Source organism: Diadema setosum, chromosome 11 (genome assembly GCF_964275005.1).
Source record: "Diadema setosum chromosome 11, eeDiaSeto1, whole genome shotgun sequence".
Classification (NCBI taxonomy): domain Eukaryota; kingdom Metazoa; phylum Echinodermata; class Echinoidea; order Diadematoida; family Diadematidae; genus Diadema; species Diadema setosum.
In genome coordinates, this window is record NC_092695.1 from 25,934,317 (window position 1) to 26,006,405 (window position 72,089).

Genomic DNA, 72,089 nt, shown 5'->3' on the forward strand with positions numbered 1-72,089 from the left:
AACGGCAAATCAAATTCCTAAAAATCATGCAAAATATTTTGAGTCGAGCTACTCTATTTTTGGAGCAATCAACCTAAAATTTGGCACGTGTGACCTCTTTCATAGGTAAATGTGCAAGACATCTCTTCGTTAGCATCTTAATGCTTTGCCAATTTCGGTAAAAATCACAAAATGTTGTAGATCGAACTGTAGATCGAACGTGCAATCAGTGTAATGTGTAGTTGTGCAAGACACCTTTTTCCTTGAGTGTTAAAAAGTCTGTTGCCATATCAACGTCATTTTTATACAAATCATACAAAATTTATTTTGTGGATTGACCGAATTCCCTAAGTTTTTGACAAATAGACCCCTAATTTAACCCCCTAAAATAAATAAACCCCTAAATGACAGACCTTGTTTTATTTTGTCATTGTCGAAGAATATGTTGTCATGATAACATTTTTTAAAGAAACCATACAAACATAACTGTACATTTCCCTAATTCCATATTAAAGCATTTTCTAAAGCATTTGACACAATGTCATGAGCAGCACGTATAGATGTGCAGATTTATTATCATTGTCGGACAATATATTGCCAGGGTGACAGTATTTTTATTGTAAAGAACACAAAAATATCGTAGATTAAGCTAACTTTTTCAGGTTTTACGTTACCATCGATAACATTCTTCAAAGAAAACCCATACAAAACATTATTGAAGATTTCACTTATTCTATTCTTTAAGCATTTGACTTAAAATTTGGCACATGTGATTCCTGCAGCACATGGATAATGAGATTTTTTTTTTTCACGTCGGACAATATATTGCCATGGTGACAGCATTTGATTCATATAGAGAATACCAAAATATCATGGATTAAGCTAACTCCCTCAGGTTTTGGGCATTTGGCTTGACATTTGACATTTGACATTTGTTACCGGTAGAGTATCGGCTAAATGTAGAAACATTATCAATTGTCATTGTTAAATACTTCAAATTTCAATTTTCTTTCGTATTTCTCGATGGAAAATACATGGAAGTATAACAAAATATGATATACAAGAAAAAATACAAACATAGAACAATTAGATTGATGTGTCAGGTATTATCACAGTAAAATAGTGTTATAGAGAAATATGATGGAACCTACTTAAAAGCAAGCTTGCTGAGTGTAGGTCCTCAGCAGAAGCCTAGTGTGAAGAACAGGATGAGGAGCACGGATATGTATATTATGTACGGGTACAACTAAAGACCAAACTATTAAAAAAAATTAATCTCGGGGTACAAGATTCTTCTCAAATACATTCAAAAAAGAACAAGTAAGTGACCACATGCTGCACACGAATTGTTGCTATGATAACAGCATATTTCGTATGAAAATCACATACTCACCTAGTTTTTTACATGTGATTTGAAATAATAATGGCATATGTGACCACTATGTCTATGATCTGAGTTTGAGCAAACTTCATCCTTTATCATCGTCAAACAATGTGTGGCCATGGTATCAATATTTGATATAAGAAATCACACAAAAATATTCTGGATTGTGCTATTAACCCCCCCCCCCCCAGGTTATTAGCATTTATTTTGACATTAAATTTTACACATATTATTAAGACCACTGTATAGTTTTAGCATATGCAAAACACGTCTTTTGACTGTGTTGAACAATGCGTTGTCATTGACCATGCACATTTCTTTTTCAAAAAAAAATAAAAAAATACAAGGAATTGCGGATTGAGCAAACTCCCTCAGTTTATTAGCATTTGACTTGAAATTTAGCAAATGTATGTGACTGCTTTTACTATGTAGATGTGCAAACTTCATTTTCGTCAATGTCGAACGATTGACTGCCATGATAAAAGCATTTTCTCCAGAGAAAATTATGCAAATTACCAGAGAATTTTGCTCACCCACTTAGTTTTTGAGCATTTTAATTGAGGTTTTGCGCATGTATTGTGAGCAAATTAATTAATTTGAGCAAAATTTGACTTGAAATTTAGCAAGTGTCTGACTGCTTTTACTATGTAGATGTGCAAACTTCATTTTCGTCAATGTCGCACGATAGGCTGCCATGATAACAGCATTTTTTCAAAAGAAAATTATGCAAATTACCAGAGAATTTTGCTCACTTAGTTTTTGAGCATTTGAATTGAGGTTTTGCACATGTATTGTGAGCAAATTAATTAATTTGAGCAAAACACACTTTCAATGAATGTTATAGTAACCTTATACGAGAACATACCAATGTTGCGGAATGAGCTATACAGTAACTCCGTCAGCCAAGTCAGGTTGGGTATTCATCACATTCGGTGATAGTTTAAAGTTTGCCAGCTTTCCTTCCAAAAACGTGTGATAGGGGGCAATGTATTTGTCTTCCCTTCCAAAATCCCGTGCCTATGGGGTCAAAATCTTAATTCATTTCCATTCCTAAAGGGAATATCTGAATGTGGAACAAGAATTATGTACCGTATGTCCCCAAAAAAAATACAACGGGACCCTCCGCAATGATATCTTCAAAAATAGTGAATCGATCCAAATAAAGATTCAGGGTATGGAACTATAACTCATTGCCCACACCTTACAGAAAACCCCATTTGATGTTCTTCAGATTCAAAGAGAAATGAGGAATTTTGTACAGGATGTCAGGAATCTCTTCCCTCCAAGTTCTGTCATTGTATTCACACACAAAAGCATCGAAGTGCTAAACTTGGAAGAATCAGACTCATGACATGCTTTACAACTTTTCATATTTCTGTGTGACCGTTTAACCAAATTGAATTGGGATTTCTGCAAAATAGAGCTAAGATGTTATATTTTAAGACCCTAAAGTAGCATTTGGACATAGAATTATAACCATATATTATACTGAGTGTTATCAATGCGAAAATTTGATTCGCCTGGGTGTGTGTGTGTGTGTGTGGGGGGGGGGGGTAATGGGCGATAATTTCTTACATCAAGACACTGCAATAAAAGTGATTTACATTTAAAAAAAAGTTTCTCTTGATTAGGCTAAGTATGGTTGGGTGTCCATAATATCGGACACCTGACGTTTTTCTATCAATAGAAACGTGAAAAATCTCACAATTTGCCTGAAATTTTACTCACGTGTGGAGAAAATACTCCGGATTCACAAGCGCGCACTGAAAATGCGATCTGAGGTACGCGCTCTAGATGGCGGCTTCGAACGCGTGGGGTGTCATTTTTTCCGCACTCAGTTGCCCGGCTCATATCGACCGACCACCCCGCCCTCTATTGACAATACGTATAAAGCGTACTTAAACGCGTTTTATCGACAAGCTGCTGTTTTCTTCTAGTCGTAATTTTTTCCCCAATAATATTTGAATATATTTTGAATCCTTCGATATTACTTTTGAAGGACTGTTTGATGAATTTGACTTGATTTTCATTAGGAAACTTTTCATCGTAATTGAAATAAATTAGATGAGTCGGTTTGTTTTTTCACGGTATTCATTTCTCGTTTCTGCATCAACTCGTACGGTCGTAGCGCAAGCGGGCGACAAAATGTTTATGTCATGTGTATGTGTAACGTACTGTGCACGATCGTACAAGCGGCGGTGACAATTTTGCGGTCAAAATCGTCAAATTTATTACGGAAGGATACGCCTCTACATCTAACAACGAGTCAGCAAAGGTAGGCCTAGTTATATGTAGTTACACGATAAACCTTATTCGATTTTGCTAAATTTCGGTAATTTAGAGGGAATACTTAGTTGTTTTCGCCACATTTTACTCGGTAGCGTAGCCCAGTGAAGAATCGAACACCGTTGCGCGTAGTCCCATGCGTACATTTTCTTTCTGTACGCGCAATGCCATTATAATGCGCGGCCGGTCGTTATGGACCCGGTCGGTGGGTTGGACCCCTACCATACCAGTAAGGGCACCGGTTTTCGACACTTTAGCACATTTCCTTGTTTACCATCAATACTGCACCGTTTTACCTCGGAATTTCGATATGAAGTTGAGCTACAAAGGCCAAAAATAATATGCCTTAAACGAATTCCCATTTGAATGCACTCGCGTTCAATTTTTAAGCGATTTCCGTCACGCCGTCGCTGGCATCAGATTTCGACACCCAGCATCATTTTTCGACACAATCACAGCGCGCATCACACAGAAATCACATGGCGCGTACAGTACGCGTACACTGCATTGTGGACGCAAACTAGCAATCATACCGGCGCAAGAACTTGTTGTTTCCTCTATAACGTGTCTTGATATGGGAATGTCGAAATCTGGTGCCACATTCTCAAAGCCAACTCTTTCTACAAGTTTGCTCATGTATCACGAATTCAGCCATGAAATTACTAAAGACGATTATGAAATCAAACATCAAGATTTGGCAAACAAACTGATACTAAAGCAAGATTACCGGCACGGGTGAATTTGATTTTACGGCGATGTATACAAAATGTGTCATATTGTTTTGAACCCCTAAAAATGGCTGACATTAACATTTCTGCTGACACTGTGTTGCTTTTCTCCTAAATATTCTACCGTCGGATTATGATGACAAGTGACAAACGGTGTTTATATAAGACTAGAAATGTGATTGATAACTTGGTTGACTGCTGAAGTCAGACATTTGTATTGAGTATAAAATTTTATGAGAATTATCTGCTGGGTGTCGAAATCTGGGTCCTGTTGAAAACTGGTGCACTAACGGGTGTAGGTATCGTATCCCCTAGTTTGCAGGCACAAACCCTTGTTGGTCGTAAAGGAGTTTGTGCACCAAGACTACTACAATCACCACGGACACTGCTACTAGTAATAGGTCGTCTAGTAGTCTTGGCGCGCACATACTTCTTTACGACTAACAAGGGTTTGTGCTTGCAAACTACTAGTAATCTCCCTTTTATGGATTTCATTTTTCTTTGGCCTCTTCATGGTGGGACAAACGAAAAGGACGACTACGGTATCGAAAATACGATGACTGCAAAATCGATATAACTCTAACACTAGATTTAGTAGAGCAGATAAGCCGAAGAATTGTGCAAAATTTGACTAAAGAATGAAACTTTCACCATTGTTAGTACATGCTATAAGATTAATTTTAAGATCGGGAGGTAAGTCTGAATTGACCTCTGATGACCTCTAGAGGGCACTGACCTCAAAATCTAAGAAAATTGATATTTGCGTCATTGGTTAATGATAAACACAGTAATGATGTACTAAAACTTAATTTTTGTCACATTGAAATTGTCTTTATGTTCCACAGGGCCCTGACAGGTTTCTACCTTTGACCTCTGATGACCTCAGAGGTCAATGACCTCAAAATGTCAGAAAATTGATATTTTGCATCATTGGTTAATGATAAAACACAGTAATGATGTACTAAACTTAATTTTTGTCACAGTGAAATTGTCTTTATATTCCACAGAGCCCTGACAGGTTTCTATCTTTGACCTCTGATGACCTCCAGAGGTCAATGACCCCAAAATGTCAGAAAATTGATATTTTAATGCGTCACTCATAACTGAAACACGGTAACTGTGTACTAAAAACTAATTTTTGTAAGAGGAATTGCCTCAATGTTCCACTGAGCCTTTCGAGTCAGATTTCTACCTTTGACCTCTGATGACCTCAGATGACCTATGATGAGGCCAATGACCTCAAAATGTCAGAACATTGATATTTGGTGCAATTGGTTGATGACAAACATGATTTAGATGTTATATTCATTTGTATTACAATTGAATTGTTTTCCTATTCCACAGAGCAAGAGAAATTACTCACGTGTCTCTACCTTTGACCTCTGAGGAAGGTGACAGATCAATGACCTCAAAATATCAGAATATCGATATTCTATGTATAGTCAATGGTCAACATTGTAATACCCGATGTACAATCATTTATGCTATAATAGAAGAATCTTGTCATTCCATGGAACATTGGTCATTAGCCTGTGCATTATATCCAACTTTGACCCCTCAGGACAATGAGAGGTCACTGAGGTCACATGTGTAGGCTTACCTGTATTGGTGTTTGGCTTCATTGGTGTAATCGTAAATGCTTAATCATGTACAAATCACGCATTGACGTTTTGATCAAAGTATGTATGCATATTCCACAGAGCATTGGTTTATAGTAACAGGTCTCTGATGTGAGAGGTCAATTACTTCAGAAATAAAGCTTAAGTTACTTGAGTGATGGCAGTGACGTCAAATATAACTGTTATGTTTGGGTTAGTTATGTAGACTAGCAAATATAGGCAAATATGGCCATTATCTCGACACTCGAGGAAAACAAGGCCCACGAGACTGATATACAGAGTGTTTAATTTATTCAGTGTAAGTCTCATAGATCTTTTCCCACATTTGTCGGACTCATTATGGGACTGGTTTGCCTAAGTGTCAAGATCATGGGCAATATTTGCATAGTTTCCAGCTGGTGGGTTGTTACAGTATAACTGCGATGAATGACCCATGGTCCTGGAGTATACAGTCCACAGCTGCGACATCATGGACCATCCTGAAAACTTCGACATACTGTGAGGCCCAACATGCATTCCACACGAAGCAATCCTTTGTATTGCAACTAGCTATTGTCATCCGAGACCTACCCACGGAATAGATAAACATTCATGGCAAACCATGCATGGAGAAAGCGGATTGTGCAAAATATTTTTGAGTTCCAATAGGAGGCTCAGCTGAAATCAAATCGCCACAGCAGCTTAAAAAGGTTATACTTCAACCAAAGACTCTCTCCAGACGAAGATACGAGTATCATAAATTTCAGGTGTTTTGCTACTCCATGCCGCTCAGGACTGTCCTGGAATATGCATGCATCATCTGGGATCCATTCACCCAGGTGAAACATCATGAAGTTTGGAATGATCCAGAGAAGATATGCAGTCTTTAGCTGCAATGACCATCATATGCAAAACAAGCAGTGTTACAGCCACACTTGAAAAACAAAACAAAGCAAAACAAAACAAAACTACACTGGCAATCCCTGTAAGAAAGTACAGCACAGGCAAATTCAGCGATGATGTTCTGCATCAAGAACCCCACAATATCCACTCCGCAGGAAGTTGTGGCTCTATTGCTGCATTCTTCAAAAAGGGCCAATGACCAAAAATGTCAGGCATCATTGGCAAGAACACAAAGTAGGCCTACTCCCAAAAAAAGGTGGCGGCTACTCTCGGCCACTGTCTCTTGAATCTCTTTGAAACACTTCAGGAGAGAGATACTCAATATTCAGATCTGTTATTAAAGATACATAGATTATGTTTCTTTTTTTTTTTTTGTTTTTGCATTTGTTTGTTGTTTTTTGCTTCATATAGCTCTTTGGATACCTTCTTTAACCAATTAAGAAAAGGCTCCATGGCAGAATATTACAAGATTAAACAGTATAATGAAGAAGAAGAAGAAGAAGAAGAAGGAGAATAGGAAACGAGATCTGCTGTCAATGATACAGAGCCAATACCAATCAGTTCCATGGCAGATCTTAGTCGGCACTGCAAAGGTTTGGATGTCTCTCTCTGTTGACAAAGGATATTCTAAAGCTCCGAGTAAGTCCATGGGGTGGTTTACATTGTCTGGGCATAGAGGGTTGGGTTGGGTATATGAGGATATGATGCTTTGTTATAACAATTAGGTCTGAGATATCTGTTTTTTCTGTTCGTTTTGACCATCCCGCATGGATCTCCAACGAAAAGGAATGATAATGTGTTAGACCCAGCCGCCACCGTGTTTTTTCAATAGATATTGATATTACAGTGTAGTTGAGAAAAAAGTAACCGCTCATTGTCCTAGATGGAAGTCAAAATTGAACTGTGTGCGGAATACTCTGCATACAATTATGGACACACACACACACAAAATGCATTTTTTTTTAATATAATTATTATTTCATAAGCAGCTGGCCATTACAAACCAATGAGACCAGACATCAATATTCTTACATTTTGATGCATATCTTTCAATATCCTCCAGAGTTCAAAGGATCATCGCTAATGTTCATGTGAAATGAGTACACGCCTTTTGAATTGCTCACTTTTATTGCTATAGAAATACACAAATTATGTGCATCATGTCAATCATTAAATATTGTATCAGTTTCATTTTCAGTCTTGGATTATTTTTTCTATGTACAAATAAAATCGTGGCAAAGTAAACAACTTTCACATCTAAATATAAACGAGAATACTAAAAAAGAAATAGATGTAATAACGCGCAAGGCAAATACCATGCAGGCCTCCATCATCTTAAGGTATACAGGTGAAGGAAATCACCTTATTGATAAACAATTTACTTGACTGGGATAGCGACCACTGAACAATATTGTTTCTTAAAACTCTCTCTTCTTTTCAATAAGTGGAATAAAACACATGCACATACTGGGGCATCAGTTTGGAGGAGGGGTGGGGTGGTGGCAGGGATAGTTGACCCCCACCCCATTAAATTCTGAGATGTGGACTATGTTTTGTTGTTGTTAGTTTTTGTTGTTGTTTTTTGCTTTTTAGACAGAAAACTGCCCAAGTTTTTCACTTTAAGTGTGCATCGGATTGTTAAAATTTAATTCTGAAATGCAAAATCTCCCTTCTGTGAGAGAGGATATCTCCTTTCAATAGACTCCTTCCCCCTGCTTGGTTCCTTCCACAGATATAACATACTTTTGGGAATGATAATTTCCCTTATTCTATGAACAATGTTTTTAAGAGATATTTCTATTTGAATTCCAAAGATGACAAGGCTTTCCTATTATGCACGATTGTTCATTTTGGAGGGCAAGAGGCATTTGCCCCGCCTCCCGAGAAAATATGGGAGGGGGAATGGTGGGGACATAAAACTTTGCCTCCAATTATTTCCTGAGATGGAGATTTTTTTTCTTCACTTTTTTGACAGAAAATGAATTGTCACTGAACATTTCAGCTATAGTATGCAGCAGATTAAAAGGCAGAATCTCCTTTGCATACCCCCTCCCCCACACTATCTTTTGTTATGTCCCCTTCCATATACGCTCAGTGCTTTTGTCCCATTTTTGTTCTATATCATCACAAAGTATGTACTAGATCTTCCGACATATTAAAGAAAATCCCTCTTGTTGGAGGGGGAAGTGTATCTTTCAGTTGACAATCCCTCCTCGGTTTCTACCCTTAGATTTGGTACACTCCTTTTACTGATAATTTCCCAAATATTCCATCATAAATGTGTATACTAGATTTTTTTTTTTTACATTTCTATTCTTACTGCAAAGGCTCCCTCGCATGGGAAGGATTGGGGGACAGCCCCTTTCATACCCTCCTCTCGCTGTATCAACCTCTCCTCCATGCATTGATTATGGCTACACATTTGGGTATGGACTTTTTTTTTCAAAATGGTAGTTCAACCAAGAGTGGCACGAGATCATTGAATTGCAAACAAAAGAATGCAAAAGCTCCATAATGTGGGAGGGGGATACCTCCACCCACATCCTTCTGTCGATTGGTCTCCCTCCATAGATTGCTGACTTACTACACCTTTTTGATACAAATTTAGAGGTATTCCTTCAAAAGTGCCTGTGTGTACGTGCCAGGTCGTTGAATCTCATTTCTCAAAATACAAGATCTCTCTCGAATGGGAGTGGAATACCCTACCCTCGCCAACGCTGCGCTTGCTGGGTTACCACCCATATAGACTTGGTACACCTTGGTGATCCATAATTTTCCAAATATTCCCCAAAACGTATGCATCAGATTCTTAAAAAAAAAAAACAAACAAAAAAAAACTTCGTCTTTGGGAGGAGGGTAGGTGAGATGCGCCCACACCCCATCAACTTCCGTATAAGTGATGACGCACACATTAAACAAGAGCTACACTGAATCACTGATTTCAGGTCTAAACCTGCAAAAATCCAATCCCCCACCCACATCCTCCCCCTCCCCCTCCGCTTCATTCCTTTGCACCATGAACTTATGCTTTTACATATTTTCCAAGTCCCCCCCCCCCATGTGAAAACAGATCGACACCCCTTGCTCTGTGCACATACCCGACTTAGATAATTACCTGAAAAGTTCTGCGGTATGAGTAGCCACTTTTTTGGTAACAGAAATGCATGGTTTGTAAGCCCTACTATTAACTATTAACTATCGCAATATCAATATTAACATCCTCACATTTCATTCGAGGTATTTGACCTTGTGTGATTTTCATAGGTGAACGGTAATGGCTCGTTAATAAGCAGGGCCTACGAGTGCTCTCTAGAACATCATCATGTTTACCATTCTGATACTCTGAGGTTATTGACCTCTTGAGATCATCAGAGGTCAAAGGCAGAAACTCGTCTTTGTGCCTTGGAATATGACGACAATGTCATTGTACACAGATAGGCTTGTTTTGTACATCTTTACCATGTTTGACCTTTCACCAATGATGTCATACTTCAATATTCTGATATTCTGAGGTCATTGACCTCTTAAGGTCATCAGAGGTCAAAGGTAGAAACCTGTCTGCTCTTTAGAATATGAAGACAATTTCATTGTAAGACAGATATGCTTGTTTTGTACATCTTAACAATGGTTACCATTAACCAATGACATCACAGATCAATATAATATTTTGAGGTCATTGACCTCCAAAGGTCATCAGAGGTCAAAGGCTAAAACCTGTCAATGCTCTGGGGAATCAGAAAATGGTTTCCCTGAAGTATAGATGCATGTTTAGTGAATCATAACCACATACATGTATATCATTCACAAATGTCTAAAAACATCGATATTTTGATATTTAAAGTTCATTGACCTCTGGAGGTCATCAGAGGTCAAAGGTAAAAACCTGTCAGTGCTCTGTTGAATCTGGAAATGATTTCTCTGTGGTATAAATGCATGTTTAGTGCAACATAACCACATATATCATTCGCAAATGTCTAAAAACATCGATTTTCTGACATCTAAAGTACATTGACCTCTGGAGGTCATCAGAGGTCATCGGAGGTCAAATCAGACTTACCTCCCAATCTTAAAATAAATCTTATGGTATGTACTAACACTGGTGAAAGTTTCATGCTTTAGTCAAATTTTGCACAATTCACGTCCCATGTGAAAAAGTACTTCAAGTACTGCAGGAAATACTGCAGTATTATTGCAGTACTACTGCAGTACTCGTAGTACTTTTGAAGTACTTGCAGTAATCATAGTATATTTGCAGTACTTTTGAGGTAGTACTGCAGTACTTCTATGGTAGTACGGCAGAACTATTGCAGTACTTGTAGTACTTTTGAGGTACTTGCAGTAATCATAGTATATTTGCAGTACTTTTGAGGTAGTACTGCAGTACTACTATGGTAGTACGGCAGTAATTGCAGTACCTTCGAGGTACTTGCAGTACTCACGCTATTCTCATTGTAATTTTGCAGTACTTTTGAGGTAGTACTGCAGTACTTCTATGGTAGTACGGCAGTAATTGCAGTACCTTCGAGGTACTTGCAGTACTCGCGCTATTCTCATTGTAATTTTGCAGTACTTTTGAGGTAGTACTGCAGTACTTCTATGGTAGTACGGCAGTACTTCTATGGTAGTACGGCAGTAATCGCAGTACCTTCGAGGTACTTGCAGTACTCACGCCATTCTCGTTATTTTGCAGTACTTTTGAGGTAGTATTGTAGTACAGTACTTCTATGGTAGTATATATACGGCAGTAAATCGCAGCACCTTACATCGAAATACTTGCAGTACTCATGCCATTCTCATTTAAATTTTGTAGTACTTTTTTTTGAGGCAGCACAGTACATTGTAGTAGTATTGCAGTACTTGAGAGGTAGTTTTATTGATGATTCTTCTGCAGTTTATAAGTTGGAGTACTGCAGTACTTTTGAATTTTTTTTTTTTTGAAGTGGCTTATTGTCGGTACTACTATTATAAGTAAATCTGTATTACTGTTTAAGTATAGCTATTGCAATAATAATTATGTAGAAGCTAAGTGATGCTCATGCATGTATTTATTTCTGCTATAAAAAAAAAAAATCATACAATGGACTAAAACTCAAACCTCTTGGTAGTACCTGTGGTTAACGCTACTTTAACCTCAGACCAGATCTTTACTGACGGGGGCAATTTAACTTTCATATTAGAAAAAAAAAAAGAATTCGCTATCTATTTTTAAATATTCCAATTTATGCAAGAAATCATATTTTGACTGAAACAGAGCTGCCAACCTCTGGATGCATGATTTATTAATTTTTCCAGATTTAGTAATTTTTCAAGAAATGCCCATTTCAATGTCTTAAACCTATAATCAATGACTTAATGCAGCACAAAATCACACCGTAAGGTAAATATTCTAGCTCAAATAGGTTTTTACTGTTCTTACATTGTCACAAAATAAATCACACATTGACATAACTATACTAGTGTGAGGTTCCTGCCCTTAAGAGACTTTATTCTTGCCAATGTTTGACTTCATTAACATAGCAGCAGTGAAATACTCAACATAGCACTGTAATTTGTACATGACATTATTGGCCCCCACCCAAAAAAATAGAATTACACATGCTTATAAAACTATACTGTATAGCACTTTGTATGAAAACAAACATGCTCTGTTATGTTCTATTGTATTCTAACCTCGCTTTTGATTATAACATCGTCAATAAACTGACATCAGAAAATTACTTTCAGGGTTACTGTGTTTCCTTGTAAGACATCTTGCACCATCCACTTGATGGTAATTTACGTGATACATGACATTAACCTTTGGATCAAAATCTAACCTTTCACATGCATGGCTCATACATGAGTTATTACACAAATACCATACCGTAGGTTAACCATAGACATTTCAAATACTTAGAACAATTCATCAACATGCCAAACCTTATTATACCGCATAGGAAATTAACTTGTAATGTACAGTATTTTTAACCAAGCCCCATTCATATTTACCTAAATCTCAAATAGCAGAGTGGCTGTCTAAATAGTTCCATTATTCAGGGATGTAATGGATACCCTAAGTCTTAAGATCACAATTTGGACATCCTCAAACATTTGGACATCCTCAAATCATACATTGGTGTGTTCCTTGACTTAATACCATTATTTAATATCTGAATTCTCTTGTTCACCCTTTAAAAAAATACTTTGAATTAATCATGTCATGTTAAATAAAACAATGGACAATACACTTGAAAATTCTATATAGGCGACTATAAAATCATGAGTTGTAAGTCAAGATACATAATGTTCATCTAAATACATTGCTATCATTGACTCCATACGGCCTTAAAGTCTTTGCTTCAAAAACAAAATCACCTTTCTATTCAATATACCATAATCATGTATTGGTCTCAATCAAGGATTCACACCCTATGGGTGACACTGATAAGTCAACCCATTGCTGTTGTGAATGGCTGAAACAGCAAAGTACTATACATGTATAGAAAAAAAGACAGTATAAAACAACCCAATATTCACACACTATCGGAAATTTATGTTGTAAATGGCAGAAACAGCACATTACCTAAACCAACATTCTTCATTGAAATATTGATACAATGAAACCCGGCTGTAACGAGGTCCGTGGGACCGGCGATATTACCTCGTTACAGCCGGTACCTCGTTATAACCGTACGCATCAAAAACAAAGAAAAACATAAGCACGACGTCATAATATACCCATCGATGAAAGTTTAGAACATCCTTTTCATTGTTATCACACAATATGGGTAATTATTATCGAGAGAATAAAGGTAAATTATTTGTGAATAAGGTGAAAAAAGTCGGGGTTGAAATGGATATTTTTTTTCCAAAATCTCTTCGAATATAATAGAGCACGTTACATTCTTGTTACATTCTTGAAACATAGGCTTATATTATTATTATCAAAATCATATTGCATAAAATGTGTTTAAGTTTTTCTAAACACCAACGCAAATAAAGTAACATACATGCGTTGTTTACCGGACCTTGCGAGGCATTTTTACGCTGATTTCGAGCGGGAATGGGATAATTTCATGAATCACATCGGCTGTAAATCTTATACAATTTATGATTGTAGCGCCCGAAAGGATTAAAATGCGTTATTTTCTTTCGAAAATCTCTTCGCGTTTTGTACATCCGTTCTTGAAAAATAAGCGACAGGAATGAATCTAGAAGGTTGTGATTCTTTTTACACATCAGATCTGTTCCTAATAGACCATTCTGAAAGAAAGAAAATGTTCATTGTGAAATGCGTTGTTAAAAATTGTGGTTATGAACAAACCCAGATCTATTCAAATTGTTAAATGCGTTAATTTCTTTTTCTGAACACCGACTAGGTAGCTTAACATGCGTTATTCAACTATTTTTACGCTACTGTCCACCGGCGAGATCGCGATGATTAGAGTAACATATACATTATGTGTCGTTTATCGTAACTTGTGGGATTTCTTTTTTTTTACGCTGTTGGTGCCCAGCGGGAATGTGATAATTTCATAAATTATTTCGGCTGTCATCTCATACAATGTATTATCGTTGCACCCGAAGGGATTGAAGATGCGTTGTTCATTTTCTTCTGAAAATCCCTTCGCGTTTTGTACATCCCTTCTTGAAAAATATGCGACATGATTGAATTCAGAAAGTTGTGATCCATTTTACGCAAATCTGTTCTTCGTAGACCATTCTGAAGGAAAGAAATATCTGCATTGTAAACTGCGTTGTTAAAATTGTGATAATAAACAAACCCAGATCTATTCAAATAGTTAAATGCGTTTGTTTCTTCTTCTGAACACCTATTACGTAGCTTAACCCGTTGAGGACGGACTGATTTTGCTATACAACACGCATTTCCCATAGACACCTGCCCGTGTATACTCGGGACTCGTCCTCAACGGGTTAACATGCGTTATTCAACTATTTTACGCTACTGTCATCCGGCGAGATCGCAATGATTTCAGAGTATACGTGCGACGTTTATACCTTAACTTGCGAGATTAGGTTATACGTTACGTTGTTGGTGCCCATGCAGCGGGAATGCGATGATTTCATGAATCATTTTGGCTGTATAATCTCACATATCGTTGCGCCCAGGATCAAAGATGCTTCTTTATAATTCCCGAAAATCCCTTCGCGTTGTATACATCCATTAAATTAAATAGAAATGCGACAGGATTGCGTTATTTAACATTTTTTACGCTACTGTCAACCGGAGAGATCGCAGTTGTATTAATTATTTCAGCTATAATCATATATTCGTACAATATTTTTGCAAACCAGCAAAAGAACTGGAAGTCGGGACTACAAATGTTACCTCCATTTTCTTATTTGGCACCATGACATAATCTGGTCTTGACTTCTATCCGTTCTCCGTTTCTTTTTCGCAAACACTGATTACTAGTACTCGGGGCTTACAGCCAAACAAGATATAGGTCCCGTCATACTTCTCTTTAATCAACCCCATTTCGATTTCGATTTTGACCAGTTATCACTACATGTAATTATTGTGTTAACACCATGTATTTTGTGTTCCACACATTGTAAAAAAAAAAGTTAAAGAACTGGTTTGATTTCTGTTACAATGCTCATGAGAAGTATGGAAAATAAATGAATTTAATTGAATTGAAATGGAAAGGTTAATGTTGAGTTTTACACGCATTCCAATTTTCATATTAGCCACGAGTGTCGCCTAATAAAAAGTTGGAGTGCTTTTTTTGCTTGTTGCATTGTGGGCTGACCTAAAAAATTACGCACACGAAATGATTATGTTTGATAATTAATAGTAGGAAGATCTGATGGTATCTTATTGCATTTTTTTTTTTCAAAGAAACATGGAAGGAACCGCGGTCTCTGCAAAATGGGAAAAACATGGGTGGTGTAAATTCGAAATTCCGTGTTTGAAAAGCGGCAAGTCTACAAAATGGTACCGCGATCACCTTGCCTACTATTATGCTCACCCTAACAGAATTTTGTAAGCATGACTACCTCCGTGTCTCAGAATAACGTGGCACACAGGGGATTTCGACCATGGCACATAAGGAGTTGAAATCCGATCAAATTTCTTATGTTTTATTCTATCATGATGCGCCGAAAATGTACTAACCGGATCTCCGATAGGCCGCCGCCCCCCCCCCCCCCCCCCCATTCGTGTCTACTTAGTATTTTGTGGCGCCAATCGAGTGCACGTGTGATCGCCAGCCCGCGCGCACGCACATATTGCTTCTATGACCACTGAGTGGGGTTATACATGTAGTAGCTACGCGCGCGTGCGTGCGCGCACACTCGCGATGCGAGTACAGTGCATGTATTACGCAACGAGTCGAGTACCGCCGTTGAGTTGCATTTTCAAATTCTGTAAAACGTTACGCGTACAAAGCAAAATGGCAGCGCAGAGAACGAAGAAATTTTATGCCTTGTGACTGTGATGACAGCGTTGGAAAAGGTCCTGTGGTGGACTGGATAAAGGACAATGCCCAATATTCACGTTGTTGTTCCCATGAGGAAGTGACTGTAGTATAATGGGGCAGCGGAAAATCTGCATCAACACATCAAGCAAAGCTGCTTGCAGCTAATGGTAAGTTACGTTCAACTGTATACCCTACATGTTGATTGTGTGTATGATTGAGGGTACCACCTATCGTCACCCTATTGGATTTGTAGCTTGTTTATTCCAAAAATGTATTACAAATTCGCCTAAATCTTACCTCAAATATGCCATAAATACTACAGTTTCGAATGTCGTGACCGTCTTGTTGGTTTTAAATCTCCGTTTTAAAATAGCGCAATTTTAGTGCACGCAATCCGTTTTCTTCACGCAACGTTAGTTCTAGCGATCGGCAACCCTCCCTCCATAGGTAATACACGTCAATTTCACAGCCATGCGTCGTCACTGAGCGCATGCGTAATGTGTAATTGAAACATGTCTAGGGCTACTACTAGTTTGGTTTGTTAGTTTGTGAGTTTGATTTGCGTTTCTTCGTTTTATTGTTTTCAAAGCTAACGACACTTACTGTAATCCCGCGCATACTTTTTCGTTCGTACGCAAACAGCCATGATAAATTTCACAGTGCGATAATCTTCAAAACTTGAAGCTGCACTCTACCTGGAAGAAGAAGAAGAAGAAGATAAATACGCAGGGAGCCAGGGTGCCGATGTCAAGCAGGTACCCTGCCGATAGGTGGTACCCTTACCATAAGATATAACGTTAGAATCTATTTACATGTATGTTAAGTTCAGCCGGGGGAGTTTTCAGCCGCCTCGAGACTTTACAATCAACTTTGCATCATACCTTTGCCCAGATATCCTGAATAGTAACCACCTAAAAACCTATGTCACATCCATATAGCCACAACTACTGACTGGGAACCTGGCTGTACTATTAGATCGTTCAGACCTAAGTTGACCTTTTCCTCATTTTACTTTCAAAAATGAGAATTTGGACACAGAGGCTCAGAATTTGATTTTGCACTTCCTTACGCGTGCAGCTAACTGTAAGGAGACATACGTTTAGATTTAAGACATTCCTTGTCAAATTCCTTATGATTGTGACAAAAGTTCTTGTCAACTAAAGGCTAAAGCTCAGTCTATTAACCGTTAGGATACACCTCTTCACTCCATCACAAGCATTTTGCAAGTAACTTTCTGTGAGATTTGTGGGTTTAACCACTTGGCTGCGGACCACGTAATATCCTTGGCAACATTCCATTGTGTGCTGAGCATGTAATATAATATTACGTCTTCATATAATGTGCAATTTGAAGCCTCAGCGCTGTGCTACCCCTACCCCTATGACATGATTGAATGTACGGGCAACAGGTGCCCCCCAAAATCAGTGATTTAGCTGTGATTTGTGAGGGTTTTGATTGGTCTCCAAGGTGAAAGTTTTTATAGAGTCTCAATTCAAAATGGTGACCTACAGTGGGAAGAAGGGTTTTGATGAATTTTTTGATGATAGTAAGTAAAGCTGCTCTTTGTGAAGGATTTGTGGAGGTATCGCAGATCAGGAGAGGATGATGCCTCACTATTTCATATTTCAAGCAATATAATCTTGGCCAATCTTTCGCCTTCTGGAAGGCATGTTTTGAGATACACATGCATTATTATGCATCAGCACCCAGGTGTTCAGTGTGCGTAAAAGCCTGCTGCAGTCCAGTGGTTAATTATTTCATCCATTGTGAAGCATTATCATTATTATTATTATTACTTATAGTGCGCTTTTCCCACAAGGCCCAAAGCACTTACAATCAATTCAAAATATGCACGACAGTATGCACGACAGTACGTCTTTAATCTTTTGAATGCTTTTCTTCATCTGCATTTTCAGATCAGAGGATGTTCACTCTCCATAGGCTTGAAGTATTGGAGAGGCTAGACCAACATGAGCAGGTGTACATTCAAATTGCAGAGCGCCACCACAGCAGGTTGCTTTACCAGTAAACATGGAGATTGGTGAGCTGAGGAGACTACGATGCCGCCATTACCCCCTCGAGAGTAAGGCAGCTTTCCAGGAGCTCGACAGCCTTCTAGCTTCTGGAGATTTCTTATGCTGGTGGAAAGATATTGGTGAGCAAAATACTAGTATTCTAAAGTGTTGCCTATATGTGTCATTTTTCTTTCCCTTGACCTCTGTCCTCTGTAATCTGTTGTTAGTTTTTAACCAAATCAATTCAATAACAGTGAACATAGTGTTTATATGAAATTAAATGTCACATAAAATGAGAAATGAGATTTGAATGTTTTTTTACATGTATAAAAAAGTAAGGAATTAATCATTTGTCTTGTCAGCTGCTTGTTTATGTTTAGTAAATTCTCTTATTTTATTTAAGGATTTGATCTTTTCAACTCTTTTTCAGACATGCATCCTCAGAATCAGTGGATCCTAATGGCAGGCGGTGAGCGGCAACTCTCTGGAGAAGATTGTGGGTCATGAGATCAGAAAGACCTGCATGGCAACAACAGGTCGAGCATGAAGGGGACATCTTCGTTTGCAGATTTACAAGGTTGCCATGCTTTCGTCTCAAGTACTATTTTCAGTAAGTCAAGCCAAGCCCTCTTCAAAAACAGAATTACTTTCTTAGCCATTTTTTTTTTAATTTCCACATTCAAAGTCTTTTTTTTTTTCCTTCGTTTTTATAGGATACAGAGCTCTATCATAAAGTTTTGGTTGAGACTTGGCTTAAGGTTTTTGTCATGTTTTTGTTTTTTGTGGGATAGTGAGAAACCTCTTGTAAAATACAACTGTATGAAAGACCATGTAGTTTCATGGGGATTTCATTTTTTTTTTTTTTTTTTTTTTATGAAAATCAATTTTGAAATGGCTGGGATGTCCAAAACAGAGCAATCCTATTAGAGCGTGGAATCCAAATTTTATTACAATCTTTCAGTTGTACTTTTTGGATTTTGTAGCTATTCCGTATCCGATTTCCATCAAATAAACTTTGAATTCCTCTTACCCCTAACCAGGCCAGGCCCTTTTTAGTGTTCTGTGGCCTGGGAGGGGTTGATTCAATTACCCCCCCCCCCCCCCCCCCGAGATCTCAGCGTTTGATTGCACAATCGCTATGAAATTTGGCTTGTTCATTACCCGTGGTGTAATCTACCAAGCTATACAAAAAGAAATGGAAATTTTCGTCATACAGTATATGCATAAAATCATGCATTTTGCTCCCTATCAGATATTAAAGCTCCTAGAATCCTATTTTTTGGTGAAAACATTCTTTGTGGCGATTCTAACAATGAATTTGAAAAAAAAATAGTATCAAAATCAATTTCTTCAGTAGTTTATTGTTGTATTAATTTCTTGGTAATCTTAGGTACATGTATTTTTTTGTTTTTTCGGCCTGTTGATTTATCATTTTTTTCCCACAGAATTTATGTCAGAACCCATTTCAAGCATTATCATGATAAAATTAATTAGTTTCAGCCCATGAAAGTGAAAATGATTAGATTGTGTTTTCTCTTCTTATTCATAAAGATATAAATATCTTTATGAATAAGAAGAGAAAACTCAATTTGCATAGACTTTATACACAAAATCACGTTTTGAGCCATTTTCAGTCTGACAGGCATACATAAAACGTCATGCAGCGTCATGACAGTATCAAAAGATGTGCAAGACTTAAAAGTAAAAGTCAGGGAACGATGCAGTCAAAAAATTTCATGTGGCGGAGTAGTCGCCAAAATGTGGAGGGGGAGGGGGTTGATTCAATATCTGGATACTTGGAATAAAATTTCCATGATGTTTCATTTTTTCAATCTTGAAATACATGTATGTATACACAGGTATGTACTGACAATTTAGCATTTCTTTTTCCATCATCTTTTCTACTGCAGACATGATACATTCGTATGCACAAGCAAAGGGATGCAAGATACCAGCGAGAAAGAGACCACAAACTGGGCTTGCCACTGGATTTCCAACTCGCGTGATCATAAAGGAAACATGCAGAGGAGGAGGAGGACAAAGAGTGTGCAAGAGGCTCCAGCTGGAAATTAAGAAAAAGATTGACTGTCGCCTTTGTGATTGTAGACTATGGTGGGACATTTATCACATTCAGTGACATTTCTTCTCTCTTTTTATTTATAAATGAGGAGAATGTTGATTGTGTTATCTTGAATGAAAAGGAAAAGTGTCAGGATCAAGTCGGCTATGTACTACTACTTGGACTGTAAAATCAAACCAAGTATTGGAAATTTTTTCATGCATCATTTTTATTTATATGATCATCATTGAAAATACATATAATTCCTTATACATGTACTGTATCATGATATTGACAGAACATTACAATTTTTTTTCTTGCATGCATTGTGAATATGTTCCTTCATTTGCTGGACTTTTCATAATAAATAGTTTAAATTTTATGCTACATCAAGTCTACTCAGATTTAAGTTCTTTGTGTTCTCTACTCTTCTCAACTTAACTTTACATCAGGATTGCATGTTTTCGTAATACATGTACATCATATTGATCATTATTCCTGTCAGCGCTTGAAGTGTCATCTCTTGTGCCAACAAACCGTTTCTGTAATGTATTACATAACAACTTACGGATATTTCTTTTCCAACAGCCTAGAAATGAAGCATATCATTCACCTGCTCCCTTCCACCGAGTTCCACAGACATGAATTCCCCTGGCTGTTGCTGGTTTGGGCAAGCCTTCAGTCAAGCTTTGTGGTTGTTAAGGTTCAATTTTGTGAAGAAAGCATGCATAAAATCTGACTAAATTGCAGAAGCGGTCTGTTGTAATTCATCTTCATACATTTACTGTATGTTTTTTGTTATTTCATTACTTTGCAAACATTCACATGAGAGAAATCTGTGTTTCCACCTTGGAAAACAAATTTCCCTTTCAACCTAGCTACACTTACACTGTAGAATATCTTCTAGATTACATGCCTGCCCTGACAAAACCAGTGTGGGCCCCATGTGGTGTATATGGGGAAAATATGGAACTAAATTGGCAAAGCCCATTTGGCCCATATGGGCCCCAGATGGGGTGTAGGCGTACAGGGAAAAACATACATGGGTTTCATGTATACTCAGTACTTGAATTCTAGAAAAAAAAAAAACATTGTATTATATTTTATTGATTGTTTATGTATGCTATGAAAGCGGATATAGATTGTCACTTGTTTATCGTTGTAATTGTACATGTATATTCATTTGCAGTAATGAAGTACAGGGTAACCCTTTTATAATGAGGTTGGTGGGACCACCATTTTTTCCTCGTTATAACCGGTACCTCATTGTAAACATAGGCATACTGTATGTTTACTATTTCAATATTTGCAAATTCAGATGAGACCAATAAGATATCCTCTTTTCCCAGGTTTCCCTGTACTGGTACTACTGCAGTACTGGTACTACAGTACTACAGCAGTACCGGTACTGCAGTACCACTATTGGTACTGTAGTACTACTGCAGTACTGGTACTGCAGTACTACAGCAGTGCCGGTACTGAGTACTGCAGTACCATTACTGGTACTGTAGTACTACTGCAGTACTGGTACTGCAGTGGTACTGCAGTACTACTGTAGTACTGGTACTACTGCAGTACTGGTACTGCAGTGGTACTGCAGTACTACTGCAGTACTGGTACTGCAGTGGTATTGCAGTACTACTGTAGTACTGGTACTGCAGTGGTACTGCAGTGGTACTGCAGTACTACTGTAGTACTGGTACTGCAGTGGTACTGCAGTACTACTGCAGTACTGGTACTGCAGTACTACTGCAGTACTGGTACTGCAGTAGTACTACAGTGGTACTGCAGTACTACTGCAGTGCTGGTACTGCAGTAGTACTACAGTGGTACTGCAGTAGTACTGCAGTACCATTGAGGTACCACTGCAGTACCAGTACTGCAGTAGTACTGCAGTACTGGTACTGCAGTACTGGTACTGCAGTACTACTGCTGTGTAGTACTGGTACTGCGTAGGCCTACTGGTACTGCAGTACCAGTACTGCAGTACTACTGATGCAATGACTACTGCAGTACCAGTACTGCAGTACTACGAGTACTGCAAGGAGAAGTGAGGTAGTACTGCAGTACTGGTACTGCAGTACTGCAGTGTACTGCAGTAAAGTGTCCAATTTACTACAGTACTTCTGCAGTACTAGTACTGCAGTACTACTGCAGTACGTGTACTGCAGTAGTACTGCAATACTTGTACTGCAGTACTACTGCAGTACTTTTTCACAAGGGGTGATTTTGAGGGCTTAACTGCTCTACTAATTAACTTGTGGTAGGCTGTGTGTGATTTCAATAATACATGTATTATGTTTTGATCATACAATTTTAGAGACATTTCAATGCAAATAACAATAAACAAAATAAAATGACGAACAAAGGGTTTTGTCTGTAAATATTAATAACAGATTGAAATGGATTCTGGAAAACAGTAGGTAAAATCAAAACGAGAAACCATACCATAAGTCGATCTAACCTGACCCCCCCCCCCCTCCCCCCCCCCCCCCCCCACCTTCTAGACTGAGGGCGAGCAGGGTTCTGTGTAGTGGATTGTCGACCCCCCCTCTCCCTCCCCCCCCCCCCCCCCCACCTTCTAGACTGAGGGCCGGGCAAGGGTTCTGGGCAGTGGATTGTCGACCCCCCTCCCCCCCCCCCCCCCCCACTTTCTATTTCAAAGTGGACGTGTATGGAGATTACGACACTTTAAATTTCTGGTGTAAAATACTTGCATATATAGCTGTCAACTGCGCCAGTCGCTCTGCAAAGGATTTTATAAGGCCGTATCCATGTAAGTAGAGATCTGCACGTTGCTTGTCATTCATAAAACGAAATTCTAATTGTTAAAGACAATTCGTGCTCTGTGTAAACACTAAGACTAAGTGTGTGCCCAGATATACATTTTTGTGTTATTGTGTGTAGTCTATGGACGCCTCGGTTTCTCCCGCTACGCATAAAGTTTACTATCAAAGATAGTAGAGTCTAGAGATAATAAGATACGAAGGCGCGCGATAACAATGGACACAAAATGGCTACCCTACATGACGATACAAAAGAGAGCTAAGTACAAACTCAGTACACCTAGGAACATCATTCATTTCCAAAGTAAGTGGTATTTTATTATCTTAAAAAGATTTAAAAACTGTAGATCTAGTCGTAGCTTTTTTTCGATTAAGGAGATTATTTTGAAGAACGAGATTTTAGAGTAATAAGGATTATTTCGTAGAGGTAAAAATTTGGCAACAACATGATCTCACAATCAAAAACGCTTGATGAACAACAACAACATCTTCAACGACACACATCACCTGAGACGCGCTGTCCCTGAAGCCGCTGCTGTTGTTTATCAAGCGTCAAGGCAGCGCGTCTCAGGTGATGTGCGTATACGCTTGAAGACCGCGCGCTGTCCATTTGTTTTGTACAGGATTAGCGCGCACTTTCGTGTCTTATTAGTTAAGCGTCTTTGGTTTATATGAATATGTGACCATGTACCACAAAACCAACAAAAAGTCGCTAGACAAGGATTTTTAGTTAAGGGCAGATTCTGAAAGAGCAGACTGTAAGCTTTAAAATGATGTAAAACTCAACTCAAATGGACTCCAGCTCCCCTAACCTACCTAAATGTATTTAACTTTTTAATTTTACTAGACCTAGTCTAGAATCTAACTCTAGGGATAGTCTAGCCCCGGAGACGCGGTCCTGGCAGCTTCCCCGCAGTTTCGCTTATGTGAGAATAACGAAATAGCTCCCTATTCTGTGCGCTTGTGTAAGTGATTGTGAATTCTGTGAACATCGGTGAGCTGCTTATAAGACATCATTTTGTGCATCACAAGCAATGAAATGCATCAAACAGTCGCCGATGATAGTCATTTAGTTTCATTGACCCATGTAAGTATTCCTAACAGTTAGTAGTTTCTGCTGAAAAATTAAGGAAATATAGCGCCGCAAAGGCACCCGTTTGTTCAACATGAAGATCTGAATGGGAGCACGGCGCAGCCGCCACACACTGCGTGTGGCGGCTGTCGCAGTTAGGGATAGTCTAGCTAGATAGTTCTAACAGATTCTAGAAGTCTAGATCTAGTGCTGTGGAAAGAAAGCACACACTCTGGAAAAGTGTGAACTGAGAAAAGAGGCTCCGAAGTACACGGACTATTCTGAGTATTCAAGCGCTTAAATCTTTACAAGCTGTGGTAGCTGTGGCATGAAATGGACTAAACACGGGATGTAAACCACCGGGGCAAACAACAATGAAGGGATTATCAGATTAAGCTGAAATTGAGCTTGTTCTACCAACACATTCTGCCCGTGGTTAATGCTAACTTTCAAAGCAGTACTCAACCAGTAGCATCATCCTTTCAAACGTGGTTTGGACTAGACTTGAACAAGTGTTGAAAGTGAAGAGTGTGCAAAGGATTTCAAGATATTTAAAAGTGGCCTGTAAGACAAAATTACTCTTCCCCCAAAAGGGTTTTAGAAAAACACTTTCCATTCATGTTAGATCCCAAACTGAAAAATAATGTAGAAGGATAGCTCTTTCAGAAAAAATATGAAAAACTCAAGATTAACTTGGACCATTTCACCTTTTTTTAGTCCTCATGTAAAATCAATTTTTTTTTGTTTGTTTTGTGATGCACGGTCTCATATATAGTATAGGAGAGTGGATCATATTTTTTTCATGGCTCTGAATTCTGTACTTAGAAAATGTAAATTCAGAACTGCATAGTCGAACCTTGTAAGTACAATGTACTTGGCAGGTTTTTTACCAGTGTGATGGAATGAATGCAAATGCCAAAAATGGACACCATGCCCCCACTCCCCCACTCTCATAGCTGCCCTGCTCCTATGTCTGCGACCAGCCCAACGCTACGCGTTGGGGCTGCGCATTGTAGGATTTGGGATTTGGGATTTGGGAGGACGCAGTAAAATTTCATTTTAAGTACTAGAAAATGCATTTTATGAACAGTTGAATACTTACTGATGTATTCCAATTACAGTACTCTCCGGCAATTGAGTATTGCTTAAACAGGTACCGGTACTCCGTTTAATTGGGTAGAAATGTCATAGTCAGTTCCAATGCACATTAAAATTACCTGATAATGGGTTGCCTCTCCGCATAAACGGGTTAACAATTTTCTTCTAATCTAATTTCTACCCACATTTTATGATAATGCTGCAAGAAACCATGAACGTCAAAATTTCCATGGCTAATTGCATTCTCTGCTTAATTTGCAAAGACCGATCATTTTGTGAGTGATTAAACATGAAACACATGTACCAGTACCGACTTGCCACATGCAAACGAACATTACACATGTAGCTGGCACGCACAATTGCATAGTCAGTCAGGAGTTGAACACACTTGCTCCCCTCCTTGATCAGCATTTCACAATACGAGAAGTTTGCAACGAAAATCAGGTTATGCACCAGCTCCATAATTTTGCTTTCCCAGTCACTTCTCGAAAAGTAACCCGACGTAATTAGAGAAATAATTTCAGAAAACGCCTGCTTATTAGCGAGGAGTCCATACGCAAACGACAAAGTTTTCTGAAAACATATTGTCGATAAAAAGAGTGTAAAATTTTTGCTTGTGACTGAGCAAAAGTAAGGTATAAGTATAATGTGCATGCAAGCAACAGTGTTAAGCATGTACAGTGTAGGTGTTTGGCAGTGGCGTATCTAGGGGGGGGGGGCAAGGGGGCACGTGCCCCGGGCGCCACTCCTTGGGGCGAAAACAAACGAAAAAAAAAAAAAAAAGAAGAAGAAGAAAAAAAAAAAAAAGAAAAGAAGAAGAAGAAGAAAAAAAACTCGCCCGGAAGGGGGAGGGAGGGGGGGGGGGCAGAAAACCAAATCAAACAAGTAAAAACAAAACATGATGACTGGACAGAAATGACAATGTTTATATGTGTTCACACAAAATTCCATGTTCTGTGAGCTGAAATACAACAATTTTCGGCTCGCTCGCTGCGCTTGCTCGCCAAAATTTATATAAAAAAGAAGGTAAGAACAAAACGTGATGATGACAAAATGACAGTGTCTATTGTGTTCACAATGTCATTTTATATTTAGCAGGCAAAATGTTTCACGGAGCAGCGGCTGCAATTTCATTTGTTCTGAAGCGATCGCCAATTGGATCAAAAGAGGGCGTCAACGGTTTCGAACATACGGGGGGGGGGGCGCAAAAAACAAAACAAATCAAACAAGATAAGAACAAACGCAATGATGACGCGGAAATATACAAATTCGGCTCACTCGTCGTACTAATTTAGAGTATTTTTTCCAAGTCCTCAGTTTGTTGGTATAAATCGTTATCTATAAGGCCGTCGCATAGCTTGATAGAATTGTAAGATTTAATAAGCAAAAATGACAAGAGTTTCATGATTTGTAAGCTGAAATACAAAAATTTTCGGCTCGCTCGCTGCGCTCGCTCGCCAAAATTTGTATAAAAAAGCGAAGAAGATTAGAACAAAACGTGACGATGACGCGGACAAAATGATAATGTCTATTGTGTTCACTCATGTCATTTTTGTTTAGCAGGAAAAAATGTTACACGGAGGAGCGACTGCAATTTCATTCGTTCTGAAGCGATCGCCGATTGGATCAAAAGAGGACGCCAACGGTTGAACATACGGGGAGGGGGGCGCAAAAAAAAAATCAAAAAGATAAGAAAAAAACGTAATGATGACGCAGAAATATACAAATTTCGGCTCACTCGCTCGTTCTAATTTAGAGTATTTTTTCAAGTCCTCAGTTTGTTGGTATAAATCGTTATCTATAAGGTCGCGCTCTAATTGTGAGATTTAATAAGCAAAAAATGACAAGAATTCCATGTTTTGTAAGCTGAAATACAAAAATTTTCGGCTCGCTCGCTGCGCTCGCTCGCCAAATTTCTATATAAAAAAAAGATAAAAACAATACGTGATGATGACGAGGACATTTACAAATTTCAGCTCACTCGGCTCACTACTCTAGAGTATTTTGTAAAGTCCTCAGTTTTTTGGTATATATCGATATCTATAAGGCTGTCACTATATCTTGATTAGTATTGTAAGATTTGGTAAGCAAAAAATGACAAGAATTCCATGTTTTGTAAGCTGAAATACAAAAATTTTCGGCTCGCTCGCTGCGCTCGCTCGCCAAAATTTCTATATAAAAAAAAGATAAGAACAATACGTGATGATGACAAGGACATTTACAAATTTCAGCTCACTCGCGCTCACTAATCTAGAGTATTTTGTAAAGTCCTCAGTTTTTTTGGTATAAATCGTATCTATAGGTGTCACTATATCTTGATTAGAATTGTAAGAGTTGGTAAGCAAAAAATGACAAGAATTCCATGTTTTGTAGCTGAAATACAAAAATTTTCGGCTTGCTCGCTGCGCTCGCTCGCCAAAATCTATCACAATCATTACATTTAAATCACCTCAAAGATCCCTTTAAGTGCTTGAAAAAGCTCATGTGGACTTTGTTTAAAGTCCCTACCGGGATGGGTTGGGGTTGAACACTTTTTCAGAAATTAGGGGCGCAATTTTGTGCTTGCCCCGGGGCCGTTTTCCCTAGATACGCCACTGGTGTTTGGTGCAGTGTTCAATGCATTATGTACATACACATTGTGTGTGTCAATTGTGAATGAGACGTGTTCTGTTAATCGGGTACTCCGCTCAGTTTGGTAAGAAACGCTCTGCTAGAGCTACCCGATTATGCGGAGAGTTGGTGAACATATTGACAAGAGGAAACGCGGTATGTAAAATAGTCGTTAATAGTCCATTTCTGTCTAATTGATGACTTTAAATGATTTAGTCAGCAGGGATCTCTGAAATCGACAACTGCTCACGAAGACGGATTCCAAACCTGCGCTTGTGCTAGTTGGTACCACTGTAGCCTTTTTGACCAGGCACTCCTGCTGCGCGACATCATGTGGCGCCTGATCACTTGTTGCTGGTGTGGGAGCGTTTTACTCAAACCCTTTCGCTCGCCACTACACAGTGTGCAGCGAAATGGCCTTGTTCAAAGGGCTAAAATCATCGAGAATCTCATGCATACGTATCATATCGCCATCCTAAAGTGCCACGAAAGACAAAGAATGAACGGGAGGTATGGAGATGAACTCGTAGAAAACATCTTTTCAAGACTACATGGGATCAATACCTATGTGGAAATTAACAAGTGAATGTATTGTATGAATAAGTAAGAAATGCACATACTGTACATTATAAAAGTAAGCCTTATGCTAGTAAATTACAAAACTATAGTGGTGCGAAAAATTGTGTTGCTTTTTCAATGTGCAGAGATAGCACTCTTTTGACTCAGGGCACTCCCACAGTATAACTGTGTACATTTACAAGGAGCGTCCTGAGGTTACCCCCCCCCCCCCCCAAGTTTGCATGTTCTGAGGTTAAGAGTCTGCAAGAGTGCTTGGAAGGTGTACTTGTATTCTCAGGAAAGCGTGAGACCCCCAGGTTTCTTGTTTATGTTAAGAAGGCATTTTTTATGTATTTCAGGCATAGGAAAAAAAAATTGTCAGACATGTGAGTGTGCGAACCCCTAAGGTACTACACGTAGGTTGTATGAGTCTCACATCATTTGGTCTTTTGCACCCACCATTTGAATACATCTATATATATAAGAATAAAGTATTTCATTTGCGTTTGAATTTGCAGGTGATATAGCCAAAGTCAACATCTGACAAAATGTCGGCAGTTTGATAAAGCTTTCGGGAATGGATCCCAGAAATTTGAGAACAGCGAGGGCGTCACTGCAATGTCTGCTACCATGCTTTTTCAAGAGATGGAGAGCATGTTCCACGGATATTAACCTGTGGCATACATATTGCACAGGTGAGTGAGATGACACTCAAAGGCAGCCTTAAGTTTGGACTATGAGCTATTCTGGCTTTTTGTTTGTTTTTTAATGACAGAATATGGAAGGCATATTCTCATGCAAGGCTATTGATTGTGATCCCAAAGGAAAGCTGTAAACTCTTGAGCAAGCCTGAAGATACTGTACATGTCATTTGTGTTCTTGTGTGTAGATTTACAATTCTGCTCCTGGTTAATCATGTTTTATGCCCCATCCCTGCAGAGTGCCAGATATTACTGAGATGATTTACCGCTAAGAAAAATCAGACAGTGGATGCCCTTAACACTTTTAATAGCCTAGGATTGTTGCATACATTGTTAGTGCACTTTTATTCAATATTTATAAGACAAAAATCCAGTTCTGTCAAAGTTCACTGAAATTAGTCTTTGAGATATATGTATCACATCTTCTAGTCTGAACATCAGAATGGAATATGTGATGGGTGGAATGTGTGATGGGAGAAATGCACATCAATTAAGACAATTTAAATTGTTGAAGATGAGTCCTGAGTATGCTCAGGCAGGTGTCTATGGAAATGGGTGTATTAGCAAAATCAGCCTGTCATTAATGGGTTAAGGTGTGAGAGAAGACAAATGTTTCTGTCAATTAATAGACTCAGTAGTCACTCTACTTTTACTAAAAATGTCTTATAAATAAAGAATGAACACTATGAGGATAATATGAAAGGAAGAAAGTTAGAGGTCAAAGGACCCTCTACTTTGGCAGCAGTGGTAATTTTCCATCCATAAATTCAGCGTGTCTATAGAAAAGACCAGTGATAACGTTACTTCCCAGAAGGATAAAAAAAACCAATAATGAATACAGGTGAAACAACAGCTTGTCAAAAGCACCACTTGAGCAGACAGATGGCAAAAGTCACTAAGCTTTATGGTGTTAGCTAACAAGCTATCAAATAATGCTTGTTCAGTCTGCTGGATATGTAAGGTTGTATGAAGAATATGATGTAGGAATTAACTTTGAAATATAGGCACTGTTTCTTATCAGGAATGTTCTACCAATACGTACATGTATGTTCTTGTCTCTGTTTTAAATGGCAAACACAATCTTTTTTCAGCATAGGAACAAAAGACAAGTTTAATTGGTAAGTAGAGTCCACCTACAGTGAATGAAATTTGTTTGTGTGTGTGTGTGTGTGTACATTACCTCTGACCATATTAAACCAGGCACAGTGTGTCATATGAAGGAGAAGCTGAATTGTCATCCATGATACGCTTCTTCCACTGTCAGCATGCTTGGGCAAACTTGTTGGGAAGTTCTCCCGAGGGAAGGTGTGTTGTCCAACTTGTAAAGCAGACACATCCATACCTGGTCTCGTCAACAATGTCCAGAGGCTGGCCAAGAACTTTGCTGTCCTGGAGATACTTGAAGGACTAGAGGAGTCTCTGAGGGGGTCATCTTCTGCTACTAACCAGGTGAGGAAAGACATTTCAGTGAAATGGCACAACATGTTACATGGACACTCTGCGATTTGTATCTGCACTTCTCTTAAGTCTAAGCTTGTTTATTGACAATCTTTATTTGCCATTGAAGCTGAATGGGTTTCGAATTCTCTCAGAGCTATTCAAAACCATACCCCCCCCCCCCCCCCCCCCATCTTCGAATTTTAGGATAACGGCCAAGGAACACATTTCTGTACCTTGGGCAATAAAACTGCAGGAGAGAGCAGAGGTGTGGTCTTAACAGACACACAAAGAAAACCTTGTTCGGGTATGTTTCCATAACAGCGTACCTGTTCAATCCTTATGTGGATTAGATCACACTAGTCATGTCATTTTTTGTCTCGCCCACCGGAGGTGAAGGCGAGACTAAGGGATCCAAATGGCGTCGTCCGTCGTCCGTCCGTCGTCCGTCGTCCGTCGTCCGTTGTCCGTTGTCCGTCACAAATGTTAAAGTTTACCTGCAAGACTCTCTTATGATGCATAACTTGGCAACTGTTACAGCAATGGCAGCCACACTTGGGTGATAGAAGCACTAGGGGTATCTTCATGTTATGGTGTTGTCAGAGGTCATGTGATGATGTCAAAGGTCATTTGAGGTCATATATTAAAGAGTATGTGCAAGACTCTCTTTTCTATGTTAAAGTTTACCTGCAAGACTCTTTTGACAAATAATTTCACATAAGTTGCTTGGATTACAACCTAACTTGGGTCATAGATGCACTGGGGGTACCTTCATGTTATGGTGCCGTTGGAGGTCACAGGATAAGGTCAAAGGTCATTTGAGGTCATACGTTAGCGTTTACTTGCAAGACTCTCTTATCACATGAAACTCGACACATGTTGCTACAATGGCAATCAAACTTGGGTGATGGATGCACTTGGGGTACCTTCATGTTATAGTGCTGTACGAGGTCACATGATAAGGTCAAAGGTCATTTGAGGTCATACGTTAAAGTTTTATCACACGTAACTCAGCACATGTTGCTACAATGGCAATCAAACTATGGTAGATGTCTCTTGGGAAGTTGAAGGTAACCACAAGGTCAAAGGTTACAGACAGGGGTCAACAAACTTTTAGGCGCATTTCGTTTATGGCTCATAACTTTTTGATCCCTTTGTCTGTTTGTGACCAAACTTGGATGGAAGATGTCCCTTGGGGAGGTGAAGGTCGTCACAAGGTCAAAGGTCACAGACAGGGGTCAACAAACTTTTAGGGCCCAATGTTATGTTTTTAGGGCACGTTTTGATTGTGGCTCATAACTTTGATCCCTATGTCCGTTTGTGACCAAACTTGGACGGTAGATGTCCCTTTGGGAGTTAAAGGTCATCACAAGGTCAAAGGTCACGGAAAGGGGTCAACAAATATTAGGGCCCAATGTTAAGTATTATGGCGCGTTTCGATTATGGCTCATTACTTTTGATCCCTTTGTCCGTTTGTGACCAAACTTGGATGGTAAATATCCCTTAGGGTGTTGAAGGTCACCACAAGGTCAAAGGTCATAAGCAGGTCAATTAACTTCCGGGAGTTATAAAAGATATTAATTCCTTGTACGCGAATGGGCGAGACACAATTTGGCGATTGCCTTGTTTAGCAAAGTAATGCTGCTGTGAGTGTAAGATACCAAGTTTGAACACATCTATTCCAAATGAATTTCATTGACAATCATGAGTGTGTTCAACATGAATTAGTGGTGGAAAATTTTTCTCTATATCATCGGATGATGACACAGCAAACATTCTGGTTGTTATGGGTACTGTCAATATGAAGTCCTGTCCTTTTCTGTCTTTTTATAAGGACTCATTTCTCCTCTTTGTCCAACATTGTCAGGGTTACTCTGATTTAAAAAACTCTGTTAGACAGGGTATATGTGTAGTTTAGGACCATGCTAGAGGTAGAGGCATTTTCTGCATCATGATATTCTCATAGTTTTAAGAATACACACTTTTTGAACTCTGTTTTCTGAATCCATGTACCATTTTGAAATAACAGGGAAATTTATCTAACACTAGCCAGTAAATCACACTTTATGGTTCACTAAAATATGACAGTACCATTTTGTCAGAGCAAATTCTTCCATGTTTTTTCCAATGATGGAGATCAAGTGAAAAAAAGACAATATGGAAAATACGACAAATACGCTGGTAAGCCTTTGTAACCAGTTCTCATGAAAAAAAAAAAAAGAGAAAGAAAAACAGTTTCGATTGTACACCATGTTCTGTTGTTCTTTGTTATGTTGCAGTTTGCACCATATGCGTGTTCAAAGAAATCCATACGTTGTCATGAGGATTAAAAAAAAAAAAAAAATGGCGAATACAGGATGATATTTGCTAGTATCCTCTTATTTTTTTCCCCCACAAGCACCACTTTGCAGGTAACCTTACCTCTACACAGAAAATGTATGCCTGTTTTTATATCTATGCTTTGGTTTCGCTTGAAACCCAGTAACAAGCCATTTACCTGCCTGTAGCAATCAAATGCACTTCCAAGGCATGAAATTGAATTCGCATGCATTAGATATTGCTTCATCTGGCAATCTGCAGTCAGGCTTCTTGCTTGTCACAAACAATGTTTGTTGTGAGGATGTGCACAAGAGCTGAATACCATATGCTGGTATTGATAAAACTGTATGACTTAGTTTAAAGGAATAGTATTGTTTGGGTTAAGATTGGGATTCAGGTTTATCTTTTTGTAAGATAATAAGAAAAAATATGAAATACCAAAGAGCATACAACTCTAAGAGATATTGAAAGTTTATTTGATAAAAATCAGTTTTTAAATGGCTGAGATATCCCAAAACTAAGCAAACCAAAGTGGTCCTTAGAGACCCATCTTTTATTTAGTACCACTAATGTTTTTGGATATTTCAGCCATTTCAAAACCAATTTTTATCAAATAAACTTTTAATTCGTCTTAAGAATGCATGTTCTTTAATATTTCATATAAGTGCTTTCTAAGTATCTCGCCAAAAGTTAACACCTGAATCCCCATCTCAACCAAAACTATACCATCCCTTTAACTATCCCTTAACATCCCTTCACTGTATTCGAACAAACTGTACTACTATGGTGTATAAGCCAAATGGATCTAAGACATTCAAACACAATAGAGCAATTGAAATACTGTAGCAACATACTCCAGGAAGGTTGACAAGTCTCTTGACTCAAAACATCCTTAGGCCAGCTTAGGGCGAGTCCAGAGTATACTCCGACAAGTGTCTGTGGGAAATGCATGTTGTAGCAAAATCAGCCTAGCCTCAACAGGTTAAACTTGAGATTCAGACTGGAAGTAGTATAGATATAAAACTTTAGATTTCCAACTATATTTCTTATGTTTCATCTAGATCACTTTACTTTGGTTTCTTTTTTTTTTTTCATGAGTGAAGTTTTCTTAATTTCTCTTCACTGGACTCAAAGTCTCAAAAGTCACAATTCAACTTCAGGCAAAATATTATTCCCCAGGTGCTTCTGTGCAATGAACATGAGAATGAGCCAAAGAAGGTCTACTGTCTGACCGACAGAGAAGTCATCTGCATCTACTGCCAGGTCTATGGCCAGCACAAAGGTCATGAGTGTCAGTTGGTCAGCCAAGTGGCAGCCAGTAATAGAGAGGTCAGTAGCTAATTCAAACTGTCATTACAGATGACTGCCCAGCTCAATACCCACAAATACAAGTAGTCCATGGGCCAAGAGGCGAAAAATTGGTTATTGGTACCATCTCAGGTGGCAATACCTTTTTGGTGTCATTTTGTTTGTTGGGCATAGATATGCTTATCAAGCTATGATAGCATTTCCAAATGAGTAACTTAGTTCTAATAAATGAATTTTTAACCAATTTGGTCTCGTTTTTATATCCCTATACTTCTGAATCGAGGCTAACCGCTATAGAAACAAGAGCATGGTCTTCTGTATGTCCATGGAGCTCATGGTATGTCCACAGGTGTTCTGTTGTAAACGCGGTGCGCTTAGTATTTATTCAAGGCGGCGAAGGGAATATCCAAAGGGTGATGCTGTCCAGAGCTAAACGCGGTGTGTTTAGTCTTTATTCAAGACGGCGAAGGGAATATCCAAAGCCTATGATACAGTGTATATCCCTTTATCTAAAAAAAACAAACAAAATTGCAATTCCTCGTGGATTTTGCCGTATATTTGATTATTCATCATTTTCCGGTGAAAACGCTGAGGTGAAAACACTAATGCCACGCCAATGTAGCTTTATTTCCATCAAACAATGAACCGGTACACTACAATACGTAATGATAAATACTATTGTAAATGAGCAGAGTGATTTTTGTTTAAAACTGATGTATTTGTTGAGAGGGTAGTATAAAAACAGTATAGATAATTCCTTTTATTAGTAACTTTTGATATGATAACGGTACATTGTTTTGTTTTGTTGTTTTTTTTTTGCAGTGTTTACCAGAACTGATATTGTTGTTAATCAGACAAACACACACACACACACACACACACCCCCGAAAAATGGGTTACTGGTACCACCTGAGGTGGCAAGTTCTAGTTGTGCATTTTGAAATGGCATATATCTAAGGAATATTATTTTGCTATAAAAGTATAATAGCATTTCCAGAGTAGTAGCTTAGTCATAGATTTCAGCCATCAACCCGACCAATGCCAAATATTTTTGACGCTCTTTGACCAAAGACAGGCAGAGTGTGACCTTTGAAAATTTCCACTAGGAATTGTTTTTTTGTTTGCTTTTTAGATAAAGGGATATACACTGTATCATTAGCTTTATATATTCCCTTCGCCGTCTTGAATAAAGACTAAGCGCTGTGGACATCATAACCCTTGGATATTCCCTTCGCTGCCTTGAATAAAGACTAAGCGCACCGCGTTTACAACAGAACACCTGGTGGACTTACAGAAGACAGTGCTCTTCTTTCTATAGCGGTTAGTTTTGATTCAGAAGTAAAGGGATATAACAGTGAAACCAAACGGGTTAAAAATTCATTTATTAGGACTAAGCTACTCATTTGGAAATGCTATCATAGCTTGATAAGCACACATATGCCCGACAAACAAAATGACACCAAAAAGGTTTTGCCACCTCAGATGGTTCCAATATCTGGCCTGGCCCATGGACTAAAGGTCACAAATTAGGATTCTCAGGAGGCATGGTCAGGTTGGCAAAAGATCGAGAAGATTAAGTTTGCGATCTTTAACCCTAACTAGGCCGGGCTATTTAGGTAGATCATAGAGCCGGGGGGGGGGGGGGGGGGGGGGGGGGGGGGGGGCCTCCCAGGCCCCCTCCAGATCTCGGCCGTCGACCACGCGATTTGCGATGAAAATTGGACACACATTGCCTATGATGTAATCTAAAGTACTACGAAGTTAGATTTTTTAAAAATGTCATATATGCTAAATTATGCTAATTATGCATAATGATGCATGAAATTGGACAATTTGGTATAAATCACTAAATAAAGCTCGAAATGGGCACATTTTTTTGTGTAAATATTCTTTTTAGTGTCCTAAGGAATATAAGAGAAAAAAATTGAGCCATCCGAAAAAATTTCTTAAGTATTTTATTGTTTTTTGAATTTCTTATGTATTTCTTTGTTTTTTTCGACTTTATGTTTTTCATTGTTTTTTCAATGAAACTTGTCTGCGACATTGTTCCGAACAAGAAAATATGTTATTAATTGATTTTAATCAATAAAACCCCAAAATAATCATGCTTTTATGAAATTTGACTGTAAGCACAGTTTCCATTGAAATTGTACACGAATTCACGTTTTTGAGCAATTTTTGGTCTGACATGCATGTACATATTTATGCGAAACTTCGGAACCGCGCGCCCGGGCCTCGCAAATTTGGTGTCAAAAGATGCGGGAGACTCGACAGAAAAAAGTCATGAAACGCCGTGGCGATAGCTTTTCACGTTAGCGATACATCGCGCGGAATGTCGAGGGGGGCCGCGGAGGCCCCCCCCCGGCCTAGTTAGGGTTAAGATCTCGAAGTTTTGCCAGTGTGATCACAAACTTCCCACAAAACTTCTCGCCAAACTTCCGCAAAACTTCTTGCAAAACTACCCACTCCAACTAGGGATATTTCCCTCACCTCCGACAAACTTCTCAATCTGTTTGTGGGCGGCGTCTCCGAAGCGTGAGGCCGTAGTCTTGTACAGATGTGTACTGTTACGTCACAATTACAGGCCATCGGATGGCGTGCTCTTTCTTCTTTCTTGCGCGTGCACCAATGACCCAAACTTCTTGATCCAAGTTTGGCTGCCAGTGTGACCGCTTGACAAAAGATCGCAAAGACTTTACGATGTTAAACCTCTCAATCTTTTGCCATTTTGACCGCATCTTGTGGTGGGCTGTGATAGTCATTTGAGGTGACTGACTCAAAGTCTTAAATTTGTCTTACCTGTTAAGGGTAATCTTTTCTCTACCTACAGGCTACTGTCAAGATTTGGTGGCTTAAAAAATGAAAAAAAAAAATGATATTAGCAATTTTCTGGGACCATGATTTTTTGGACAGGTGCTGTTTTCACAGTAAAATGAAATACATAATTTCCATTGATATTTCTACACAGCAAATCTGAGTGACCCTAATCTTTAAATCATTTTTCTACCTTTTCTATGAAATGGCTCCTCACAAGAGTCTGTTATTTCAATCACTTTTTGAATGTGTTAGAGTGGTCCAATTTTAACAAGTTATATCCCATTTTCTTTGCTCAAATTTTCCACTAATAAATGTTTTTTTTTTAATGATTCAAAGCTTAGAGCTTACTTTTTAACGTTGTAGAAAAATTGAAGCCACATTGGCTGAAGTTTGCAGGTTTTGAGCTGGGTGGTCACATATTGACTGTTTAAATAGCACAAGAGATAAGCATTAAAGCAGTAGCTACTTGAATGGGATGAAATTTTATGACTGAAAAGCCCCAAAATGCACGAGTGAAAGTCAGTGAAATGTGACGTGCTTTGCAATGTTCTCTTGTGAAATTTTCAACTAGTTTCACACAAGGATATGGTAGCATTTTCTTTATGGCCTTCCCCTAACTTGATTGTCCTGTAGATACAAAAGGGAAAGTGCCTTCAGAACAGTCTAGTTTGAATATAAACAGGAAAGGGAAGTACTTCACTATGTAGACTCACATCATGTGAAATTACCAGAGTTATTGTGTCAATTGTGCATGTACGTGTACTTAAAACCCTCATGACCTGTACTGTGTGAATAAACTATTTTTGAAATGTTTTTTTTTTTTTTTAGTGTAGTGATATCTCTTTGTGTTGTATATTGTACAGATGGACTTATTTTATAACTTTTAATGCTTGAGTATTTCTTCTTTTGGAACATGGTAATGCAGCTCATGTCATCCCAGTTGAGTAATGTTAAAGATTGAGCCATGATAATGTTGATAAACAATATTTTCTGTGACAGAAAAAGCACTGATATCATTTCATTCCCCCTGCATCTCAGGTTTTAGGTCAACTGCAAGATGACCTGTCATCTCAAAAATCAAATTCCTCCTCCCAGCTTTGAAACATTTACAAGATATTTCCAGTTCTGTCCAGCAGCAAGTGAGTTCCCATTGTCACCATAATTGCTTTAAACTTTATAAGTCTTTGTGTATGTTTGTCAGCATATTATGTGACTGTAACAGAAATATCATAAATCACCTTCGCTTACCTCTGTCAATAGGTGAAACCTTTGGTTGGCAGAGGTTGTTTTTGGTTCTATATGTTTGTCTGTCTGTCTGTCTGCCTGTTTGTGTACAAGAAAGCCTGTGAACGAATGATCAGATTTTCACCAGACTTGCAGAGTGTTTAAGAAACAATTTAATTTGGGGTCATGAGATCAAAGCTCATAAAGGACATTTATAAAATAACCTTAATCTCCCAATAACTCAACAATGAATGATCATCTTTTCACCAAATGTATTGTGTGGATGTTCCTATACCACTCCATGTTTGTGTTGAAGATGCTGCCTACGAAATGATGACGTAAATGGTATCCCGGGGTACCAAACAAAAAATTTTGTTGAATTATTTTTTTTTTTTATAAAAAGGTTGTACCCTGGGTGCCAAAAAGAGGAAATTATTTTGATGCTGGAGGTAGCGCACGCTAGCCACTGCATTGCACTGGCTGCACTAAAGCACACGCTAGTGGTATCGCAGCTTCCATGCACGCATAGTATAACATGCAGTAGCATTGGAATGACTATGTACACGCACACACAGTGCATGCATTTTTCTCTGGCTGTCCTCGAGTGGACATGAGGTGACGCTACACAACGCGGTTACCCGGGGTACTACGGTACCCTGGGATAATGCGTGATGCATCAAATGGTGATGTCTTAATCATGGATGGTTGGCAGAGGTCTGCTCTCTTGCCATGCTTTTGGTATTAATGAACACGTTAAGTAATACAGTTGAACTTACATTGGGAATTCTGGGTGTTTCATTCAAGCGCAAATCCAATGCAATGTCTTTTTTTTTTACCTGTTTGTTTGTTTGTTTTTTGCTATTGTGTCAGAAAGAGTCACTGAATTCACATTATTTCTATGAGTGAGTCTGTGTATCTCTGAATTTGTAGGTCAGCATGAAAGAAAACAGAAAAAAAAAAACTGGTTTGGTTTGACCCACTCTCATAATGGGGAATAGTGTGCCTTCATAATTTGTATTTGTTTCAATTCTTACATGTACTTATTTCTCTTAGATATTCATCATCATACTATCCACTTAAACAATTTATAATTCTCAATATTTCAGTTCATTATACCAAATTTTGAAGAAAAATAAAACTGTAACAGAAAAATGCCAATGGAAATGTTAATGATTCTTGGATTTGTAATATTGCAACAAGCATGACTTTGTCAACAAGAAGTCACATTTAGATGCAGTTCAACACTGACTTGTTCTAGTTGGCCATGTTCAAAAAAAAATGAGAAAGAATGGTTGAAGATTCATATAAAAATGGCATTTGAAATATTGAACTTAATAAACTTATACTGTTCATTAAAAGTTTATTGTTTTGCAATATCCTTGCAGTTATGAAAGAGTGTAGTTGCTTCAAGTTATCAACTGTTGTCAACCCAAACATGATATTTATTATATTCTTGGGCAAACCAAAGAGAGAGTTATATGGGGAATGTCAGCATCACCTCAACATATTAGCATAAATAGTGCACATAACAAGCGTCAACTAGGAGGTGAAATCATGTGAATGTTAAATGCTGATGTCATTTTTTTGTGTGTCCAATTTTGATGAAACTTGCACCACTGTTTTCTTATTTGATTTGATTTGATAAACTTTGGGTCAACTTTAACATGATTGGACCTGCACTTTAAGCAACTGTTTAATTTTCAAAATTTGATGAGCATCATGTGATCTACTTGATGTTTTATTATCTTACGTCACACATATGTCCCATTATTTTAATCACCCAAATGTAATATACAAAAATGTGCAAGAATCAACAGAGCAAGAGATGAATACAGTATACAAATGAACCTGAAAGCCTGCCAGTAGCCATTTAGAGAAGAACAGAAAGACTGAAAGAAAAAAAAAGTCTGTAGAGGACTATTCATATTACATACAATAGATACCAGACACATATGAAAGGGGCGTATGACAAAGACAAAACATATTATGCGAGGCATGAGCTGTCCTGTAACTCGAAACCTAATTGTAAAATGCTGCTGGTACTCATTATTCATTTTGATCATGAAAGTGAAAGTTTAGTGCTGGTTAAAAATAAGTGTGTCATATGCTTCTCATATGATATCAAGGATTACTTTTTTTATGCTGCAGCATGATGATTATGCAGATGGAAGTATTGTGATATTGGTTAAAGTTTCCCAGGAGTTGATGAGTCTACATTCACATATTCCTGAATGGAAATAGTGTAATTAAATTGAATGTCTTGAATAAAACTGCTGGTAATTTGTATTTCAGATGAAATTTATTTCATCACGGATTTTAAAATTTGCTCCAATATCTCATAGACACCTTTGATTAGGTCTTGTTGGAAGTTAATGTTGATCTAGCTGACTATCAGACTTTGGTTTCAAGCATGTGTTTGTAGGCTGTGGAGTACTGTATAAAGAACAGTTCAGTGAGGGAAGATTCCTACTCTATGTCCCTTATCTCACTATCACATATTTCTTCACTTCCTTCCTGGTCCTCTCTACTTTGTTTCCTGTCATATTCATTTTACTCTTCAAATGAACAGGAAGTCAGTGTTTCCATCTTCATGACAAAATTAAAGTTAAAGGTAGGGGATACCTTTTACAGACCTCCCAAAATGCAGCAAAACATTAAATATGAACCTCAGGGGACTTGTTTAGGCCACTGCTGAGAAATTTGGAAGTCAACAGTTATCTACAATTTGAATAATGCACAAAACTCAACTACTCAGTACAACGTGTAGTTCTGTGTGTCAGCCACTACACTTAAGCCTTTTTGTTGCAGTCTTCTGTATTTTTTAATCTATAAACACAAATCTAAAGTACGTGTATAAGAGCTGATGTAATAACATATAGAGTGTGTGGCAAGAATGTATATAGAAATGTTTGTAAGTTTTGATGAACTTTCTTCACAAAATATACATGATGGACACACATGCAGTGCATGGGTCTGAAAAGGTAGCCTAGTAATGTACTGGAATTTACGGTGAGCCCCGAAAAAATTCAATTCAAAATCAAATGGTCAATAAAAATGTACTAAATGTTACCTTCCACTTTCAATACTTTATGGGAGTTTCTGAAATGATACTCTCTTCAACATACCACTGTATTTATACAACTCTTCATTTAAGGCATGCAAATGGGATTCCCTACCTTTAAGAAAAAAAAAACAAAACCCAAACACTGCATTATGTTGTGCTTTATGTATATATCAGAATCTTTTCTCTGGTTTGGTGCTCTGTTTTGTTTTTAAATTATCAATATTAGCATTATCATTTCATAGTAGTGAGTTGATAATGTAATTCTTATTCATTTGTTGTTCATAAGTATACATGTATCAGCATTTGATTCCATAGACAATGTTTATCAAATTACAGTTATATTGTTTGAGTAATGTGGAATATCAGTCGGGCGTGAGGTATAAAAAGTGCGGATGACGTATGAACTGAGCATGCGCTGATGGGCTCACATTTTCTTTTTCTTGGACTAAAGAGGCATCTGAATGGGGTCAGCACGTGAGATAATCTGAGCTCAGCCGTGATTGCTTTGTACATCTTCATACGAGTTTTATAGCAAAATAAGTGCAGACTACATTGGAAAAAAGGCAAATAATACCAGGATACACACACTTTTTATACAAAAAGGAACTGATTTTGATACAAAAAATTCTGATCTTTCTCTCAAAGCCATTTTGTGGGAAGCATAATACAAAATGATAAGTATGAATTTAGACCCTGAATGCAGGAACTCTTGTCTACATTTTGGGAACCCAGTGTACCAGGTTCCTTTATATATCAGTTGATGCCACAGGAACCTACTCGGGAACCTGGAACACGTGGTTCTAATAAGAAATGGGGTAATCAACAATTCTAAATTTTATAGGTCAGGGATATTTATAGGTGGTAGGTGGCGTAATAGGGGGATCAATTACACAACAAACATATCAAGTGAATTTCTTAAATGCTTTGCGTAAATTTAGTGTCATTTTAGCTGTCAATAGTTAAAGTTTTATATTGCTTATTATGGCATATCATTTTTTTTTGATATCTCATAGGCACGTTTGTTAGGTCTTGTTGGAAATTAATTATAGCTGATTATCAGGCTTTGGTAGTAACGAGACACATGCCTGTGTGATGCGATGTTGAAGGGAAATGGTTATTTCCTCTAATGTTCTGTGATATTAGTATGCAAGGTACTGAGAGCCATCTTTGTGGCAGATGTGTGCATTCATCTTTCTTATTCTTAGATACTCTAGTATGTCTATTATTGCACTTCATATAATTCTTGTGATAGGTATTCCTCTTAGGCTGTGATGCTTATTTTCTGGTAGGAAAACCAGTCATTTTTTGAAGGGGGGATCTGCAAAATGATGTGAGTGTGTTTGTTTATATTAAGATGTGTTTTAAATATCTGTGAAGTGAAAGTTTCTGTACTCTCTGCTTAACCCAGGAAGTTCCATAGACCACATTTCTGTGTTCTTGTGCTGTGTCTTTACATTTTTTTCGTATTATTATCATTTCAAAGGATTGAGTTTATCATTCTCATTCATTTGACTCCTCTGTTGTATATATCTTTTTGTAATGATAGAGAATGATTATTGAATTACATTATTACCAGTAATCACAATTTGATTACTTGATTCCTTTCTTCATTCCTCTTTATTTCATGCAGTATTTATATTAGATGGAAGATGGAGATTGGAAGAATATATCTGCAGGAAGAAATAAAACTTGAAAATGGGGCATAAAGAAAAAAAAAGTGGTTTATGTACAATGTGTTTCTGTGCTAACTAGTTTTTCATTAAATTCCCACTGTAGGAGGAGCATATTGTTCGGGAAATCCATCATCACTTTGAGATGTTGAGGAGGAAGCTTTGTCGCCGAGAGAAGGAGGTTATTGGAAAGCTGAAGGCCTTGACATCAGGCAAAGTTTTGCTGCTCCGTGAGCAATGCAGGTGAATTTTAGGATGATGCTCATTTGCTACAAAGGTAGCTGTATCGAGTTTTGTTTTGGTTTGTTTTTTCTTTAATGACGTAGCATATGTTAAATTGAATGTGAAATTGAGTAGTATATTGTGAAATGGTCTAAGATTTGCTTAGGGCAGAACAGCATTGTTTGAATAAGGCCATAAACATTTTTGTCACATTTACCCTTGTGTCATGTGAGCAGAACTTTAATTGCCAGGCATATTGACAATGGTGGCATATTCTACCTTTTTATGCGAGCGTGTGTGTGTGTGTGTGTGTATGTGTGTCTTTCATATCCTGTGTCTTGAATATAATGGCGCAATATCCTGAATATATCATGTCAGGACAAAATTGATTAGGCCTTGAATAGAGAAAGTGAACAATTTTCCTGTTTATGAATAGATCGGGGAGTGACATGTGTAACCAATGTGGCCAAATCATTCAACATCACATGACAAAGATAAATACACTTCTACTTTATTCCAGTGGTAGCCATTTGAATGCACAGTAGTGTTAGTATGACTTTGTGGTTTCCAGCATAGCTTTCTTCATTTGACCCCCCCCCCCCTCGTTTGTACATAATAGGTGTATTATCTGATGTCATGGTATATTCTTCTCTGTTTTTTACTTTTGTTTGAATCTTATTATGGAAATGTTGTGTGATAAAATCTTTTAATTGCCTGTTTCCTACAATGCCACCCCCCCCCCCACCAAAAAAAAAAAAAAAAAAAAGGTTAAAAGGGATTTTTTTTTTCCATTTATGAATATGAGTTTGAAAGCTTTCTGTTCAATGATCTCCTTCCTTTCAACCCTCTTTAATGGTGGTTCCTGTATTTATTCACATTGGATGCTAGGCATATTGGAGGGCTTTTGGATCAAGCTGAACAATTGCAGAGTTCCTGTCAGGCACACATTTCTGGGCCAGACTATGAAATTGTGCAGAAAATGGATTTGATGAAGGTATGGGTAAACTTTGTTGCAATGATGTGAATATATATATATATATTTTTAACCATGGGGACATATTCAATCAGGCTATTATCCCAAAGTTTCTAATCATCAGACAGTAGGTCTACGTATGTTTGAGCAAAAAAAGAGTTGACTTTAAATTATTGAAAGAGGTATTTCAAGGAATGTGAAGAATTTGACAAGATTATCATTTTGATCATTATTGTATCAGTGATCACTTGCTATGTATAAATGTAATGAAATTGGTAGAACATTGAAGGTAGTTGCTCATCTTATCACTTGATTTTTCATTCCCTTTCATGTGGAACTGACTTTAAATGAAACAGGAAGAACATGAAATGTTTCAGGTTACGAAGGAGATCTGGTCTTACATTGAAATATTTGAGGTTGGTAAACAGACACAATTTTATGGCCAATGTTAAAACTATTCTTTTTCTATTAAGAGTATTTGAGGTACAGCAATAGCTACATGTATCAAGCTATATAAAACTAACACCAAAAATAGTTTTAAATTTTGCAACAATTGAACATTTTCTATTGGAGATGAGTATTTAGGAGTTCTAAAGTACAAGTACTTGTGTGAAATATGCAGATAATTATTATAAATTTTTGTTACGATATTTCTCTTCTCTCATGCCCTCTCTTATCATATTTTGCCTGTCCATTTTTCCATATTGCTCTGTCTGCATATATATGATACCACCACATCTTAACTTCCGGGTTCCTTGAATGAAATTGAAACTTCGCAGCATCAGTTTCAAAGTCTGACATCAGAGCTATCTGGTTACGACTTCTCTCCATGCACAAAGAGCGGCATCGCGTGCGAACTACCAAGGACGCTGCAGGATGCCATAGCTGCTCATGCAAAAATTGTAGAGACTGAAGATGTACAGAAATTCAGTTTGTTTGGTAATTTGTGAAAGCTACATATTTTTTTTTCTCTATCTGTAATGCACAATCAATAATACATTTCATTCATTTGTTGACTGTATATTTGGTCTAAGTTTTCCAGCTGCTGAAGTTGGCTCAGAAATATATCAGCCCATTTGCATCAGATAGTGATTACACCACTAAGAATTTATTGTATATGCCATATATTTAGAGTGAGTGTAATTTTTTTTGTGAATAGAGCTTTTGCAACACTTTTTTTACTGGTTAGATTTATAATTTTGGAGTACGCGTAATGAAGGGAGACATGTATGCATACATGTGCCATGACATGAAGTTTAGAGTATATATAATTTCATTTTGTTAAATTTGCGAATAGCTCGACATAAGAATTTGCAGATCAAGATAAAAACCTTGCAAAATATGTTACTTGTACAGTACATAGAATATTCCCTCACTCTAGATCCATTGGTTGGTCGTTGTGCATTCTAACAAGACAGTAAATATTGACATGGCTGTCAAAAACACAAATATCTTCCCCTTCTCTCTCCCCCCCCCCCCCCCCTTGATAAAAATCAAAGCTATCCAATAATTAAGTTATATTAATGGTAAGGCTTGTTGGGTTTCCACTGAGTAAAGTACTTGAAATGTACTAATGTATGCTTATCAGCAAAATATGAAATGGGCTAAGCAAATAATTGGTTTGCATGTATTTCTTCAAGGTTGCTATTATAACAGTATATCATCAGCTATAGCCAGAAGGGCCCTCTCGTGTTCTTAGATTTGAGCGTAATTAAAAATGAAGTAGTCAGTTTTCATGAAATAAGAAACTTTATTACATCAAAAGTGGGTAATATCGGGTAAAATAGCGCCCTTGTGGTTTAGATTTTTGTTGTATTACTGAAAATCAAAATATCTTAAAATTTACACTGTAATGTAGAAGAGATTGAGCTCTACAACACGATATTAAAAGCAATAATTCAGTGCCTCCCAAAATTGTGATAAAGCCCTTCTTGTTCTCAGCTGATGATATATAACAAGAATATTGCAACAGGTTCGCTCTTGCTCACGACCACTCCTCGGAAGAGGGCACAGTAACTCACTCTCTAAATAGGACAGCAGATCTCACAATTTCCTTTCAAAATACAAAATACTGGAAGCCTTTTGAAAGATTAAGCCGACTTACTTCAACAGTTGATGTTCATGATTATAGCCTGGACCGCACTTGGCTACTTCTGTTAACTGCGCCTAGCCATGCCTTCTTTGGATCTAGCTGCTGACTCTTGTCCCCCGCTTCTCCCCAAAACGATCTGCCCCGCTCACTCGCCCCCCCCCCCCCCTCCCTTTTATACACAGTGCCCATGCTGTGCTGTACCCCAAGGGCATGAATTGTCCATGGCGCACCCACATTTACATTTACCTCTATTTCAATGATGTTTGCACAATCTTTTATCCCATTCTTATCTTTCATGCAACCTGTACTTTGCCCTTGATGTTTGCATAATCTTTTATCCCATTCTTATCTTTCATGCAACCTGTACTTTGCCCCGTGCAGCTAATCCTGAAGGGCAAAATGAAGATGGTGATGAAAGTGACCCAGTTGAACACCAGCACCAAGGTGGATCCCCTCTGTCATCTGGTTGTCGGGGACGACGGCACGGCCACCCCTCCGTCAGGTAATCTTCTGCTGCCTTTGAAACATTTCTACAGCAAGTTCATACACAGCTGTATGGAAAAAAAAAGTTTCTCGATGTGTACTGTGACCACAGGGGCAAGTTCCAGCAGATAGGCCCAGTTGATATGAAATGGAAAAAGCTTGTGGAATCTCATTACTATTTTCTTGTGATGAAATCTTTGTAATTGAAATGGCCGTGAGATAACCATGGGATATTGCAATTGTTGTTTTTGTTTTTTTAATGAAGATGTATTCTTTTCTAATCAACTCTTGAAACAATTTTCTGCATGGTAATTATACAGGCCAAGACAACGTCTCCAGAGGCCCGATGTCATCATATTCGACAACGTTGGTGACCTGGATGAGATCGATCCATCTGTGTGTAGAGTGCGCCCTCTATGTCCATGCCACCACGGTGGCCGAGGGAGGAGCAATCTGTACGTTCACAGTGAAAGACGTGGCCACAGAGAAAGAGGATCAAGCCGAACTGAGGAAGGTATGATGACTATTTTTCTTTTTTTGCATGCAACAAGTTGCAGCAATTACACACATTGAAAGATAATATTTGTTAGGCTGTATTATTCTTGATTTACACATATGTGTGTTGTTGGCTTGTTTCGTTCTAACACTAGGGAGACATTGCTAACACTACAAAACAACACATTAAGGAAAACAGAATTGTCTCATTTAATAGCTTACATTTTGTACAGTATATTGTGTGCAGACGGTCCTGCATCGAGCAAGAAAATGTTTGTTTATATTACAAACCATGAAGAGCTCGCAACTTTCATATTCATTTACATTGCATATGAATGTGAATTTCATGCCTATTTGGTAAATCTGTTCTGATAATGCTTCTCTTGAGCCTTGACATATGGTGATTGCCTGTCATATCACCATTTTGGATGCAACAAAGGAGTAAATTGCTGATACATTGTTTTGCTCTCACAGATACCTTCCATAATGTTAGTGACATCAGCAGTGACTCTAGTTCAACTGTGGACAGCCCTCATTTCAGCGACTTTAGCGATGTTGACCTGGAGCTCCCGCTGAGGTCGGCGTGGTCGAATCGTGATGGGTGGTCGTCTTTGACGCCAAACACCACTTTTGCAGAGCCTCACCAGAGCAGAGAAATGGAGGGAGCCACTGCTGTCAGGGTGTCTGCAAGGGCGGTTGTTGCAGAGATGGACCAGGGTCACGGTGCAGAGGATGGAGGGGAGGGAGCGATAGGAGGTCAGGAGTCATCATCATCGTCTTCGTCGTCGTCATCAGGTGAGATAATTTGTTTTATGTCATCATTCTAAACATTCATTTTTATTCAGGTGTGAGTTTCTTTAATTTGTCTCCCTCTACAAATGAAATTTGTTAAGATTGCATCTGCTGATTTGTAATTGTAATAAACATGTTGGACAAGAGAGGGAGGCAAATTGAAGAAACTCACACCTGAACCTTAATCCCTCTGAATAATATCTTGCTTTTGTTCATTTTTATTTTTGTTTCATTTTTGCCACTGTTGTGCAGTGCAATGTTTTGCTTGTCCATGTCGTACTGCTTCTGTCAGATTCTGAGGACATCGCATCATGGTGGTAAAATATTTATGAAGCTTTCATTATTGTTTTGAATTAAGAATGTCTTGATGGCTTAGTGGTTGATTTCTCTATATTGTACAGTTTTGCATTATAATGCCAATGATTTACTCATAGAGTCTCAAAAGATGTGTGTTTCATCCAATGTCAGCCTTTTTTTTTTTTTTTTTTAACCTCTGGTTTTCCATTTCTTTTCCTTCATTCAGAATATGTGCATTTCCATAGTTGTATCATGTTCAAATCTTGAGTATATAATTTGAACATCATGTAATATACACACTGATATATGTGACCTTGCATCACAAAACCAAAAAAAAAAGTCACCAGACATGGTTCTTAGTAAAGGGTAGATTCTAAAAGAGCAGACTTTAAGCTTTAAAATGATGTATAACTCAATTCCAATGGACTCCCCTAACCTGTCTAAATACTGGAAAGAAAGCACACAATCTGGAAAAGTGTTAACTGAGAAAAGAGGCTCTGAAGTACAGGGTCTATTCAAAGCACTTTAATCTTTACCAAGCCGTGCTAGCTGTGCAATGAAAGGGACAAAACACAGGATGTAAACCACCGGAGCAACAACAATGTAGGGATTATCAGATTAAGCTGAAATTGAGCATGCTCTATTAACACATTATGCCCATAATTAGTGCCAACTTTCAAAGCAGTAGCCATATTCTTTCAAAAGTTATTAGACTTGAAAGTGAAGAGTATGCAAAGGATTTTAAGAAATGAAAAGGGGCCTCTAAGACATAGCTGATCATTCTACTGTCCCCCCCCCCCAAAAAAAAAAAAAAAAAAAAAAATTGGTTGTAGAAAAACTGTTCAAAACATGATCCCAATCTTAAGAATGATGTAGAAGGATAGCTCTTTCAGAAAATATGAAAAACTCAAGATTGACTCGGTTGACCCATTTCACCTTTTTTGAGTCCTCATTTAAAATCAAGGTCTGTGACTTTTTGTTCGTTTTGTGATGCACGGTCACTTATTGTTTGATAGCAAAATGTATGATTAAGGTCACTAAACTTCCTTTTGTGAATGCACATCATCTATGCAGCAGATGTAAACTGATACCATGCACTCCCGTGTCAAAGAAAGCAAACAGATACAGGGGATGTAATTTGTAATCCATGTGAAATAAATTATGTTGATAAGTATGTAGTCAGAGACGAGTTGTGAAGGAGACAAGTTTCAGGTTTCACTTCTATTTCAATTCTGTGTCTCATGAAAAAAGTCCCTTCCAAAGTCTGCTCCACTCAACTCTTCAACTGCATTGTATGCTGTAAGCAAGCAGCATCTTTGGCACACTGACTTCCTTCTTTAACTGGAGACATGCATATAAAACAGACCGTTAAACTATGTAAGATATGCGACCCAGCATCATAAAACCATCAAGAAAGCAGCTATGAATTCAAATTGTTCAGTGAAGGTCAAATTCTGAAAGAAGAGATTCCCAGTCTTCAAGATGACAAATGACACACAGAGCTATCCATACATGCAAAATTAATGATAAAAAATGAATGTGTAGCAATACTACTTTTTGAAGAAATAAAAGGCCTGCTAAGTTGAGGGTCTCTTCAAAGTATCAAAGTAAAGGAAGACTCTAAAACTTCTGTAGGGCTTTAATGCACATTTTTTACATTCCTCATGGGTGGAATTATGAGAAAATGAAGTTAAGGTAGGAAAGAAATATAAAAATATTTAAAGAATTCTGAAGAGCTCCTACTCTTCTACACTTTCAAACTTCAGTTAAGATACAAATTGATAACTCCATCCAAAAATACCCCAAACCCCCAATCCACTTGATTCACAGTGCTATTTTTAAGGCCTTCTGCTAAATCAATCCACCCAACTGTGCATGGGGATCTGAGATGCAAGTTCGTACATACGACACATACATTATGGTATTATGTCTGCATTAACCCAATGTAGACTGACTGATTTTTGTGTAACACACATTTCCCATTTATCCCAGCCCGAGAATACTCCCGCGTAGTCTTCAATGGGTTACACGTCCTTAGTCTCAAGCAGACATGTAGCTGTTTCCTGTTTGTAATAAAAACATGCTTGAAATGTGGTGGTATCATTGGATAGAGTTTCAGTTTTTATAGCCAACAGATGGTTTATTGCCAAAAGGAAGAAACGTGTACGTGTACTTCCCGCGCTTGGCTGTAAAGTGGAAATATGATACATGTGTGATACATGTATGATACAGTGCAATTCTTATTTTCACAGTGGCACGTTCTATGATGTGGGTCGCCTAGACAGTGTTTAGCATGCAATAAGATACATGTAATTGATAAAACTGACATGCCATACTCTACACATTGTGAATTGTGCCTACAGCTCCAACTTCATAAAGCACTTGCAGCATTTGTGTGTAACAGTCTATTCAGCCATTCAATTAAGCCTTACAAATAGCTGTGGGCAATGTAAGCATCATAGCAAAATTTCATATCTTGCTTCTGTAATTGGGGCATTAGTAGGTCATGTCAGAAGTGGAGTTTATGTGTGCTGATATCTACAGAAATACCTATTATACATGTGTATCTCTGTGCAGATGAACAAATTCCTGCAAGTCCAGAGAACCTTGGGTCAAGTCCAGAGAACCTTGGGTCAAGTGCAAACAGAGGTCATGCAAATTTGCAATCTGATGATCACTTACAGGCAAGGTATGACTGGCTTTGCAACTTTTGTGCATCTCTCAAGATTAAAAAAGATGATGGACCTCATGCGCAAGTTTTACAAAAATAGTTTCTTGAGTCATAAATATTACTATCCATGAATAGGCACATTTGTATATGCTAAGTCTATATTCAAAGTGTTGTGTCACCAACTATCGAAAAATTCAAAAAGCTCTAATTTGCTTTTTTAGTTGTCATTGTTTCCTGCCTCTTTTTTTTCTTTTCATTTTTTGATGCAAGCCTGAATGTTCATATGTGACCATGCACCACAAAATCAACCAAAAGTCGCCAGACATGTATTTTTAGTTAAGAGCTTATTCTGAAAGAGGAGACTTTAGGCTTTAAAGTGATGTATAACTCAAATCAAATGGACTCTTCTAACTTATCTAAATAGTGGAAAGAAAGCACACACTCAGGAAAAGTGTGAACTGAGAAAAGAGGCTCTGAAGCACAGGGTCTATTCAAGTGCTTAATCTTTACCAAGCCGTGCTAGCTGTGCGATGAATGGGACAAAAAACAGGATGTAAACCTCCGGAACAACAACAATGAAAAGATTATCAGATTAAGCTGAAATTTAGCATGCTTTCTGAAAACATTCTGTCCATCATTAAAATGCCAACTTTTAAAGCAGTAGCATCATCCTGACTGAAGTTGTTAGAGTTGAAAGTGAAGAGCATGTACAGGGTTTTTAAGAAATGGAAAGGGGACTTTAAAGACACACCTAATCACACTATTTGAAAAGAAGGTGTTCGAGATAAACTGCTGAAAACACACTTTGCTTGTCATTTTCTGATCTAAACTTTTTGCATAATGTAGAAAAAGAGTTGCTCTTTCAGAAAATATGAAAAAGTCAAGATTTGCTAGGTTGACCAATTTCACCTATTTTCAGTCCTCTCACAAAATCAGTGTGCGCAACTTTTGTTTTGTTTTGTGATGCACAGTCACATATATGCAAGTGATAACTGGTTCGCCTTGAAATATATATGGTGCCGTGGGAATCTCGTTAGCACAAGGTCATTGGATTTGGCTAATATACCTCATCATATCACAGTCCTTGTATCTGTACGCTGGGAATGCATAAGTGTCCACTTTATAAACATGTTCATGCTCTAAGAGGGTTATAATAATGCGATGCAATATTGATGACTGGAAAACATGATTTGCCATGAGAAATTGCTAGTGATCTTACAACAAAAAAGTCCCACCAAAATTTCAGTTTTAAAACAAAACACAAAATAATCTGAAAGCAGATGGAAAGCACCCTTATTCCTATCTGTGAAACAGCAATGCAAAGTAAAGTTGATTCCAAGTCCCTCATAGTAAGGTTAGTTGGAATAAAGTAAATTCTTATCATTCCTGATGTCACTGTAATGGAACTCGCTTGTACAGTATATCAACATATGGATCTGTGATAAACTGAAATGTTTGTCAAAGTTAGATCAGGGAGGTGCTCCCTGGTTAGATCCATGTACTGTATCATGAACAAAATGATGATTGAAAAGTTCACACACCAAAGAAACATATGGCCAGAGAAATATGACTTGTCTCTTTTTGTGTGTGTGTGTGTGTTTATATACCCAGTCAAGAACCGAAGTGCTCCGTGTTTAACTGCTCAACCAGAACTTCAGCATCTGCGTATGCTCGGTGTAAGAATTGTAGCCGAGTGTTTTGCCAGAGCTGTGTGAGCCAATCCAGTAGTGCCCGCAGATGCTACAAGCGCCCTCGAGGTCACAGCTTTGTCTTCCTTTCCCATGGATCACGCCCAAACGTGTCTGGCAACAACAGCAACTCTGCTGTCCTCCATGCAACATCGGGCAGTGGCGCTCATCATCGACATCGGCATCGCCATCACCACCATCCCAGACACCACCACATCCACCACCAGCATGGTCATCACCGTGGTAACAGGCATCACCACCAATCCGCATTACGCCACCACTACCACTCGCAACGACAGCAGCAGCATCACCACCACCACCACCACCAAGATGGCAACGGAGAGTACTCTTCTCGTCAGCCACGTAGTGAAGGCTGTCGCAGCAGTAGGAGCAGGGGCCATCGCAGATCTGGATGCCAGGAGGTCAGGTCCCACAGCCGGTTTCAGGGAGAAGAGCAAGGAGAAGCAGCCGCAGTGGTTGAGACCATATTTCAAGATCTCATCATATGAGTGAAGGATTACTCAGAACTAGTGTACCATTTCATACAAAATGCTGCCACTGTGGGCATGCCTTCTGCTTGGAAGATGCGGGCGGCCCAGGATTTAAGATGTAAAGATCTTCAAAAAAAAAAAAATGCGACCGTGCATCACAAAATGAACATAAAGTTGCACCCTCTGACTTTGTGTGAGGACTGAGAATAGGCAAAATGGGTCCACCCAGCCGATACTGGCTTTTTATATTTTCTGAAAGAGCAAGTCTTCTTCTACATTGTACTAAAGTTTTGGATCATAAAATGACAAGGAAATTGTGTTTTTAGCAGTATTTTTCTTGAACACTTTTTGGTAGAATGGTGTGATGAGTTGTGCCTTATAGAATCCCCTTTCCATTTCTTAAAGACCATGTCCATACTCTTCACTTTCAATTCTACTAACTTTTGAAAGGATGATGCTACTAATTTGAAAGTTGGCATCAATCATCTACAGAACGTGTTAATGAAGCATGCTTAATTCCAGCATAATCTGATAATCCCTTCATTGTTGTGCTACAGTGGTTTACATCCTGTTTTTTTGTTCCATTCATCTCACAGCTAGCACAGCTTGGTGTATATTAAGCACTTAACCTGTTCCTTCCTCAATTCTCTGAGTGCCTTTAATGCCCCCAAACGAGATTCTTTTCGCCGGTCAACAGAGAGGCACACAGGTTGGTAATCCAGCTGTGTGAAGGCAATCAAGCGGTTCATTGTGTCCCCCTTTCTATGGTCAACTACATCTGCCCGTGAACAGTGGAAATATCGATCGGGTGGGAGGTATGAATAGAGCGTGCGCTGATGAGCTCTCAGAATCTTTTGTTCTACACAAAACCAGGTACCTGAATGAGGTGACTTGGGTCAGCGAACCCGCATTTCTAACTGATCTCAGCCTTGATCATTATGTACATGTTCGTACAAGTTTACAGCAGAACAAGCACAAAACTAAATCAGGAAAAGGTACATGATACTGTAAAACCCCCTTTTTTTTAAACAGCAGGAGAACAAATCCTGATAGAATAAACTCTGATCTTTTTATCAAACCCACTTTTCTGAGCATTTTAACACAAAGAAACATGAATTTAGGCCACTGAAGCAGGCACCCTTGTCTTCATTTTGGGAACCTGGTAAACCAGGTTCTCGTATATCAGTTGCTCCCATGGGAACCTGGTAAACCAGGTTCCCGTAAGGAACGGGTTAATAGACTCTGTACTTCAAAGCCTCTTTTCTCAGTTCACACTTTCCAGCATGTGTGCTTTCTTTCCAACATTAGGGTAGGTGAGGAGAGTCCATATGAATTGAGTAATACATCATTTTCAAGCTTAAAGTCTGCTCTCTCAGGAAAATCCATGTCTGTCGACTTTTTGTTCGTTTTGAAGTGCACAGTCACAAATGTTCTAATAAATCATTATGTGCTAAACATGTTTTCTCTAACCCTGAATATAAAGAAAGAAATAGCCTGCATTGTATTAAAGAAAAAAATGTCCTACTGCATTTAATACTAAACATAAGATCCTTGACAAGTATTCAATTGTAATGTATGGCAGTACTTGTTTATGCATTATGCATAGTATGTTTTATGAACATTTCTACTTGAATTCAATTCAATTCAATTCAATTTTATTTCCATTTCCATTGAATAAACAGAAAAAAATATATATACAATACATTTACAGAACAAATTTATAACAATTTTATAATTGAAGTAGTACTTCATTTCATTTACATGGCTGGATGTGGAAATGTAGTTACAGTGTCATCGTAGAAGTTTCCTTTTTTACTGTTAATCTCCATGAATAATTTTGTTTGCTCAATATTATCAGTATGATCATGAAGTAAAAAAAAAAATAAATAAATAAAGGAAGAAGAACCAGCGTGGGATTTTTTTTTTTTTTCCAATTGGTGTTCATAATGATACTAATTTAATGTGTAATCTTATTCAAAGAGAGTAATATCAACACAGAAAATATCTGTAACTACACCTCAGCAAATAGATGCCCTTCATTCATATGTCATTGTAATTTATCGTAAGAAATTGCAGAAATTCAGTCTGACTGAGATAGAGTAAAAAGAATAACCATGATCATGGCAGGGGCTACTTAACAAAGAATGTATAGAAATGAATGGTATTTATGCCGTGTAAACCAAACGATGCAAATGAGAAAAATGTCACAACTCTTGAAAACATGCAGAAATCTCCCAGGCTGAGTTCAGAAGGTGGTTTAATCCGTTGAGGATGGACTGATTTTGCTACAACACGCATTTCCCGTAGACACTTGCCCGAGTATACTCTGGACTCGTCGTCAGTTGGTTAAGCTAAGACCGTGGTACAGTATAAATTTAAAGCATGAAATAAGTGTACCTTTGACATATGTATGTCAACATGTTTTTGTTATTGGACGTGTGTAGGTGTATGCAATCTGCCAATCATATTTTTGCAGAAAGAAAATTACATAAAGCATGGTTTAAATTTAACTACTTCGTGAATTCGGGCATTTGAGTCTTGGTTCTGTGAATTAATTTTTCTGTTTAGCAAGACTAATCACATTTTCCCTTCTGTAGAGGCGTTTGCTGCTGCGCAATGTCACCTCCTCCAAAGTAATTCTGTCACGCACCAATTAGTACTTGACCCATATAGAACTCTGTTTTATGTCATTACAAGTACATGAAGTACCCGTATTGTTTATCACAACTGAATCCCTCATAAATCCTTCACGTGTCTAGGCTCAAGGATAATGGTATGGGACTACATGAGAAAGATGTATTGTCTTGTTATAGATGAGTTCCTGGTAGTCTCAGATGCTTGACAACCATGCCCTGGGGGAAACTATCCATCATGAGAGCTCACTCTTTTATCTCTCTTTTCTAAACTAAGTTTCAATCATTATTAAGTACTTAACATTGCAATAAACACGGCCCTGTGTTCTGCTTTGAGGAAATGAAATGTCAAAAAAAAAAAATCCTTAGGTCCCTTATGTGAGAGCAGGATGTTGGTATTATATTGAGATCGATCAAGGAATTTGGCATGGATACAACCGGTTCTTTGAAATGGGGGGAATTTTATGAGACTATCGAGACTATCTCAAAGAATAAAAGATTGAAAGAGGGATCATGCTTAATGAACCCCATGTCTTCACTTTAATATTGATTGTCAAGTACAATGTATGTCGGCTACAACAAAACTGTTGGTGGGACATCCAACCATCTTTGTGTCACTGCTTTACTAGTTTGCTAGGAATATGTGATTTTACTTCCGTGATTTTTCTTCTTTTTCTGACATTGTGTATTATTAAAACAAGTTGTATCAAAACCACTCCATGGTATGTGTCCCTTTAGTTTCCATTGTTAAATTGATGCTGAACAAGTATTCAACCAGTATTCAATTAATTATCACACATTGACATTGTGCAAGTGTGTTAGGAGCTGTATTTGTGCCATAACCTTGAAGTCCTGAGAAAATTTTACAGCAGAAGTCATCATCCTGTCATTATTAAATTAGTATGCCTGCATTTCACTGCATATCTGGTATTACAGAAAGACAAGATGGAAATAGGTTACATTCATTCTATCTTCACAAAACTTGGATAGGTACTGTTAAAGCTGTTATTTTTGGGTGGATCTGATTATCCCACATTTCTGGAATCACTGGTGGGCCTTTGATTTAACAACATACAAAGAAATTGCAAATGCCTTGGTGTCAAATCACGAAAACAGCATCTCACAAAAATGTCTTTGACCTTATTTGAAAAAAAAAAAAAAAAAAAATCTGTATGTGAAAATAACAGCTTTGACAGGTACAAAATACTGTATTTGCAAATATGAGAGAAGCGAGAAACCGGGAATTTAGCCATCTAGCTAGACTATTTTTGCCAATATAAGAATCAGTTACAGATGAATAGCTCTAGAACATTTTACAAAAAATAATATCAAATAGTACATGAACAACTAATACCCCATATATGAAAGTCATTTTTTCCTTGTTTTTTTTTTTTTTATACTGTATGAAGCACTGACAATAAAAAGATACATTGTAGATGAAAGTGGGTGGGGGGGGGGGGGAGATACACTTGTAGGCAGGGAAGTGAGAGTTCAGAATTTAATCACATCTTTCTTCATTTTTTTTTTTTTTTTTACTCTGACCTAAAACCCTCTTTTCAAACCCTCTGACAATTTAAATGCATTGGAATGTTTACAGTTTAATGCACTTCAGACTTTTTTTTTCTCCATGAGTTTCAGATTTTTGTCAATTTTGTATCTGCAAGTACTCTCACACCCCTGGCTATGGCATCAGAAATGTGGTTTCTTGGACTTCACTGCTGTGGCTGTCTTTCCTCAATCTATGGGAAATACAGTCAACCTTGCCCAAGTCCAATCTATTCGGACTGAAGAAATAGCATAGCATTAGAGAAAATTTGACTTTTGAGGGATTAAAATCAATAGAATATAAAGAGAAGAGGACTTGAAAAGATCTTTGACTTGGGCAATTATTTGACTTGTGCAAGGTTGTATGTATGTTGGAAATTTACAGTACAGCTGTACTAGATTGATGTGTTGAATGTGAGTTGCATATTTGTTTTTTGACTACCTCATGCTTTACGCTCTTTCCCACTGCCTATTTATTTAGTTTAAGGGTAATGAAATACAGAATACAGTATAATGCTGTGTTGCATGCTCCATGTGCGTCAAGAATCTTTGAGTAAGTTTAACACATGTAATAAGCATATCAAAATACTACATACATGCATAAACACACAGATGCACACGAACTGTTTGATGGCACTGCCTAGCAGTGACTCGTTTTGCTACATGGCAAATGCACCACCTTTCAGTTTATTTCAATTTCATCTCAAACAATCTACCCAACTCTACACAAGGAAGACATATTTTCTGCGCAATCTTTTGCTTGGCTGAAGATCAGTAATAAAACATGTACATCACTCGATGCAATTGATGTAACAAAGGCTCATCATTTCCACTCACAAGCTGTAGTAGTCTCCTCATCCAGCGGTTCCAACACAAAAAATTTAAAAATTAATAACTTTTGCATCGATTGTCCAATTTTCTTCAAACTTTCACTGATGTGTTCTACTAATATTGTTGCATTCTCTCAATCCTTATGTTTATGAAGGTGAACTTGTCCTTTAATAGCCCAGCAGTCCCCTTTTAAGGTTCAACTATTGTAACATCCTGCCGTGCATGCCTCTCTTGTAGTTTTTATGTTCGGATGAACGGCTAGATGTTAATATCATACGTTTAGTGGTACAGTCCAATGAGCTAGGTCAGTGATTAAAGGGATTGTAAAGTTGCGGTTTAGATGAGGTATTCAGACTTTATAGCTTTTTGTGAGATAATTAGAAACCACTTGATATGACATACGAAATAGCGTAGGCCTACAATTATAAAAGGATTGCCAAGTTTATTTCATGAAAATTAGCTTTACAATATGGCTGAGATATCAAAGTAAAACAAAGTGGTCCTAATAAAAGGTGGGTCCCATCACCTTTTAGAATCTCTTTCTTTGTGGATGTCTCGGGCATTTCAAAACCATTTTCATCCACAAAAAAAAAAAGAAACCAACAACACCAACAACAACTTTGAATTCCTCTCAGAATCGTATGTACTGTCATATTTCGTAAGAAGTGCACTGTAAAATGTTTCTCATTGTCTTACCAAAAAAAAAAAAAAAAAAAGTTGGAAACCTAAAGCCCCATCTTGACCAAAACTATACATCCGTTTAAAATACACGAGAACGGTATTTCAGGGCCCCATTTCATAAAAAGTTGACATGATAGCAACTCTTGCTAGAATGGCAATTGTCATAGTAACAACAAGAATCCAGCTTCCTGATTGGCTGTTGCTATTGGAAGTTGCCATTCCAGCAAGAGTTGCCACCCTAACATCTTTTATGAAATGCGCCCCAGGAGTTGCTCTTTTCAGTTTCCTGACCGAAGATGGCGCTGTAGATAGTTAAAAAGACCCTTGGGCCTGAGCGTTACATGAGATTAACATCCTCAAGAGAAAATATTCCTTTGTGTTGCAAGATGAATCTGAGCGATCACGCGACACAAACAATAATTGGCCTAAGAATGACATCTTTGTCAGCAACGTTACAAATAGAACTGCACATCAAAACTGGAATAATTTGTGAACAGCATTGTGGGTTCAAGGAAGAAGAGGACTAAAAACTGGTTAAGAACTCAAAATAGTTAAATCAACTTTGTTTCTTTCCCCCACCAATAATACGGTATCCATGATGTAGTAAGGCAAGATCAATATGAACACATTTAAGCATTTCTGGGGAGCATTTCGTGAAGGAACTTGTCGGATAAAATGTCCGACAAGTCAATTATATCCGACAAGTTCAGAGAAATCAGCCAATCAGACTAAAGAATTTCTCAAAACTTGTCGGATATAATTGACTTGTCAGATATCTTATCCGACAAGTTCCTTCATGAAATGCCCCCTGGTCGAAGTGTTCTTGTAGGCTTCAGCTAACTAATCCTAATAAAAGGTTGTGATGTCCTACGGATATGACATATGTCTCAGGAGACAACTATCATGCTTAATTCCAAATTCAAATATTGTGAAGTGCATTTATTTGGTATTGTATTCTAAATCACGGAACAAAATAAGAAAGAAAAAAAAAATTGTACCAGGCATGTACAATGTGCAATTTCATGCTGCAACGTTGTATGATTAAACATGAGTACACCAGTTTTGTTAAGATCTTGAAAGGACATTACATAAAGTGTTATGTTTTACATGATAATATCAAATGAGGCTGTGTTCTTGAAGTCAGAGCTTTTCTGTTCTTCTTGGTCTCGTAGGTTCTGCTCCCGACCCCTCAGAAACTCTGCTTGTATATATGTATTTTTTTTTTTTTAATCTTAAATCTCAAACTATGAGTTTCTGAATTCCGACTTTCGGTTGAAAGTATTTTTCGGAATAACAAACTTCTTAAATGAAAACCTAATAAGTCACCAACTTAATTTTCAGTATAGAACGAACCTTTGGCATAACTAACTTATTTCATTCTCGGATTAACCTTCGGAATAGTAGAATAAACATCACCCTCAATGCATACCTCTCCACAATGTGCATTTCTTATTAAATGTCTTTCAGATGAAAGTACAGTACGTGTTTCACGGATTCTTTCCAATGAAACCCCCAAACTTCATTTACATACAAACCGTGATTATTTGCGTTTGGTAGAGTAAACATAAAAAATAACAACAATGAAAATGATTTAAAAAACAAACAAACACCAACCTTCCCCCGGCTTGTGCCGAAAGGGTGGGTTGGGTGGTGGCGCGTCGCGTTAATGGGAACACCACCCTTCGTCCAAAGCCCCCCCGCCCTAACAAAAAAGTCCTGTGGTACTCCCTGTGGTACTTGTCGGTACCACACAATGTACCACACACTTGTAATGTTACCACAGGAACTGTGTGGTACTGTAGCACAGGCTTGTAGGGTACTCCCTGTTGTACTTGTCAGTACCACACAATGTACCACATAAATAAATGTTACCACAGGAACTGTGTGGTACTGTTTTACAGGCTCATGTGGTACTCCCTGTGGTACTGGTTGGTACCACACAAACATATGTTAAAACAGGAACTGTGTGGTACTGTGTCACAGGCTCGTGTGGTACTCTGGGATGTACCACAGGGCAGTACCACAGGACATTACCACAGGAAAGCTGTACCACAGGACAGTACCACAAGACAGTATACACACAAATTGTCCTGTGGTATTTTGGGACGTATACCACACGACAGTACCACAGGACAGTACCTCATGAATTGTCCTGTGGTATTTTGGGACGTACCACAGGAGAGTACAACAGGAAAGTACCACAGGATAGTACCACAGGACAGTACCACACGACTTGTTCTGTGGTATTTTAGGACGTACCACAGGACAGTACCACAGGGCAGTTCCACAGGACAGTCCCACAGGAATTGTCCTGTGGTATTTTGGGACGTACCACAGGACAGTACCACAGGACAGTACCACAGGACAGTACCTCACGACTTGTCCTGTGGTATTTTGGGACATACCACAGGACAGTACCACAGGGCAGTACCACAGGACAGTACCACAGAGCAGTACCACAGGAAAATACCACAGGATAGTACCACAGGACAGTACCACACGACTTGTCCTGTGGTATTTTGGGACGTACCACAGGACAGTACCACAGGGCAGTACCACAGGATAGTACCACAGGACAGTACCACACGACATGTCCTGTGGTATTTTGGGACATACCACAGGACAGTACCACAGGAATTGTCCTGTGGTATTTTGGGACGTACCACAGGACAGTACCACAGGGCTGTACCACAGGACAGTACCACAGAGCAGTACCACAGGACAGTACCACAGGACAGTACCACAGGAAAGTACCACAGGATAGTACCACAGGACAGTACGACACGACTTTTCCTGTGGTATTTTGGGACGTACCACAGGGCAGTACCACAAGACAGTACCACAAGAAAGTACCACAGGATAGTACCACAGGACAGTACCACACGACTTGTCCTGTGATATTTTGGGACGTACCACAGGACAGTACCACAGGGCAGTACCACAGGAAAGTACCACAGGATAGTACCACAGGACAGTACCACACGACTTGTCCTGTGGTATTTTGGGACATACCACAGGACAGTACCACAGTAATTGTCCTGTGGTATTTTGGGACGTACCACAGGATATTACCACAGGACAGTACCTCACGACTTGTCCTGTGGTATTTTGGGACGTACCACAGGAGAGTACCACAGGGCAGTACCACAGGACAATACCACAGGGCAGTACCACAGGACAGTACCACACGACTTGTCCTGTGGTATTTTGGGACGTACCACAGGGCAGTACCACAGGACAGTACCACAGGACAGTACCACACGACTTGTCCTGTGGTATTTTGGGACATACCACAGGACAGTACCACAGGAATTGTCCTGTGGTATTTTGGGACGTACCACAGGACAGTACCACAGGGCAGTACCGCAGGGAAGTACCACAGGATAGTACCACAGGACAGTACCACATGACTTGTCCTGTGGTATTTTGGGACGTACCACAGGACAGTACGACAGGAATTCCTGTGGTAATTTTCGATGTATACCACAGGAGAGTACCACAGGAACTGTCCAAAATCCCACAGGAAAATCATAATATGGTGCTATTCCACACATAAGTACCACACAGGAAATTAAATTCGTAAGTACCACAGAAAAATGCTACAGGATATTCTCTTTTTTTTTTCTTAACATTTTATACCAGAGGACTATCACATCAGGAGAATATCAAACAGCAGTACCACACAGGAGTACCACACAGGAATTGTAAGGCAGAATCAACTGAAATTTATAACAAAAATACAAACAAAAAAGCACATATTAATATTCCTCAATTAATTGATAAATGAGTTATGCTGTGAATTATAGCAATTGATTTGCCATTACTAATCCTGTCCTATACTCCTACAGTATTACCTATTGCTGATGTAAAGCATGAGAAATTTCATAAGGACTTCTGTCGTACTCCTGTGGTACTCCTGAGTAATCCTGTGGTACAAATTTTTACATAGCTCATGAATATTCATAAAAAGCACTCTAGATTTTAGAAAATACATGTATGACGTAAAAAGTCAAAGTATTAATGATGGAACTTACTTTGAACTTTATGAAAGATTGTCTAATTATGTTATGTTATTCCCAATATCATAAATATTGTTATGAAAGTGTAATTTCATATCTTGATAATAAGCATAATCGAGTTAGTAACCATGCCTTAATGCTTTACGGATAGACGGCCATATATATATGCACTGATACAGTCGATGGCTACCTAGGAATAGGACTATATAGATCTATTATAGGACTAGATTGGCACTTGGCCATTAGACTCTCGTTTGAGGTTATGTTAGGAGTAGGACAGGTTATTAAGTAGGGCCATGTTTGTCCTGAAATCCATCACTCACCTATCAGGAATATTCCTTGATATGTCTCTAAAATTCTCCCAGATTTTTTTTTTCGATCTATCCTGTGTGGTACTCTCCTGTGGTACCATGGAAATGCTGTGTGGTAATGCTGTGTGGTAATGATCGACCTGTGGTACTGTCCTGTGGTACTGTCCCAAAATACCACAGGACAGTTCCTGCGGTACTGTTCTGTGGTACTAGTCCTGTGGTACTGCCCTGTGGTACGTCCCAAAATACCACAGGAATTCCTGTGGTACTGCCCTGTGGTACGTCCCAAAATACCACAGGAATTCCTGTGGTACTGTCCTGTGGTACTGTTCTGTGGTACCGGTCCTGTGGTACTTTCCTGTGGTACTGCCCTGTGGTACGTCCCAAAATACCACAGGAATTCCTGTGGTACTGTCCTGTGGTATGTCCCAAAATACCACAGGACAATTCCTGTGGTACTGTCCTGTGGTACTGTCCTGTGGTACTTTCCTGTGGTACTGTCCTGTGGTACCGTCCTGTGGTAATTACCACAGGAGTACCACAGGACTTTTTCGTAAGGGCGGTTTTGCCGAAAGGGTGCGTTGGGAGCGTTGGGTCGCGTCGCGTTGACTGGAACCCCACCCTTCGTCCAAAGCCCCCCCGGTTTTGCCGAAAGGGTGCGTTGGTACTTTTTCTCATGTAATATTAAAAGACGAGTTTTGAATTCATATTTAACCTTCAAACAACCATTTCTAAGAGGCTATCGTCCGGATCGGTTTCTAAGCGCACAGGGAAGAGACGAAAGTTGGTCTAATTCCATTTTGTATTAAGCGCATTACAAATGTAATGTATTATTATTATTATTATTATTATTATTATTATCATTATTATTATCATTATCATTATTATCGGTTTACACTCTTTAACCACTTGGTCTACAGCCAGTTGGTCTAATAGACTGTTTAATATCAGTTGGTCTAATAACCAGTTGGTCTAGTCATCATTTCGTCCAATTACTGTTTGGTCTAATTGTTATTTAGTTTAATTACTATTTGGTCTACAGTCAATTCGTCTAATAATAGCCAGTTGGTCTATTTTTGGTATAACACCAATTTATATCATCAAATACCGATTTGGTCTATTATGAGTTGGTCTAATTCCATTTCGTCTAATCATCAAATGGTCTAAAATAAAACCAAATTATTTTGTCCAATATAAATTTGGTGTACACATCATTAATTTTGGTCCATTGCCCAGTTGGTCTAGCCTCTGTCTATCATCATTTAGTCTACCCCCATTTAGTCTAATAACCATTGATCTTATTGTCATTTGGTCTAATAGCCAGCCTCCTGGTCTAATCAGGTACCATTTGGTCCAATCATCGTTTCGTCTATATGACCAACTGGGCTATTTTTTTTTTTTTTTTTTGGGGGGGGGCCTTTTTATTGATTGTGTACACCAAATTTATATTGGACAAATTTGGTTTTATTTTTAGACAATTTGATGATTAGACGAAATGGAATTAGACCAACTCATAATAGACCAAAAATAGACCAAATGGCTATTATTAGACGAATTGACTGTAGACCAAATAGTAATTAAACCAAATAACAATTAGACCAAACAGTAATTGGACGAAATGATGACTAGACCAACTGGTTATTAGACCAACTGATATTAAACAGTCTATGAGACCAACTGGCTGTAGACCAGGTGGTAATAGAGTGTAAACCGATCCGGACGATAGCCTCTTTGAAATGGTTGTTTGAAGGTTAAATATAAATTCAAAACTCGTCTTTTAATATTACATGAGAAAAAGTACCAACGCACCCTTTCGGCAAAACCGGGGGGGGGGGGGGGGCTTTGGACGAAGGGTGGGGTTCCAGTCAACGCGACGCGACCCAACGCTCCCAACGCACCCTTTCGGCAAAACCGGGGGGGCTTTGGACGAAGGGTGGTGTTCCCATTAACGCGACGCGCCACCACCCAACCCACCCTTTCGGCACAAGCCCCTTCCCCCCCCCCCCCCCCCCTCAATATAATTAATAATACTCATATTTCTGATTCTGCATTTCATAAGCGAGAAAAATTTCGCAGTGTGGATATTTTCCCAAATTTCACGTCCACTCGCGGGGGCAGAACACGCTATTGTATTGGGTGGTATCAAAAAGCAAAGCAAAACAAAAGAAACTGAAATGAGAACCAGGCACACTTTCATCCGCGAGGTTGAAAACAAAGTTCATCTAAATTTGCCCAACGCAAAATATTCATCGCGCTTATCCAAGTTTCTACTTTCACAGTAGGTCCCTGCTCGATATAAGGGCGGGGGGGGGGGGGGAATAGCTATGATCTGACGGCTTACTAGTTTTGAATAGCAGGAAGAAATTCTCTATCAATAGACACTGAACGGCCTCGAAAAGAGCATAACCCGAAGGGTCGTTATTCAAGAGGTTTGATATTCCGAACAAATTACAAAATTCGTATATTTGGGGATTCGGTAAATCTGAGAGTTTAACTAGGGTTCGTCGCATTTTCAACACCGAACGTTCGTTTCTCTGAATGTATAGATAATAAAATATTGGATATACCCGATAGCGAAGTGAGGTCGTTAATCCAAAATTGAAGTAAGGTTCGTTTGTCCGAAAATGGAATAGGACAAGTTGATCTGAAAAAAAAAATGAATAAAATAAGGTTGCTTTCATTTACAAACGATAGGTGAGATTGTTAACTCCCCCTTGATGTCCCTGGTTTGCTCACAATTCTCGATAAGGCAGTTTATAGGTAGTGAACTTGCCTCTCGTGGAAATACCATCCAGTGTTATTCAAGTGTATAAACACTATTGCAGATACTCTGTGGTCGCAACAACGTTGAAAACTTGTCGTCAGAATGAAGATTATGACGTATCATTATGACGTATCAGCTGATAGAGACAACGCCCCTGACTTCATTGCTTATTATGCGCAGTTGGTTACTTCATGGCATTAGATTGTGCGCGTGACGCGCATCTTCATGGCGATTGTTGACAACCGCGCGCTGACACCATTTCCATGGCTACGTGAATTCATCATCTAGGGGTTACTTTAGTTACATGCATTTTGTTGGTTGTATGTCTTTTTACTTTTGCTGCATTTTGGAAAACGTGACTGTTACATGGCCTACTTTAGTATAAAAAGTGGATTGTTGATCTTTACTACAAGAACTTGCTGAAAGGTAACTACACAACGTTCGTCACTGCAAGATTTACGGTGAGTGTATCGAATAATGTGTTGACATTTCGATCCTCTGCGAGGCCAAGGCGAGCAGATACAACTTATTATTACCTATACGAGGTAGTTTTGGGAGGCAATTACAGTTGTTATTTTGCAGGGTCGGGAGTTCAGCGGGCGATATTAGAGCATATTACGAGCATCCGGGGTTTTACATATACAGTGGGATCCCGTTATGACGAAATCCTCGGGACCGGCAGTTATTCTTTCGTCATATCGGAATTTTGATATAACCGAACAAATAAACGATAGAAATACATAGAGTGGATGACATTGCAGCCCAAATTTTTACTTCGTTATAACCAGAATTTTGTTATAACCGCGTGTTCGTTATAACGGGAATGCACTGTAAAACAGGGAGGTGGGAAGAGAGATTCCACTCCTTCTCTTCCACTCCTTCTCTTCCCACCTCATGTAAACATTCGACCACGAAGAGAAAACATTCAAGGACGTCGCTGCGTGTCGATTACACGCACCGCAGAAGAACGCTGATAAATCAACTCATGCAAGGTCGACCACTTCCACTAGTTCCAGCAGCACGACGCGTCAAACAATGACTAACTTGCACAGTGACCATCAGTTATTACAACTCTCCAAATTGAAACAGAAGCAAAAATAAAGTGTAAAAGCGTTCAGATGTTTGAAGTTCGCCTGTTACAACTACATATCTTTGAAGTTGGAGTTGAATGATATACATTGATGAACAATTTTTCAATTATTCGACATGTTGGTGATGATCTACAGGTAGTCAAATGTGGCTTGATCTATATCATAGTGTATAGCTGTATTCACATATTTTCTTAATTTACCTAGGGGATAGGTAATAATTATGATATTGACTGGCCTGGAGGGAGATACCAGATAAATATTGCCCGCACTGAAAGAATATTGCCCTCGTCTTCGACTCGGGCAATATTCTTTCAGTTTGGGCAATATTTTCTGGTATCTCCGTCGAGGCCAGTCAATATTATATAAATGTCAGTCGAGGTGCACTGTGTAATTTAGTGGTTTACAGCACAGCAGCTTGTTTCCTATGTTGTGGTTTGGTGGTAATTGTCATGAAGACTTGCTCTGCGTGCCCGTGTCATAAAAGAAAAAGAAGAAGAAGAAGAAAAAGAAGAAGAAGAAGAAGAAGAAGAAAAAGAAGAAGAAGAAGAAGAAGAAGAAAAAGAAGAAGAAGAAAGAAGGAGGAGGAAAAACCAAAAACGCACTGAGTCGGACCCGGCATTTTCCCTTCCTTTTCTTCTTCTTCTCATCCTCCTTTCTATCTGTATTCAGTGGAACTGTTTCACGAAAAGGTCTCATTATTTTTATTTTCTTTCGATTGCCCTATAGAACCTCTAGGGGTCCTATTTCATTAAATATGTCTTCCACTTACTTTACTATTTCAGGGCCGGCGGAGCGTTTTCAAAAGTGTGTGTGTGTGTGTGTGTGTTGGGGGGGGGGCACTTCCGGGTTTCTTCGGCTTACAAGCAAAAAAAAAAAAAAAAAAAAAGAAAAGAAAAAAGATCCTCAGCTCATCTCTCCCCTTCCACTTCGGGTTTCTTCGGTTGACCAAAAAAAAAAAAAAAAAAAAAAAAAACAGAACAAAAAAAAAAGAACAAAACAAAACAAAACAAAACACCTTCGGGTGAGTGTTGTGGAACGAAATCTAACATCTGTATAACTGAACTCCTTACTGTATTTCAGCAAAGTAGTATACTGTTGTTATTTTCCAAATATGAAGCATTCAAATCGCCATTCAGTGTTGAGGGTTCGTTATTCCCAACGTTTGTTCAGCCGAAAAGTAGATACACTTAGTTCCATGTTCCCGTTATTTCGAAGGTTTATTAAGCAGACAAGTGAATAAAGTTCATTATTCTGAAGCAAAGGTCTGTCAATCGAAAAATGGAATGAAGCTCGTTGGGGAGATGCAGGAGAGTTGAGCCACTTTTTTACTTGGCCCAATGGGCCATATCCCAAAACCTGTATTGTGTGCACTGTTGGTCGGAGAACTTCTTATTATTTGAGGGAAGAAATTACAGAATACCCATTTCGCGTCATGTTAATTAGCATATTTATGCGTATAAGAGCAGCCGGAGGCGGCTCTCCCTGACACTTGAGAAATGAATTTCATCCCGAAGGCTTGTATACATGCACGCAGCAGTGCTGCGAAAATCCTTCGTTTTTGTTCAGTCTGAAAGTTATTTTTGTTAAAATACATGACTATCACATTCCTGTCAAAATGTATTGTTTTGATAGCTTACTCAGGCTTGATATTTGAAATGAGAGGCTAAGCGTGAACTAATATACTGTTGTTTCGTTGATGCCAGGTATTCACAAATTTAAAGCCATTACAAGCTGATGACTAGATTGCTGCTCTTTCTGAGTAAAAGTAGGAAATATTGTCCTGTGAATGTACAATACAAATATTTGAATGTTTAATTCCTGAACTTTTGAGCAAATACAAGTAATAAATAACAAATCTATAGCGTATTTTTAAATGGGTGTCTATGTTTACACATCCCATATTTATGTGCATTGATACAACAGTGCTTTCGTAGCCTGTACACTGTATTTTATGGGCCTAAGATATGTTATTCAAATGTATCATGCATTCAATTGTATTCATGAGACTTCAATTTTACAACCTATGAAAAAAGGATTATGTAGATTTCGTTGTTGCTGAATACAAATTTTCTTTTCAATCAGTAGAATCTCACAGTAAAATGCGTATGCTTTGTTTTCTCAAACTAATGCGAATAGAATAGAATAGAATAAAAGTAACTCAACTCATGCAACATTCAGCGATAAACTCAAGTTCATGACAGGCAATTAAGAATGGTTACCATATAATTCGCCAGAATTTGGTGATGTGAGCAAAGTAAATTCCATCAAAGGAAATGAAAAAAAAAAAAAATCACTTTTCTAGCATAATGAAAGAGCACTTCATAAACCGCTAACAGAAAGTAGGGGGAATCCTATTGCTACCCGTAACTATGTCAGCATCAAGTTGATGGAATGTGTAATTTTCAAGAAAAAGGAATTTTTGTGGAATTCCCTTTATATTTTCTTTATATTGTTGTCCACACATACGTCATTACCTCTACTAGTCTCCTCATCCAGCGGTTCAAACACAAAAACTTAAAAAAATTCATAACTTTTGCACCGATTGTCCGATTTTCCTCAAACTTTCACTGATGTGTTCTACATTAATGTTGCTGCTTTCACTCAATTCACAGTCTCTTTGGGTTTGGGTCTCTTTTAAGCAATGCGACATTACTCCCGCGAACCGATATCCTCTCCAAGATTTGTTGCATTGTCTAAAAACAACTGTAAATGAGTTTTTTGTTTTCGATTTAGCACAAGGAGAGTTGAGCCATGGATCAAGTCTTCTTATGATTAATGACTCATATCTCCCCATGTCGACTATTTTGACATGTACGCTCACCTCAAAGCAGTTGTATAAAATTCAATCAAAACCTCAATAAATCTACAATGCATAGGCTACATGTTGCCTACAACATCACAAAAATTACTGCTTCTATATGTAAATGATAGAAAAGGTTACCTTTAACTCTGGAATCCACTTTCGTCAGCAATTTAGAGTTCTTCCTTCGCCCCATGTCCATTAAGCTGTTAAACAACTCTTTGCCATGACCAAAGAGAAAGATATGCGACACTCTACCAACAGATGGCATCTGAGCTTTCTTTCTGGTATAAGTAGTTCTAGGGGCTTGATCAACCTCCCTGTAGCTCAAATCACCTGCATCTCCCCGCGAAGTCGTTAATCCGAAATGAAAATAAGGTTCGTAATTTCGAACATTAATTTAAAGGTCTAATACGCACCGTCTTTATATTTTCGGATTAACGAATCTTCATTAGTTTTAGACCCTATGTAACTTCACCGAGGTTTATTGGTGATATTGCTCAAGGTGACAATATGGCAACTTAATACATGTATGCTGCTTTGTATTTCTCTTGCAGAGGTTCAATACTTGGCAGTGCATCGCTGGAATATGGAAACAACACGTCTGATCAACGAGGATCAAAGACGAAGTCCGTGTAGAATTCCTACACTAGGCACCACTACTCAAGAGGAACCAGATTGTAGCAGACAGAACAGTAACGTCAATTCAGAAAACACAATTCAACAGAGCTTAGCCCCGGATTCAATCTCAATAAACTGTGGAAGAGATGTTGGCAATAAATCTTTTTCCTCAACTAAGGGTTGTTCAGTGTCTCCTCTGCCCGGTGTAGCTTCGCTGAAGAAATGTAAGGCAGAGTTGAAGATTCCACCAGGTATCATAGTGGCTAGTCCGAGGAGCAGAGATAGTAAGGGACACAAACCACCTCCTAAGGTAGTAACCATCACTAATGAGCAGCTACGGATCCTTCGTCAGCAGAAGGCTGTTCAACATCTATCTCCGATTGTGCCGGGCAAGTCAACTGCTGCGCTACAACGCACCCAAATCTTTCAAAAGACAAACCTGTCTTCCTTGAGTTCTCCCTCGCACACTGATAGTACCCATGGTGAGAATGGTAATAGTAATTCGAAACTTTCTGCCCCTTCTTCTAAGCTGATGACAGTTCTCGGCACTGACGACAGAAGCTCCCTGCAAGACAAGGGACACTTACCTACGGAGGATGCACAACCTCCCCTTGACGCAGTGTGCAATGATAGAGTTTGTTCTGGAAAAATACAGCAATCACCAAATGAATGCGCAACATGTTCTGAACACGATGAGAGTTACGGAACACTCAAAGCTCTTTTGTCTGCTACCGACTCCATTTTGGGGGGTGGGATACCACATTTGACATGGATGTCCGTTATGTCCGAAGAAGACAAAAAAACTAGAAAGAGAGCAGAGCAAACAAGCGAAAGTGATTCGCAAATCATTCAGGAATCTGATACAGCTAATGGAAGTCTATCAGAAGACAGAATAGCAAGGGAGACTGACCCTAATCTTAAAGTGGTTGGAATGGCAAGAAGTTGTAATGAAGTGACTTCCTCACAGAAGCCAGATGTGTCTTCTCGTACTATTCAAAGGTCAAATGATAATGATGCATCATCGGAGGAACAATCAATGAACGACATGAACATGTTAACAGCGAGAAATATGAGCAATGGTCATGAGCCCAGAAAGATTCTAAACAAATTAGACGAAAATGAGAAATCCGCTAAGAATGATACAGATTGGCCTATCAAGATCAATGTAACTGGAAGTACAGGGATAAGATCTCCAGTATGTGACCCAGACACACGTGATTTGGAAGGCCCATTGGATGGTTCTGTCAATCCAGTGACTGATTCTCATGGTACTGACGGAAAACAACCGGACAGGTCTCACGCCCAAATCTGTCCTCACAGCAACTCCCACGCAACGACGCCTGAAAAGCAAGCAGCACTATGTACGACTTCAAGGCTCATCGGTGCTCCTCTCATCAAAACAAAAGAAGAAGGAAAACCTCCGATTCCCTCAGTTACTGTTTTAGGCAGCATGCAACACAATCTAAGAGACAACCTGGATTGCAAAAAGACATTTGTAACCTCTTGCTCTCCTAAATCTCCTCCAGGATCTGTAACTGGAAGCTCGAGTGT

The 72,089-nt window shown here is 38.5% G+C and overlaps 1 long non-coding RNA gene and 1 pseudogene across 1 annotated transcript; both read left to right on the plus strand.

Moving 5' to 3' along the window:
- The first annotated feature begins 16,228 nt into the window (after positions 1 to 16,228).
- LOC140235118 (uncharacterized) lies at positions 16,229 to 20,692 on the plus strand. The gene is made up of 4 exons (XR_011901670.1): positions 16,229 to 16,467; positions 18,217 to 18,455; positions 18,746 to 18,925; positions 20,226 to 20,692. It is a non-coding gene; the product is annotated as an uncharacterized lncRNA (long non-coding RNA).
- A 1,682-nt stretch (positions 20,693 to 22,374) lies between these two features.
- Positions 22,375 to 53,260, plus strand: LOC140235376 (uncharacterized; annotated as a pseudogene).
- Positions 53,261 to 72,089: the final 18,829 nt, after the last annotated feature.